The sequence below is a fragment of the Lissotriton vulgaris genome, chromosome 12 (assembly GCF_964263255.1).
Source record: "Lissotriton vulgaris chromosome 12, aLisVul1.2, whole genome shotgun sequence".
NCBI classification, from domain to species: domain Eukaryota; kingdom Metazoa; phylum Chordata; class Amphibia; order Caudata; family Salamandridae; genus Lissotriton; species Lissotriton vulgaris.
In genome coordinates this window covers 736,765,235-736,837,323 of record NC_141700.1, presented here as the reverse complement: position 1 = coordinate 736,837,323, position 72,089 = coordinate 736,765,235, and the positions used below count along the sequence as shown (strand labels likewise).

Below are 72,089 nucleotides of genomic sequence, written 5' to 3'. Positions count from 1 at the left end.
TTTCGTTCCCCCTATCTCGGTCCTTCGGGCGATCAATGGTACCTCATGACCCCCTTTACTCCGGTTTGACAATTACTCTGGATGTCCGATACACCCGAACCACTTAAGCTCACCTTGAACTTAAGATTTTCTCCGGTTGCGCGCGCTCACAACCTGTCTCACAATCACTCTACAGGCATTCAACTCCGCCAGACATTACAACATAGATACAATACAAAAACACCGCAATCTAACACGCATGACCCTTTATACTCACTCTCGACCGATACTGCTGCTTTTCTGTCTTACGTCATCCGGACCTTCTTCAGCGGGCGGTTCTTCCGATCATCGATCTCTAGGGGCCTTGGGGTAATCTAACCTGGCCTAGGTCACCTTCCTCAAGAAGACAACCATCCTCTGCTACCAACTGCTCCACTTGAGATTTTGATCGATCCCTAATCACTATTGACCCATAACCCCATTCTGATCAATTGAACCTTTATTGTCTGTCATTGAGGAAAGAAAGTGCACCTCTTACCCAGTTAGTTACACCCCAGAAAGGACTCCGCTCGGAAGAACCACAAACAACTTCTAGCTTTAAAGGTTTATTATAAGGTAAGAGTTAACTGTAAATACAAACATCTCAAAAGGAGATTCACTAGATATACAGGCCCAACTACATACATGTGCTCTCTGAAAACTCTCAGTCGAGCAAAGAAAACCACTAACACAAGCTCTAAAAATAATAAGGCCATTAACATAGACACATACTGAATTCTCTCCGTCATTTAAATTTGGAGACAAAATACAGGTTAGGCTGTCCCTACCCTGCTCTAGATGGTATCCCTACTTAACAAGGTCTCAACCTATCAAAAGGTGCCAGCTGTGAATGACTTCCTAGGAAGATCACCCACTCTTAGTCTCTAGATGAAAACCTATAATCGCCAGTCATGACCCCTCTCTGCCTACCCATCCGCTCTCTAAAGGGTCCTCAGGCATCTGCTCTATCTCCTCCCAGGGGTGCTGTCCCTAATACAGAACACAACAATTCTGGAGACGCCCCTTGCGAGACGCCCCTCACGTGGTGTATCTTCTGGCTTTTTCCATGATGAGGCCTCGTGCGTTAGAGTTGACCTTGTCTCGCAGACTCTTCTCCGGCCCGCTGATACCCCCTAAAACATTCCAAAAACCTCCTACATGTCTGCGCCGACTTCTGAACAAGAATCTATTCATTTTAATTTATAATTGGATCCCCCCTCTGTCTTGCAGACAGACATCTGCAGTCAAAGCCCCATTTCATAAACTTCTAACAACTCGCAACATTTCTCTTCAAAGACCAATATGTGTAATGCAATGACTAAAACATTTCAGGCCTACAACATTTCTTATAATGATTATACCATTCAAATCTTCTTCATTAATTAATAACATGTTAGCATTCTATTCTATGATTTGGTAAGCACATCTATAAAATATAAACCTATTACACTCTTAACTACTAAATATCATTTAGTGCAACCCACATCATGTAAACGAAACCTTTCCCAAAACCCTTTCTAATCAGGCCCTGAGGCCTACCACGTTCCACGTTTAACCGCATAGCCATCTTTCATTTTAGCAGCTGCATGACATGGGTTCAGGATTAATCACATCTAATAAAAATATTCATGTGTATATATTTCTGCATTAGTTCCACTTCTACCTAAATCTCTAAGTTAATCACACAATTCAGAATATAAATGAATATAATGTTGGCACTCATGGCATTTCTCTTCATGATAGTGCGTACTACATGTAAAAATAATGTACTACTGCAATTCGTTCAGTTTGCGCTCTCTCAGTAGTCCACAGGAAAATGTTGTGGCTGGATCACTCACATGTGGCAGTGGGGTAACTTACACCACCAACTCACAATTCCTTACATAAATCAATGGAGCATGTCCAGGCTGGGCAATGGTGGTTTAGGCCGTCCATTGAGAAGGACACTGGTGGGGCTGGCTTGCCTGTAGCTCCAAACAAGTCACATTTTGCTTTGTTTTCTGCTTACTTGGTTTTCTTGGTTTCTCTTTGTTTCTGTAGTACTCTAGGTTCCTGCAGATTAGCCTTTTCCAATTGTTGTCATCTTTTAAATCCTTTAAGACGCTTAAGTCCAGATCCAGTCATCGCCAAAATATGTTGTGCCCTATGACACAGGTTGACACGGGTAGCCAGGAAAAGTTTTAAGTCTAATTTATTGTTTCCAAGTAAATATGCACATCAGTAACATTCCAGTTGCCAGCCATAACTCCAGCCCCACCAGGAGCAGCCTCCCTTCTGCTCAGCCCATCTCCAACTGTCACCACTCATCCACACAGGCACCCAGGCATTCCATTCATCACAGTCACACCAACATTCCGATATCATCTCTCACTCTGGCTGAGCAGCTGGGAGAAAGGTAGGCTGGATAACATACATACACATAATGAGGATATAACAACTAGGCTGTAAATAAGAGTGTCACGCAAGCTAATACATGGCAAGACGCGCCCGGACTCCATGCCCTTTTTGCTAACAATATTGTATCGTAAGCGAGACTCATGAATTAGTGCATGCTCTTGCAGGCTCGACTCTAAAAATGTGGGTGATTAGGGCAAAAGGATGAGTTTCCCACAGGGAGCGGGTGGTCTAGTCATATGGGCAGAGCTGTAAAGTTGTATAGAAGTACACTGTAGATTTTTTGATACTTACATTTACTACATATTAAAAGGTCCAAATATAGAGATCATTACGTATTCTGTATTTGTGGGCACTGAAGCAATTGGGGCTATCATCCAATGCCAAACGCCTGTGCATGCAAGGTGTAGTTTTATGTACTCCTAATCTGGAAGGTGCCTCTAGCCACTTTGTTAAGCTGTCATTGGAGAGAGACCTTGGAATTCATAAGAACTCTAAAGTTCTTCAATTCCCTCAAAAGGGTTGGTGGTGTTTTATTTCTTTGTTATTTTCTATTGTGACATTGCACTAATTGGTGTTAAAGTGTTTGACACAGAACTGGACTTACATTTGCAAACTATGTTTACAAGAGCAACATTCTGACAGGCAGCCCTAAAAGGTGCAGGGTAAGGAAGGCAAAGAAAATAGAAGGGCGAGATCAGGTAAGGTGAAAGAGCAGTTAACAGAGCAATCTGAGTAGACCTTGGGTGGGAAGGTAAGGAGCAGTGCTTAATTTGTAAAGGTATTTGAATGCAAATAGGGCAGCCCAGTAAACCTCCAGGGGACCGGGCATGAACTATAAGTACCATAATGGAACTAATACCAATGCTGGGTAGACTTTACTTCTTTCCTCCTTTTGTGCTTTTCTCTCTCTGGAAAAAGAAATATCAGACCTTAGACAAAGGATTATCAGACCTTAGAAATGAGTGCCGGCTCAAATTAAGCACTGGTAAGTAGTTGGGGGAAACCAGGCAGTGGAGAGGGAGATAGGGCTCTTTCCCGGTTATGGATAGCAAAACATCTGTTTCTTGGCAAAGTGACACATATGGAGGCTTGCCATCTATCATTTGTCTGGGGTCCTCAGGATGTGGCACCTCTACTAGCGTGTTGACAGTACCAGGATGCAGTGAAAGAGTACTGGGCTCATAATGGAATCTTGACATGTGACAGAATAGAGGATGGCTGATAATTTGGATCCTGCAAGAAGTGATCCAGACCAGAACTGCACACTGGGGGGCGTGGTCTGGCCACGCAGGAAGATGGCCGCCTGACTGGGAGGCTCCGCCGAGGGACGGACCCCTGCCGAGCCTCCTGCCCTCACCTGGCCGCCTGGATCCTGCCTTTCGAGTTCCGTCGCAGGCGGAGTGCTTGCTGAGCCCAGCGGTGGTTTTTCGGTGTCCAGCGACGCTGCTCTCCCTCTTTTCCAGCATGACGACGAGGAGCGTGCCTGTTCTGGAGCGCGCACCGTGATCCGCGTGTTGCTGAAGCCGTGCCTCTCCTCAGGGTAAGCAGCGCCTCCTTCAACTCTAGGGCCGGGCTTCATCACATTCTAGGCCGTGCCCCCTCAGACGACGAGGCAGCGCTCCTCAGCCTACGGAGCACACGCTAAGCCTAACATTGTGCATTTCCTAATACATGGTGCCTTCCTTCAAACATATTTTCCAGTGGATTTCTCTTCAGACTAACGAAAGACTTCCTTGAACATTCTCTCCACATGACAATTTTCACCACTTGGAGGGCATTTGCAGTATGTTATACAGGATTTTCTGGTTTGCCTATAGTAATTCTGGATTCTTCACTGCGCTATGTATTCCTCAATGTGTTGATGACACACAATATACTATTACGTTCATGCGGGTTTAAAATTTCGTAGGCAGGCTCATAAGTACTGTTCCCCATTTTTTCATATTTCAGTCTGCTATATCATTCTGCCTTCAAGAACTTTATGACTTTTATTCACAGTCATTGCTTCCTGTACCACGGCTTTAAGCTCATGGTATTTTGTGAGGTATTTCTGAGTGAATAATATTTCTATTCTCTCATATGCTACCTCCTTCTTTGAGAAACGCTTTGTCTTCAGATTCAATGTGCCCTTTCTCAATATGTACAACTACTTTCTCACCGTTACATTGCTCATTTATTGCTGTACCCACTTACAGTGTTTACATGTTTTATTTCTGAGGTAGTTCTGGCATTCATTGTATGCTGTTCATATTGATAATTTACTGAATGTACGCATTTTATCACCTCCTTGTTATTTGATGCATCCCTGGTTTCATCATTGCCTCATATTCCTATATCCCCTCTATTCGCTACTGTAGACCGACACTACAACGGTGTGCAGACATGTCTAATAATAAGAATGGTGGTCGGGGGCCTAAACAAGCACTTTTCACTGAAGTGGTTAAACAACCTTCTACTTCGACAGGTAAAGGCAATGGCTCTGCGTCACCTCCTTCATCGCAGGTTGCATCACCTCAGAGCGGCAAATCATTATCTGACACTATGGACCGCATTTTACAGGAACTCTCTGGGGTTAATCGACGACTGGAGGGTCTCGATATTGCCATGAGTTCATTGACTGCAGAAACTAAGTCTATTAGGGCAGAACTCACCACTTTTCACTCAAGGATTGACGTCATTGACTCTTAAATAATGGCCATAGAGGGACGGCTGGATTCTGTTCAGGGTTCGGACCAAGACCTACTTTTTCTGCACAGTAAGATCATTGATTTGGAAGATCGCAGTCGAAGAGACAACATCCGTTTTTTTGGTTTTCCAGAAAATATTGAAAAGCAGGATATGAAGTCCTTTCTTTGTGATGCTCTTCCCCCTTTGACTGGTATTTCTTTTACTCCTCCTCTTGAGTTCCAACGTGCTCATCGACTGGGTCCTCCACGTTCTGGGCCTTCTGCAAGACCCAGACCAATTATTGCTTGCTTTCTTCGGCATGAGCAAACCAGACAGATTTTAGCAATGGCCCGTACACGTGGTCCCTTTCTGTTTCAAGGCCATACCATACATATGGCTGCAGACTTCTCTAAAGAAACAAATGAACGGCGGAAGGGGTTTCTTTCCATGCGACCACAGTTACTTCACATGGACATCGAGTATGGATTATTTGAGCCTGCACGTTTTCGAATTACCAGGAATGGAGAGTCCAAAGACTTTTATGATCCTACGCTTCTACAGCAGTTTCTGGATGATATCAAGTCTGATGATATGGAAACTCAATCCTCTTCGCATGCCCAACCTTCTCAGTCCAAGTCCTCTTCTACGAATCTACCAACGTCTCATCTGTATTCCTCCCCTGACTCTAGACAGCGCGGAAGAGATCCCACTCGCCTGCCTCGCTCTCAAGATGACAGGGATTTGGCTCTACACTCTGTCTCCTCTCTTACTAACACGCAGCAAAGAGACAAGTCTAGATCGCCTCTTAAGACTCCTTCTGATGCTGATTGAAGGCCTATAGTAGTGTTTGTTGTTCATCATATTGTTGCTGCCTGCTGCGCTCACTGCGACTTCAATGCATGGCATAATTCGGTTCCTTCTACTTATATGTTGCTTCATGCTCTACTGTTATTTTCTCCTCGCTACTAATATGTGATTTTCAGATTTGAAGTTATTTCATCACTTTCAAGTTTTGCTTCTTCTGTATTGTACGGTTCTTATCTCTCCCACATTTATTACCTGTTCCGCTTTTGTATGATGTCTATATGTCTTATTGCTCTTCTTGCTTAGAGTGTCTTTCGTCATTTTCCTTTGTTTCTCTTCTATTGTATAACTTTCTGGGTTTTTTCCTCCTCTTCTTCTACCTACTATCTCTCTACCTCCTTTTATGTGATATTGTTGGTTTGGTTCCCCCTTGTACATCTTCTTTCATATTCCCCTCACTCTATTTTTCATACTCTCTTTTGTGGTATATCATGTTTTTATTTAGTCTTCTTCTTCTTCTTCTTCTAAAATTTCTTGCTTTGGTTCAATTCTACTGTTGTGTTTTCCTTTTGTGGTGTGATCATTTTGGTTCTCTGTTTTGTATTGTGACCTATGTCTCCTTGTTCTTCTTTGTTTATACACTGGAAATTTGGTATCCTCACAGTATTTTGCTGATTGCAGACTTTTCTCCAAGTTGTTCCCTCTCCGATGGCGATTCTTTTTCCAATGCAATTTTTTTTCTCTCTCTATGATGTTGTGCTTGTTGTTACACATGACATTCTGTATTTTCTTCATTGGACATTCCGCTTTGGATAGTCACATGTATTTTCTCACATGAGTTCTGATATTTTCTTCTGCTCCTACTCCTATGCATTATCATTTATACTTTCTATTTCATTTCTACTCTTCTTTATATTGATATGGATTTCTCATCTTCTCATTTAGCTTTCATATTTATTTCACTCTATCTTCCACACCTCTTCTATTATATACTATGTTTTCTTTTACTTCATCCTCCTTGCTCTCATTACTCTTCTTTTGTATGGTTGTTGTATCATATTTCAAATAATTCTTTCTACTTTATTGGTTCTGATGCGATACATTGCTATATCTTTCTTCCACTTTTTCTCTTCTATATCTTGTCTTCCTTTTACTTCATCCTCCTTGCTTTTATTTACTCTCCTCCTGTTCTTCTCATGTAATATTTAGGTTGTAGGGGGGGGGTTCATTGATGACTTGGTTACTTTTCTCATTATATTTCGTGACAGTCCCCTGGAGGGGATGAAGAGGAGGGGATGAAGAGGAGTTGATTCCGATTTTGATGATGTTATGTTGTTCTATTGTGCTTTATATATCTCATGTTACCATTTATCCTCTAGATCCCTACTCTTCTTTGCTCGAAGGGGGTCCGGTCACCCTTGGCGTTGCTCTAAGTGCGCCCAGACCCGCAGTTTACAGTCCAGGTTGATTTTCTCTTCTACTTTCCTATCCACTTTTATTTTTCCTTCTCTCCTTCTTCATTTCCCTAATTACTTTTTCTAACCTCTATACTTCTTTTACTTTTATTTTTTTGGTTTCCCAGAGTAGCATTTCTATTCTTTTTTGTCTCTGCTTTTCCTCACTTCTTGTTTACTTAATCATATTCTCATGCCTTCTACCCATCCATTGTCTGTGATTTCTTGGAATGTTAATGGCCTCACCCATTACATAAAACATAAGAAAGTTCTTTCCTATTTACATTCTAAGCATGTGGATGTTGCTCTCTTACAGGAGACTCATTTGGCCGATATTGAGTCTAGTAAACTCAGCAGGGACTGGGTTGGTAAAGTCATACATAGTTCAGTCTCTAAACCTGATCCCGCCAATCCTAATCCTATTCGTAAATGCGGAGTAGCCATCCTTTTTCGGAAATCACTTCCTTTCACAATTCTAAAGTCATGGTCTGACCCGGAAGGTCGGTATGTATTTGTTAAACTGAAGCTTGGCAATTCCTTCATTTGTCTTGGTTCTGTATACGCTCCGCTAGGCTCCAAAAAGCAACTTTTTCTTCGACTTAATCGTCTTCTTACTGAAATAAATGCTTCTCAATTTCTCATCGGTGGTGATTGGAATTTGGCACTGGATCCTGCTCTTGACAGAACAGGCTGCATTGACACTAGCAACGCTTCGGACAGAGCCATCTTCTGTGACATCCTTGCTGACAATGGTCTTGTTGACCATTGGAGACTAAGTCACCCGCAAGATAAAAAGTACACTATTTTTTTTTCTACTCACGGTACGTTTTCGCGCCTTGATTATTTTCTTCTTTCGCAACATTCAGTCCGATTGGTTACTGATTCCCAGATTTTAGAAGCAGCTATATCTGATCACTCCCCTGTTCTTTTATCTCTAGACTTGGGTCTTATGAGTCCGGGGCGCAAATCGTGGCATTTGAATATCAACAAATATAAAACGCCAGCGGGTAAACTTCTTTTGCAATCTCACTTCCGTGATTATCTTCTCAATAATGCAGATTCGGTTTCCTCTAAAAGAATGGTCTGGGCAGCTGCTAAGGCAACCATCAGAGGCCAACTTATGTGGGACGCAGCTCTTTATAATAAAGAGAACGCTGCCAAACAACTTGATCTAGAAAAGGATATTCGTCGACTCTCTTAACTATATATTTCGAAACCGACTCTCCAAAATTGTAAGTTATTGGAACAAGCACGCATGTCCCTCAATACTCTTTTTACTTCTAAGGCGGTATATGCCTTACAAAAGATGAAAGGTCGTCATTATGAACAAGGGGAGAAGGCTGGTCAATTATTGGCTGCGCAGCTGCGTCAAAGAGAGGCCGCTATGGAGATTCCAGCGATCAAATCAAGTGGTGGCGATATCCTTACTCGGCCACAAGGGATAGTTGAGGAGTTTGCCTCATTTTATAGATCTCTCTACTCCCCAGGCACTCAGGTAGATGCGCTAGCGATGTCTAAATTCCTAGATGAAGTACACCTTCAACGATCTCCGATGATGGCAGAGCTCTACTTGAGGGACCTATCACGATGGATGAAATTTCTTCAGCTGTATCTGCCTTACCGTACCATAAAGCTCCGGGGGATGATGGTTTTCCTCCTGAATTTTTAAAATGGACTGGTCAGAGCATGATTGATACTCTTCATGCTGCCTTTGGAGAAGCCGTGGAGGAGTCTTCTTTTGGTTCTATCTCTAACAAAGTCATTATAGCGGTTTTTCCTAAACCTGGGAAAGATCCTCTATTGTGTGGTAGTTATCGTCCTATATCTCTCTTAAATTCTGATGTTAAGATTCTTGCTAGCATTATTGCATCACGACTCCGCAAGATTTTACCTTCTTTAATCCATAACTCCCAAGTAGGTTTTGTTTCCGGTCGTTCCTCTCGGAATCATTTGCGCACTCTCTCCCATGCCCTATGGTCAGCTAAGCATCTTGCCGATGATGCTCTCCTTCTCTCTTTGGATGCTGAAAAAGCATTTGACCGCATCGAATGGGAATACCTTTTTACCGTCATGCAAAGATTTGGATTAGGCGATCAGTTCATAGCTAAAGTACGACTACTTTATGATAGCCCATCTGCTCAAGTTAACTGTGGTGGTTTTCTTTGTACTCCATTTCCTATCCGACGGGGTACCCGTCAGGGTTGTCCACTCTCCCCTCTTCTTTTCCTTTTGGCTATGGAACCTCTGGCTGCTGCAATTCGTCAATCGGCTGCTGTGGTGGGCATTCCTCTTCCAATTGGTCATTCCAAAATGTATTTATATGCGGATGATATTCTTCTCACACTTACTGATCTTCCCCGCTCTCTACCTGCTCTCCTCCGTGTCATTGATGATTTTTCTTCTTTCTCTGGATATAAGATAAACTGGGACAAGAGTGAAGCATTACCTATGTCCATTGGTACTACAAAGGATGCAATCTCTGGTTTTCCATTCCATTGGCAACCTTCTAGGCTTAAATACTTAGGTATACTCCTCAATAGGGGATTGGATAACGTTGTCACGGAAAATGTAACTCCTTTAATTGCGCAAATGCAAAGAGACTCCGATAAATGGAAGGCCCTAGGTTTATCCCTTTGGGGACGGGTTCAGGCGATCAAGATGGTCACCCTACCACGTTTTCTCTATGTTCTGGGTATGCTCCCTTTGACCATTCCTTTGGCTACTCTTCGGTCCATTGATTCAAAAATTTAACTTTTTATATGGGGTACAGCTAAACCGCGTCTCACCCTAGCCAAATTAATGTCCCACCAATAGCAAGGAGGTTTGGGTCTTCCCTCTATCGAGCATTACTCCCTTGCCCTCCATCTTTCCCATCTTTCTTTCTTTTTACCTAAGTCTAAAGACATCCCCCAATGGGTTCCACTTGAACACCACTTATTGGCTTCTGGCCCTGGTTTGTCCCTTTTATATGGCAAGGGTTCCAGCTCTCTTGACCCCAAAAATCCTATATTATCCGCTATGTATAAGTCTTGGCAAAGAAGTCATCGTATCCTTAAATCTAACTCGCGGCTTCATTTTAATGCTCCTATATGGTTTAACTCGGCTATTCGGGTGCTGGGTCGTACTGTGTCCTGGCCTCTGTGGCAGGAGGCTGGTATTCATTCCCTGGAACAACTGTTCCATGGTGACAATTTTAAATCCTTTCCCCAACTCAGTGAGGAATTCAATCTCCCGCCCTCACAATCCTGTAAATATTCCCATCTTCAACAAGCTATCACGAAACGTCTGGGTTCCCCACCTGAGCTGTTGTCCACGTCTCCTATTTTATCTTATTTGAATTTATGGGGAACTTTTAAGGGTGTCACCTCTGGCTTTTATAAGACTTTCTTACATCCTCTATTTTCGCAACCCCTTTCGAAAGCTCTTCAATTGAAGTGGCAATCACGCCTTTCTGTGACATACTCAGATGCTCAGTGGGATCTCATTTTGGAAGGATTACATAAGGGTGTTCGAGAAGCTCGCCTTAAATTCTGTATTTTTAAAATTCTCCATGAATGGCACTGGTCCCCGGTCAAATTACATCGTGCTAAGTTACTTTCCCATTCTTTGTGCAGGAGATGTCCTGCTACCGGTTGTGATATAACGCACGTTATCTGTGAGTGCCCTCGTACTAGATCATTTTGGCTTTTTGTGCGAAAGACTTTGGCTTCTTCTATGTCTTTGCCTTTGCCCTTTACCTCAGCAAATATAATTTTACATGACTTTCGTGGTCTTCCAAAGTTTACTAAACCACAGACTCGTCTCCTCCATACTGCTCTAGCAACGGCAAAAATGTGTATATTGCGTCATTGGAAGTCTTCATTATCTCCTTCTCAGGAGGAATGGTTGGTGGCAATGGTACAAACAGCTTCTTACGAACGTATAATTTATAATCTGCAGGATAAAGCTTCCATTTTTCTTCAAGTTTGGTCCCCATTCCTGGAAACCACAGTGGGTAATGACTCTGTCTCTACTTCTTCCTCTTCTACGGCTGCTCTTCCTTCTTAAATCCATCTTTTTTCGTACCATGTTCATTCTCTTTTATTCCTCTCTCCTACGCTCCTTCTCACTCTTATTGCTTCCATCTCATTTCACAATTAGTTCTGTTACTCTAGGGCTCCTCCCCCTTTTATTTTTTCTTCTTTCTTTTTTCTTTCCTTCTTCTTATCCTTATTTTTGCCCTATGAATTCTAGAGGATTTGTTGTTTTATGCATCCTTTGTTATATTTTATGAATCAGTTCCTCAGTTCTGCTGTGTCTCATTTTTTCCTCTGCATATGTATCTACATTTGTGCTTTATCAAACTTTTATTAATAAAAAATTTAAACACAAAAAAAAAAAAGAAATGCACACTGAATTCCAATGTTAATTGGCCTCTGAAGTGACATTTTGCTCACTGTGTCCAAGGGGGAGCAGGCCCAAAAGTAGGAGGTGGCAGCTCTGGTAGTATCAAATATACTTCTGACCTCTTTCCCCTACATGGCCTGATCATTCAATTCCTCCCTGCAACTGCTATGCGCTACTTTTGTGAATTAAGGTGTTTTTAGCATTGGCGCTGAGCAAATCAAAATCAATGCAACAAAATATATAAGATTTATTAGAGAGTGATCTGCAGGCCTGGGTGAAAACAGTCCCACAGTATGCATTTATCATAGTTCACAAGGGTCTATCCATTTCCATGCCTGAGGTGTTAGAGGCTGTAGCTGGTGGTTCTCCCTCCCTGTACTACTGCATGTGCAGAGGGAGTAGCCAGGTTATAGGATAATGAAGAATAAGGGGAGTGCCATATTACTTGAAACCTATCTAGCCATGGAGTACAACGATGCCAGAATGAACAACTGAAGCACTGTGACCACCAAACACTCCTTACAGACGAGAAACCGGACAAAGCATGCAGATGTGGGTGAGTTAGAAAATCGTCATATGGTAAACAACAGATGCACTTTGGAGGAGACAAAAGAGAGTCCACAAGCTTGCAAAGGAGATATGTTATTTAATCAAGATACTTGAGAGTTCCCCCCATTAGGATGTGTGTGTTGCTTCCAGTTGTAGCGTCCAGGTGGAAGCTAGTGCAATAATATTCTGTTTTTCAAATCTACAAATTAGCAAGACCCAGTGAATGAACATCCTGGCACCAAGCTTAGGGTCTGATGTATGAAGCATTCTATCGCTTTTCGACCCATAAAATGCATTTTGTCATTTACAGAAAGCAACATGTGACTCAGTAACTTGTTACCGGATCGCATTTTGCTTCTGTGATTTGGTATTAATCAGGGGTGTTTAGGGAGTCTCTTCCTAATATCGAATAACACTGGCATGTATAAATGTTTTGCTTCCGGAAATGTGGTTGCAAAACATTCACTGTGACTACCAGCTTCAAGTTGGTGATAACGCCTTCGAAAACTGGAAGGGGTCCCTTAGGGACACCATCCCCTCTTAAAAAATTCAAAGGTAGCTTTTCATTTTTTTTAAATGCATCCTCTTTTTCTTTAAGGAGAGCAGTACAAAAAAATATAGCTTTCTTTAAAAAGCGATCACAGGGATGGTGGCCCCAGCAGGCCACCATCCCTGTTATTGTAGCTATTCACAATGGGTAGCAAATTGCAACCTGCCCCATGAATATTGATGAGGCATGTCCATTTGCGACCAGCTGCGAATCGCTATCAGTGCCAAACACGCCATAGTAAATCGTAATTTGCATTTTCCTATTAGCGAATAGCAAACATTCAATTTTAGGAAATCGCAAACACGCAATTTTGTACATCTGTCCCTTACTCCCTATATCATTCTCTCTCCAGCTTGTCACTCCCTCTTGCATACTTTAATATGTGGACTGTGAAGCTGAGGATACCAGCTATTGAGGATACCTTACCGGAATATGGAGCGTTTAAATAAATTGCCAGCATAACACTCATGTAAAGCTCCTATCCTAGACTGATTGCAAAAAACATTCCATTCACTCAGTTTGTGACACCATATGCCTGGACTGAAGTGATCATCGTGCTTTAATGTTTACCCTGCTCTCCTTTGCCTTATAAGTATGGCAAACATACCAACAAATTGGTTGAATATCACAATTAAAGTAGCCACAATGCTGATAACATGAGGAATTTCCCTTCAACACATCATATTGACTTATTGGTCGGATCTTGGTCAGATCTTCTTTAATTATGCTTTTAAAGTCTCTCTCATCACTCCAGTAGAAGCAAAGAAAGATCTAAGCCTAGGAGCTGGTGTACTCCTAAATAACTGGAGATGGAAAGGGAGGTGAGCAAACATGAGCCCTACTGCATGAAGAGCAGTTGAAAGGTAACCGGCACCCTACAAAGTTGAATCATTGGCATGTGAAAGCAATATTGGAGAGAAAAAAGAAAAATCTTCCCAGTAAAACTGTATACCCAGAGGTTACGTAGGAAGACACCGATAAGCTTCTTAACCATCTCAATCATAATAGCGGTAGGATGACATCAATAAGGTTCTAAACCTTCTCAATCTTACTACCCATCCTGGAAATCAATGTTCCTTGAAGTAGATAAAGGAAAACATGGTGCTCCTCACCCCAACTAGGGTGCAGCTTAGAAATAAGTATCTCCATGCAGTGGGATTAAAATAATTCTTGTTAGTTCCACTGCTTACAAAAGCCTACTATAAACACTGAAGACTTCATGAGTTACTGATGAATAACAAACAAACCAGTCTTACGAATTCTGGAAAAAGCTACATCGCTTCAACTCTAAGACAACATTAAATTAAGGAAACATTGGGGCTCTAAAAACTCTGGATGTAGACTGATAGGAGGCATTGAGATGGCCTTGGTAATGAACAGTGGTATATCTCCCATATAATAGTCTAAAGACCAACAACTCTTCTGTTGTTCCTGGGTATTTCTTTAACTTTTCTGCAACCTTCAACAGACTTAATACGTACGTCTATTCATGAACTTCTTCACTTCCTGTAAGTAAAAAGATGTGACTATGCCTACGTTACCAGGATTATGCCAGAAAGATGGTGAATGTCCAAATATTAAAGTCTTACTCAACAATGGATGGGCTATAACTTGTTGTTCCTCAATGAGTCAAAAACAGAGGGGGCTACTCACAAACGTAAACTTGCACCTAAGTAAATCTACATGTGTACGTTTACTCTTACACTTTAAAGTAACTAAACTACTTTTGTCTGCTAAATTTCACATCCTTGGCATGGTAGTCCCTCAACCTTTTTGCATTCACTCCTCCTGTTTTGTTGAATACTTATGCGCTGGCACTACTAATTTGTTTACTTTACCATTGCTAACCAACAGCACTCATAGTGCCACCCATTTAAGAAACTCTTTAAAACTTGTCTCTAGCCTGCCACTGCAGCCTGTAGTACCATTTTAACGTGGCAAAATAAGCTATTGTCAGGTCTCAACCGTAATTTTCAAATACATCCAAGTCACCACGTAGGCAGGCCCTAAAGTCTCACAGTGCAGGGTGCATTGTAAATTTAAAAAAAAGTAGGACCTGTGTATTTAGGTTGTATTTGTATAGGTAGTGACAACTATATCATTCATAGACAAAACAATGGGTTACCTTATTACACTTTTTATCACATTTCTTTATTTAAATTGAAATTCTAGTTTCAAGGAAACAGCAAGTGGGAAGAAATAAAGTAGAACAATTGCATAGGCTACGAATAATGTGTTAAAGAAAAGCTAGAGTTAAGAAAGAGAAAATAAACATGAACACTAGCAGTGGTCAATCAGTACATAATCATATCAATCACTATATGCACATACCATCACATAGCCTAATAAATTACAAAATGTAAATCAGGACAATTGAAATGAGATAGTTTCGAAGCTTGAGGATTCCCAAGAATCAACAGCAAAAGTAATTAGGAAATACAGTTACTTTCCAGTGGGAAACAGCGTTTTCAATGCTACATTCACAACACATGGCCTTACAACGCAGTTGTTACGTTACAACGACCGCGTTGTATGTGTTGGATTTTAAATCCAACACCTTCCCTTCTGTTGCAAAAACTGGAGTAGGAATAGTAATTAATACCATTCCTAAGTCCAGTGTGCCCCCTACAGCAAGGTGTTGTTATGACTTGCAATGTAATGGCATGCATGGTAACAACAAATATGTTGTAATTACCGCCTTGTAAAGCCATGCGTGGTGAATGTATAGCTAGTATTGTCATACATTTCTTACCAGTACCCAGTACCCTAGCCCCTACCATCAGGCACTCAGGCGTGGCATGGTTAGGCAGGAAAAGTAGATACTCAGGAGCATCAGGTGGTCAAAACTGGTAGCTGGCCTGTCCAGGCCTCAGAGCAATGCAAGAGAGGCTATCCAAATCTCCATGATTTTCGACTGTCTGTCATTCAGTGTATACATATACTTCTCAAACAATGCATCCTCCTACATCTTCTTCATCCAGGATTAAAGTGATGGGACTATGATAGTGGGCCAGGTGCATAAAATACAACCCTTTGCCCCTCCTGTTGCAGTAGCGAGCCACCGGGAAAGAGAGCAGGAGGAAGTGGGGGGTTCCCACATGTTGTGGAGTAGCGCTATTTATGCTGCAGTCTCTGATATATAAGTAAAGTTAGCTGCACATAATCCCATACATGTTGCCAAAAACCCTGTGCACATGTACATTCTCACAGGATATATACGAAATCACAATGCAGTGCATCACACAAGCCCAACAATTAGAATGAGGATGGCGTTTGGTTCTGTACAGCCTCTCTGGCAACCATTTCCACCTGTGGAGGACCATATAGTAGCTGTAAAATAATAGAGATATCTTTAACCCCTTACTGTAATCTCCCATGATAAGGGCCCACTCATCGCTATGGAAATATGTCTTAGGGTGTCATTGTTGCAAGGTAAGTGATGTGGGCACCGAGTAAAGGGAGTAGACAATTATCTCATACAGGCCACTTACTGTTCCCTTTAAGATTTTCACGTGAAGATCTAATTGATAATGGGTTATTTAGAGAGTTGCGCAGGAGAGGTGCCTAGATCAGCTTTAATCACATTTAGCAACTGCTGGCAATGCCACCCTTCAGGTGACAGAAGTCCATGTCTCTCTTGAGCCTTGTTGGCACAGGATATGGAAAATGAAGACCCAAGCATGAGTTGTGATCCACGAATAGGGTGTGGTGTGGTTCTGGGGTGTGCCAGGCCGTGGGTGCGAGCGATTCCCAGAGAGTGGGAAGCTTTAGGAGTCATAGACCACCAGGATATTTGAACATTTTTTACAGTAATGTAATTATCTTTTCTTCTTTCAATAAATTATAAGAATCATTAATAATTGAAATCCACCACAGTATCTTAAAGATGCTGTACAGTAATGTATCTTGAAGATGCAGAACAGTGATGTATAGCGGAACATATATGTATGTTTTCAGTTATTATTTTTATATTATGTTGGAGGGAAGGATCTGTGTTGTATTACGTCATCATCATGTGGTAGTATGGTTCATATCTCCCAACATGGAATCTGATGGACATCCAATTCCATGTATTCTTCTGAAGTCCATAATTTTCTGGTGAGTCAGTTTCCTCCTGACCGGCCATGGAGTGTCTGTTTCTATCTTAGCTGTTCCTTTTTCAATAAACAGGATTATCCGTACCTGTTCAGTGTGGTCCACAAGTTCTTTACAACAAAACTCGACTGCTCCAGTGAGGTGTAGCCAACAACCTCAGACTGTCATCTGGCGCTTGACCACTTCAGAGTCATAGCATGTCATCAATGCAATGTTCTGATTTCACAGTGGTCCCAGCCTTTTTTTTTCTTGTAAAGCGCCAGGGAGTTTCCCAGCCCTGATCAATCATAAGGAAAGGGACCAGAGATTAGGGGAAAAGCCACGTCTTCAGATGCCTTCAGAAAATGAGATGGTTGGATTCTCTATGGAGGTGCAGTGGGAGGGAGTTCCAAAGCATGGGCGCATTGTACGAAAAAAACCTGCCCCAACTTCTAGCTTTTCTGATTCTGGGACCACAGCTAGGTGAAGTGCGTCGGAACGAAGGTTTCTGGAGGTTTTATGCGGACGAATAAAAGCTTTGATGATAGGAGGGCCATTCCCTTCTTGGGATTTATGGGCAATACATAAGGCCTTGAAACGGACTCTTTCCTGAACTTGGAGCCAGTGCAGGGAGCAAATAGCAGGTTTTGCAGAGCAGCGGTGACTGGTGCTGGTCAGCAATCTTGCAACCTGGCTGAGACACAGCTAAGTACAATATGACAAATACCTAAGAATAGACATCAATCCGGGTACTGTGAACATGCTCACTGATAATATATCTTCCTTGATTCACTGACAATATATCAACCAATCAGGGTGTGTAAAGCACGGACACTCACCTGTGACGGTCCCAAAGCGCTGGGATGGGGGGGAGCGCAGTGGCTCGGACTAAATGCTGGGTTCATCTGAAGAGCCAGGTCATTTCCCTTGAATGAGACTTGAATTTCAAAAATGGTCAGGACTGAACCTTTTTCTCTCTGGAGTAGGATTCAAGCAATGAATATAGCACCAAGGTTTGAATACCTATTTGGCATGTTACCACTCCCATGCTTGAAATCCATAGTGGAGGGCAAGAAGAAGGCACGCTTATCATTTGTGTGGAATGGGGACAAACCTAGGCTGGCACAATACAAACTCTACACCTCCACGTCAAGAGGATAATTTGTTTACTCCAGTTGGGAACTTACTGGCTAGTGCACCAATTAGCACACTCTATTCTTATGCTAAAGGCCTCATGATTCATTACCTTATTGGTCCGAATTGAGAGACACATTCGGAATGATTATCGCCCTATTGTATGACACACCCCATTAGAAAAGACTCCCACACCCAATGATAGTGTCCTCTGCCTCGGTTGGGCACAGAGCCTACTTACTGTTGAAAGTACATGACCAAATGCACTTTCAGGCCCTGATATGGCACACCACTGCCATTCAAATTGGGGGAAGGAGATTAGCTGGTCCCAAAGGAAACGTAAGATACAACACTTAGAAGACATAGTCGCACCGTGCACCTTGAAAATATTTGGTAGGCTCATATTAGTTTTGGGGCCCACCTTCAACTGCTTCTCTTGTTCCTTAAACAAGGTACTAGGCATTGTGATCGGTTCTCAATAGAAACTGGATACCCCACACATATGTGCAAATGTTCTCCCCTACGCATGCTGCCACCAGCACCTCTCTCTCTATGACCCAATAGTTTTGATCAGAGGCAGTGAGGGTACTAGATGCAGAGGCCACTGTCTTCTCACCCATTCTGTGCTGTTGAGAGAGAATAGCACCTAACCCAGTGGCACTGGCATCAACAGTGATTATAGATCTAAGTTTGATGTCAAAAGGTGCTGATACATTTGCCTCACAAATTTCTTTTTTCATGTTTACAAAATATTCTTTTTGTTGTTCACCTCATGAAAAATTGGTACCCTTTTTGAGTAACAGTCTGAAAGGTACCGTTTTGTCTGAAAAGTTTTCAACAAACTTGGAAAAATATTCAATTACCCCACAAAGGACTTCTGTTGCTCTTTATCAATAGGATCAGGTGTGGTCTCTATCGCAAGTGTTTTTTTTTTGGTTTGATGCTCAGTGCAGAAATGGTGTAACCTAAATATTCAATTTATTGAATCAAAAACAAGCATTTTTCCTTCCGCAGCGTCAAACCCACCTCAGCAATTCTGTGCAATATTTGTTTTAACACAACTTTGTGCCTCTCTATAGATTTTTCGAATATCTAGATGTCGTCTTGAAAATATACTGCATTTTCTATACCTTTGAATATCTCCGTGACCATGCATTGAAAAAAACTTGCAGCTGAAGATAATCCAAAAAGCATAAATGTAAATTGGAAAGTTTCTTCAGTGGAAAACACTGCTGTCAATGGTTTGGACTCATTCTGGAGCTTTATTTGATGGTAGGCACTCTTCCAGTCTAATTTTAAAAAGTACCTACCATCCTTCAATGTAGAGACCAATTGACCAATATTAGGTAACGGCTATGTATTTCCTATCATGCATTGGTTGAGGTATCTTACATCAACACAATACCTGAGCTTGCCATCAACAGGTGACAACCAACTTGAGGCCTCAATGGGTTCTATGATACCTTCCTTTAACAATTCCTTTATCAAATTTTGTAATTCATCTCGAACCACTATTGGCACCCTTAACTTAGGTTGTACTGCTATTGCATCCTTTCTCAATAAAATCTATGCTATTGCATCCTTTCTCAATAAAATCTGGTGGACATACCCTTTTAGTTTTCCCAAGCAATCGTGAAACGCTTAATTTGCACTATGCAATATATCCATTAAACTTTCATCTTCAACAACCATGACCTGTGCTGGAGTCCAGGGTTTTACTATGAGATGGAGGTCAAGATGGGGTATCCAACCTAAAATGGGAGGTACTTGCCCTGCTGCATACACTTTACCTTTTATGGATATGCTGGAAAATTCAGTATGAGCACCAAAGTACGCTTCAATGTCAATAGACTATCCTTGGTATTCCCCCAGACAAATATCCTTTGGTTTCAAGGCTATACCCTCTCACTCTCACTCATAGTCACCCTTTGTAGTAATCGTATACAAAGAACCGGCATCCACCATGAGTCGGATGGAATGCCCGATTATCTCAAAAATCGCTTTGGGTCTTTTCTTTCTACTGTCTTTCTCCAATGTCTCAACATATTCCCCCACACTGAGTATCCTGTCTAAGTGGTCCCAATCAACACTCACTGATTTATGAGCCATACAGTCCTTTGCAGACTTTTTGGGGCTACAAGATAGACTGGAGAAAATGTGAGGCCATGTTACTGACCCCCACCACTACATAGCTTCTGTATCCTCCCTTCCATTTTAATGGTTGTCAAATAGATTGAAATACTGTAGTGATTAAAAACTTCACCAAACGGTTTCTAGTTCAAGTGATTTAATAATAGGTAGAGATACAGAGAAACCCATCTGCTTCAGACAGGCGCGGCCAACTATCTCAACTGTCATCTGGCTCTTGACCACTTCAGATTCATAGCATGTCATCAGTGGAATGTTCTGATATCACAGTGGTGTCAGCCTGGCTGAGACCCAGCTAGGCACAATATGACCCAACTCCTTTCTTAACCCCTCCGACGCAGCTGGAATTCTGCGCCTGTGCAGCTCATTCCGATCACGGGCGTGGTCATGACGGCTCCCGGCCGTCATCAGCACACGCACAGTACAGTAATTGATGACGACCGCGAGCCATCATCAGCACTGAAGGGGTTAACAGTAGACAACAAGACCAGACTACTTAATAATAAGGTAATGAGTATATACAAATGAAACAAACTGCAATATGATATGATGGTGGGTAAATGAGATGCAAAGTTAGAAACGACTTTCAAAGGAAAGAAAAGATTATGAGGAACAAATGATGGAGACAAAGACAAAACCACACAAGACAAATTAAACACTGTGTGAGGAATGCATAAAAATAGGTATATATAAAAGCTAATTCTTGAACACAATACAGTAGGGATAGTACTAAATTGTTGGCATGAGATATTGTCATAAGAAAATCTTCAGCAAAATGAAACGCCTTGCCTTCCCAGGCCAGGGTCAATATGCCTCCTATCTGGTCATTATTCAATTGCACATGGTTCCAGGGCCAATAGGAACAGCAAAGGGAAAAGTGGGAAACCTTTTTCTGGCTGTGCACAGAAGAAGGAGGAGTTGGGTTCCCCGCAAGTAACTGATGCATTGGTGTGAAGGTACGCTCCTGTGACCAAAGTAAGGAAACCCTGACCAGTAGCCATGCATTTCATTGTACTGATAAGGTAATCTTATTCCACCCTATTGACCACTTTTTCAGATTCCAGGGAATGAGAATTTTGTCATCCGCATCTGCTTGGAATTGCCCAATTACGTTGGAGAGCGTTCATAGGTGGTTGGTACAGGAACAACCAGGTACAAATCCCACATCAATTGGTAAATGACTTGGTTCAGGCAGGTCACCAACACCTTAGCCAGAATGTTACAGTCAATATTTATGAGTGATGTGAGTCTGTAGCTAGAGCAGGCCAGCAAGGTGTTGCCCTTCTAGGGATGACTGAGATGCATGCTCTGGCAAATGCGGTGGCAAGGTGGCCAAATTCTAGAATCTTACGAAATACAGATACTAAACAACAGGGCGAATAGAAATCTTGTTACTTTGGTCTTCAGAGATAGCTCTGTCCGGTGATGCAGCTTAAACTTCGTTTAGTCAGGGTATAGACAGACCTTGGAACAAGGCCTACTCTCCACCGTTTAGTGGGTGTCAGAGGGGTATAATGATTCGTAGTATGATTAAAAGTCACAAGTAATCACCAGCAGGTGTGTTACCAATCCCCTGGTGACATTATGGATTGCTGTTGGCTTCTGTTTGGAAAAATTAAAAAGCTATTAGTCTTCTGCCCCTTTTGTATTGTCAATGATAAAGGTGAAGGAATGATGTCTTAGCTTCCTTTGTGTATATTTCATTGAGGTCAAGTTTAATTTTCACTTATGCCCAGAGGTCAGTATGCGATTGGGTTCTCGAAGACGGCTTTACTCATTTGTACCTAATGTATTTATTTTATTTATACAGCGCAGACATCATCCCCATAGGAACATCCCAGCACTAGATCAAACACCCAGAGGCTCTACAAATTCATTGCCACTAGAAGGGGTAAATTCAGGTCTTCACACTAGTGACGCTAGTACCTTGGTCTCGTTATCACGGTTATTTTCAAGTGTGGCGTCTCACATTAAGAGACCACGAATACAGGCCTTTCCTGTCCCTCATATGGTTTGTGCAGAAGTCTGCAATTTCCACAAGAACTTGTGGAGATGGAAGCACAAATGCCGCCAAACTCGGAAACAAACGTCCTTCCGCTCCTTGGTTCACATCTCAGCTTAGAGAAGCCCGGCAAAACTGCAAGAGAGCAGAAAGAACCTGGCGGAAAGACTACAATCCTCTTGAGAAAGAAAAGTTTAAAAACCTAACTAAATCCTACCACAAGATGATTTGGAGTGGAAAAAAATCCTATCTTGAACGTCGGATAGACGAATCTGATAATTCCTGTAAGGAAATTTTTAAAATTGTTAAGGACTTCACTTCTCCATCCCTAGGCATCTCGGCTCAGTCTCACTCAGAACTTTGGCTGAATGAACTCGCACATTATTTTGTAGACAAAATAACATCCATCCAAGCCTCTCTTGCTACTTATTCCAAACAGCCTCAGGCGGCTGATCTTGATGCCCCCTCCTCCTTACAAACCACCCTCTGGGAATTTCCACAGCTAAGCCTTGTTGCCTCATTAGACCATCTGACAGGCTTGAAATCGGGCTCTCCTTTAGATCCCTGCCCGGTCTCTTGCCTCAACAAAATAGCCCCTCTGCTAAATGGCCCCATCAATTCCATTCTCAACTCCTCATTGTCTTCTGGCATAGTCCCTCAGGCCTGGAAGAGCGCTCTCATCCTTCCATTAATAAAAAAACCAACTCTGGATCCCATCATACATGCCAACTATAGGCCTATCTCTCTCCTCCCCGCTCTGGCGAAGGTGGCGGAAAGACACGTGCACAGATCTATCTCTGACTTTATCGAGAATAACAACTTGTTGCACACTACTCAATCTGGGTTTCGTGTGAATTACAGCACAGAGACTTGAAGTCACCACCGCCATTAGAGAGGTTTTAGATACTGGAGGAAAGGCCATGTTGGTCATGTTAGACCTGTCGGCGGCGTTCGACACCGTTCCCCATGATACCCTCCTAACTCGACTCTGGAATTGTGGCCTCAGGGGGACGGTGTGGAACTGGCTTAAATCATTTCTAGCCAGCCGTCGACAAACGATCTGGGCGCCACCTCACTCCGCAGCTATGGCAGCCCTGGAAGTGGGGGTCCCTCAGGGGTCTATTCTTAGCCCCCTGCTTTTTAACATCTTTATGGCCCCCCTTGCAGAGGTTGCGGAGTCGTTTGGCGCTCAGATCGTGTCTTACGCTGACGACACCCAGCTCTTGTTTACTTATAACAAGAACGAGGTGTTTGATGGGATCCGTATCAGAGGCTGCTTAGAGGCAGTCTTTGATTGGTTCAAAAGACACGGTTTGAAATGCAACTCCGATAAATCGGAGCTGCTGTTCTTCGGATGTGTCTCTGAACCAAACTGGAAAAGTCTGTTTCCTCCTGCCAATGCTAGTACCAAGGCTAAAAACCTGGGTATCATTGTTGACAATGAGTTAACCTTTGGGCCTCAAATTGCGTGTCTTTCGGGGAAATGCTTTGGAATCCTGCGGATGCTCAGGAAATTTCTCCCCTTGATTTCGGTGAACCATCGAAGGGTCATAGTCCAAGCACTTATCGGGTCGCGTTTGGACTATGCAAATGCCCTCTATCTGGGACTCCCAAAATATTTGATAAGGAGACTGCAGGTAGTCCAAAATTCAGCCGCTAGGGCCATTTATGGACTCCCCAGACGAACTAGTGCCTCTAACTTGTTGAAGGGACTGCACTGGCTCCCTATAGCCAAGAGGGTTCTCTTCAAAAGCCTGACGTTAACCTATAAGGCTCTTCATGACTCAGGCCCTAGGTATATTAGAAAGCGCCTTGCTTTTTACAAGCCGAGCAGAGCTCTGCGATCTGCCTCCTTGTCTAAAATGGTCGTTCCATCCATCAAGCGAACCAGACAAGGAGGGCGTTCCTTCCACTACCTGGCTACGCGCGCTTGGAATGAACTTCCTATTGTTCTTAGACAGGCCCCCAGTCTGTTGTCTTTTAGAAAGGCATTAAAAACCTGGCTTTTTACTAGTTAATTTTGCTGTTCCTTTTTTGCAGTTATGTTCCTTTCCATTAAAGGACTTCTTCGCCAAAGCGCCGGGACACTCCGACTGGAGTAGCCGTTGCGCTATAGAAGAGCCCAATTAACATAACATAACATAACAAACTTCCTTTGTCGCGGGGAACTCGGACGTGGGAGATGTTCATGCGACAAGGTCCTTAACACAAAGGAGGTGTGTCATTGGAACTAAATTCACAAGAAGTAGGAACATAGGGTGGAGTGATGAGTTGAATCTTCAGTCAGTCGTGGTAGATGGGGTCATTGATAGGTGTAGGATGTTGCAGGTGTAAAACAGACAAAGGTGTGGCAAAGAGGTCGCTTCCAACTAACAAACGTTTAAGCACTCCCAAGATATTGATCAGTTCAGTCCAGTTCAAATTATTTGTATTTTAGCTAAACAGAAAATGTTTTAAACAGCAATGCAATTTTAAACCAAAAGTACATATTAATGAATAAATACAGTTAAAATATAAATTTCTGAAACCACACAACATTAAAAGAAACCCTTTCTGAATTATTCACCATTAGCGGTGGAATTTATTAAATACTAACACAGAATCATAAGGCAATTCCAATAGAAGTCCATGTTCACACCAGAACATGGGCTTCTATTGGAATTCTCAAGGCCATGTTATCAAGCCCATTATCGCCGCTTTAGCAGCAGTTTTCTGCCGCTAAACCGGCGATCATTTTTAACACAATTATTGATAATATGCCCTACCACCCTCACACTGAATACATTTGGTTTTCATATGGCTTTCATTTTCAGAGTTTTCCTATCTCCTTTTCCAAATAGATGCCGTCTAGTGTTCATATCTGGCCTCAGTATGATAATGAAACACTTGGGGAAGAATATACAGCTGAGTAGCCCAGCACTAGATGATAGGATGCCAAAGACCTCCACAGCCACCATGTGCTTCCCCTGGGTGCTCAGATAGCCTGGGATGAAGGACAGCCACACACTGAGGAACACCAGCATGCTAAATGTGATCCACTTGGCTTCATTGAAGTTGTCTGGCAATTTTCGCGCAAGGAAGGCCACTACGAAACTGGCACAAGCCAAGACCCCCATGTATCCCAGCATGCACCAGAAAGCTGTTTTAGAACATTCATTGCATTGAAAGATGATGGTCCCAGTCCTCAGTTTCATGTTCTTTTCTGGGAAAGGAGGGCAGTTCAGTAGCCATATGGCACAGATGAGGACTTGAAGAAATGTACAACCAGAGATGGTAACCATGGGAACGCGTGGACCCAGCCACTTCCTCATGTTACTGCCGGGCTTTGTGGCATTAAAGGCGATGACCACCATGATGGTTTTGGACAAGACACAAGAGACGCAGAAGATGAATAAAACTCCGAAAGCAGGTTGGCGCCATAGGCAGGTGATTTCCCGAGGCTCTCCAATGAATAGTAAACAACAGAGAAAACAAAGTAAGATGCCTCCCAAGAGAAGGTAGCTGAGCTCCCGGTTGTTGGCTTTGACAACTGGGGTATGCCGGTTCTTGTAGAATGTTATCCAAATGGCTGTCGTCAAGAAAGAGGAAAAGGTCACAATTGCAGAAAGTGCAACCCCAAGGGGCTCCTGATAAGACAGATACTCTATTGCTTTTGGGACACAGGCTGTTCTCTTCTCATTGGGCCACTGGTCATCTAAACACCGAAAACAGTTCTCTGAATCTGGAATAGAAGTCACAAACTTTAACAGAATGTTTACCAATGGTTTAATTTTATACAAAACTGGAATTATAGATCTAACCTGAGTGCTGCAGAATACCGTATTCATAACCTGGCATAGAGCATACCACCACTTTGTCTATCTATACCAGAGCAGGTATACCTATCAAATAATAATTGATAGTTGTCCTTTACCTGTCTCATTTGAGATTTCTCCTTCAGCACACAAGATACAGTCAAAGCAGCAGGTGGGCCGTCCATTCTGAACAGCTTTCCTATATCCAGGGGCACAGCTCTCACTGCATGCAGAGTGGGGCACCTGAGGGACCAACAGGACTTGTAAACAATCACAAGCGTGGTTAAGAATTATACTTATTCTGAAGTGCTTTTAGTATAAAGAATAAAGGGGGAAAAGGTCTAGTGTTGGATAAGTCATATGGTGGAGAAATGTATTCTATCAAAAGATCTTCTTGAGACCTAGTGGAGAACATGGCTTCTAATGAAAAACGTGCAACAATAGCAGTTCTGCTCTCTAGTAAAAAAAGTTGAATTATGGTGGGATTTGTGAACTTGTGTATCTAAGAAAGGGAATGTCTTTCAAGCTCACACTCACTATCCAACATGATGTGAGTGCCATGACCATTTCTTGTGATCTGCACTGCAGTATCTTGTAGTGTCAATAGGAACTCTGTTTCACCTGGATCTGTATGTACACTAAGAGGCTCGTGTAGAGTTTAAAGGGACTTGATCAACACTAACAATTGGCAGAGTTCCTCCCCCAATCCTTACTACCAGACCTGGTTTCTAAGGTGCATATTTTCTGGTTATATATTTTCTAAACGTATGCAATGTACTATAATTTATAGCATCCAAAAACTCTGCTTTCTATTCAACTATGAGGTAGTCGCAACAAGACGTTTCCCACCTTTGTTTAAAACAACTTTTATATATAAAAGACAGTCACCAGAACAGTGTTCCTCCCCCACCAAACTCATTTTTGCTGCATCCCATTTAGAGGTGGAGAAACTGCAGTTTCCAATGGTAGAACCCCAACTAGCCACAGGAAATGTTTGACCTGGTGGCTGCCACTTGGCCTCGTGGTCAGAGTAACAGTCAAGAGCCCTAATTAGATCTGGGCGACCATCATGCATTTGTCCTGCCTGAGATTGCAGTGCCAGACAGGAGAACCTTATGGAGTTCTCCACGCACAGGGAGAAAACTCCCTGTGCAACTCCCTGTGCAAATAGTAATGCTCATTTCTATTTTGGGAGTTTGTTTCACTAAAACAGAAAGGTCTGCTGCTTGGGATAAAAAAAGCAGTGCCTTTTCAGCACATCTCTCCCTACAGTGCCTCTTCTCTACCCAATGCAGTGTGATCCACCCTAGAAGGTGGGGATCCCAAAGTATGGCAAGCAATTCTCCACCAGCTGATTGTAAACCAGGGCCCCTGCTCAGCTGGTGGTCTGGTAAGCTGCCTGCCATGGTCTAAATGACCCACGTGGAAAAAAAACTAATGACAAGAATTGCTTAAATGAATCTGAACCACTCATACTTTCACTGGCTGCGTTTTATTCTATTGTAATGTAAATGTAATGTAAAATCACACTTATATAGCGCTGCTATCGCTCCAAGGAGCATCTTGGCGCTCACATCCAACCCCGCTGGAAAAGGTTGGTGGACAGAAGGCAACTTCAATGTATTACAAGCTCTACACTAATGCCCTGCAAGTCGCATCTGAAAGTGAGAAGATCAAAATCTTCAAAGATTTCCTAAATTCGCTCTCCTTGGCTGTGCGCCGAAGATGAGCTGGCAATTTATTCCAAGCTCTTGCTCCTAGTACAAAAAGAGATTTCCCCCCTTTGGTGGTCAATCTGAATCTGGGAGTTACCAAGAGGTTTTGATTGGCAGACCTCAAACAGCGTGCTGGCAGATAGCGTTTGAAGCCATTAGACAGATATCTTGGTCCTTGGAGCTGGAAGGCTCTAAAGGTGATGACAAGCACCTTAAATAGGACACGCTTGTGAATGGGTAACCAATGTAAGATCTTAAGTGCAGCCGAGGCGGATGATCTTCTCGGCCAACGAAGTACCAGGCGGGCAGCAGCATGCTGGACTATCTGCAGCCTATGGAATACTGCTTTGTTGGTACCTGCATATAGGCTGCATATATTGTATTTAACTCACCTGCTCTACCACAGGCAAGGACCAAATATAAGCAAAACACATCTGACCACACCCCAAAAAGAAATAGTCCAGCCTGAAAGACCCAGACATGTCCCTTCCCAATAAGAGCATAATCAACCCAAGACCAGTTTAAAAAAACAACCTGATTTGCAGATTGACACTCTTCTGTATACATTTGAGAAACATACAAAGTCTATTAAAATAGGCACAATAACTATGAAAAAACGAGTTACATCTTAAACGTACAGATTTTTCCCTTTTACCCCCATGTCTCACTAACTCACTCACTCACTCACTCACTCTTTCTTTTGCTTTCTCTGTTGTTACCATTTTTTTTATACATAAAGCTTCTCCCATAGGAGCCCCTCTCTCACGTAATGCTATTGGCTGTTTTGTGTATCATTCTGCCTCCTATGGAGTGACTGAATTAGAACGCACAGATGACTATTTTACATTCCAAATATACATTACTTGTTTCGTTTCTCTCTTAGCTGTATTTAATACATAATATATATATCTTTGCTCCAATGCAGCCCGCGTTTTGTAAATAGTTTAGTCTGAACTTAAAATACAAGTCTTGTTATCCAGTGTAGATGCAGTCGTGTGACAGGAGGTGAACAGTCTGGTCTAATGCGAGTGTCATCCAATGACAGAAGGTGACATTAAAGATGAACACGGGGGTCTTGAGGAGCTGTGTTCAGGCAAGGTTAGTGGTTCACAAACAGTGTGGTCAGGAGGAAGCATGCACTAATAAAGCCGACCATGTTTATCGACTGCCCAACAAGATAATTATTTCCAGAAGATGGGCTGCAGCCCGAACCTGCATATTATTTAAAGGTGCAGAACAGCCATTGTCCTCTCCGTGTATTGTCCTAGTTTGTGAACACTGGAGTAGCTCAAGCCACTCATTTGGGGCTAGGTATGTGCAGTACAAATGTGTGCATTATGGAAACATGCAGCCTAATTCATGAAGCCCGATTCGGCTCGCAAAGGGCCAGATTCTGAGAATCTGGCCCTTTGCGAGTGAGATTTTTGCATTTGGGATTCATCATCCCAAATGCAAAAATCGGTAATTGCGCTTTCGCAAATTTGCGATGGATTACATTTAAGGAATCTCTATTTGAGATTCCTTAAATGCAACTCATCATCCATTTAAAAATTGCGAAATCGCAATTTCGGGCCGCTATTTACCGCGAGGTCACACCTCGTGGTAAATAGCGATAACTCAGAAAAATGCTTTTAAAAGCATTTTTCTGAGTTGCATGTTGCACACACACATGTCCTTTGGACATGTGTGTGCGCAACCCCTGTTCATATTAGCATTTAAGGGGTGCTACCGGGTGTCCTTTGGACACCCCTGGCACCCTTTCAATCGCTATCTTATTTGCGATTAGAAAATTGCTAATCGCAAATAAGGAATACTCCCCATTCATTCCTATGGGCCTTTTGGCCCATAGGAATGAATGGGGAGTATTCCTTATTTGCGATTAGCAATTTGCTAATCGCAAATAAGGAATTAGTAGGAATCGCATTTTTTTTGCATATTCCTACATGAATCCCATATCTAGGGTGAGATTACTAATAAGGGGAGGGATGACTTCCGAGTTGCCAATTGTAGGCGAAGTAGAATCAAGTATAGGTGTGTCCATGTAGGGGCACCAGTGGCAGAGGAGGGTAAGGTAAAAGCACCCTAGTTGGGCCAGGAGTGGAATTCCTGAGTTTGCATGAAGTTGAAGCAAAAAATAAAGAAGAGAAAGATAGAAGAGATATAGAGAAAGAGAGTATGGGGGGGCAGGTGAGGGTGGGTGGAGGTAGGTCTACAAGGTGTGAGATGTGTGGATGTGGTATTTGCCCTGATATTAGGGGGCTATGGAGGGTCCACTTTTTGGAGATAAAGGTAGAGTGTGTTCCCTAGGCCACGCGAGTGTGTACTATTGTGCACTTTTATATACATGATATTGTCAGTGCTTCTGGTGGCACATATAATGCTCCACCATCTCTTGAAGGGGATTTCGGTGGTGGATTTCCATTCTAGTAGAACTGTTTTTCACCTAGGGCTAGCATGAGATTGAGTAGAAGTGAACGGTGACATCAAAGGTGTCCAATTTCAATCAGCAGGCAACTTACTGCAGCCTACGCCCAGGGCCGGGCTGGGAACCAAAACCACCCCCCACCTGTGCGGCGCACCCGGGGATTGCCCGGTGCCTGCTACGGCCAGTCCGGGCCTGCCTACGCCAACAACATTGTGATCTTCACCGAAGATGCAGACAAAGCTATTCACACACATTATGACAGAATCAACAACTACTCTAGGGTATCTGCCCACACTTTTAATTGCTCCAAAACGGAGATCTTCCCCATGAATTTCAAATGTACCCCTCGACTCTTGGCTATCTAACCCCTTCATTAAAGCACCTTACAAGGCTAATTCAAACTTCATATGGAAAGGTAAGAGAGATAGGATCGCCCGTTCCCATCCTTAAACTGAACAAAACTAAGGGTTTCCTAAATATGCCTGACTTCCATAGATACCAACAGGCGTTCTAGCTGCCCAAGGTAATCGGTGGCTTAACAAAACGACAGATTTCCCCGCCGGCTCCAAATTGATACCCAACTACTCTTACCCATCCCAATAAAATCCACACAGACTATCCGAGGACTCCAAAAGCAAACCATGCCCCACTCTTACCCTATAATGGCAGATACGGTATTATCCCTTCTACGTGTTGATAAAACACTATTCAACCATAAAGCCAACTCAATCATGGCTTCTGTATGGCATAATCATAAACTCAAAGGTATAAACTATCCTGGAAACAAGGGGTCGAAAGAGGCATTAACTCCATTAGGGATCTAGGAACCGGCTATAACCGACCCGGCTATAGTACGGAATCAGCCTTGATTGAAATGGCTGATTCAATATGCTAGGCAATCGATGGAGGATCTAAGGCAGTGTTGGTGCTGCTGGACCTGTCCTCAGCATTCAACACCATCTCCCATCCTATCCTCTTAAATCGACTTAGGGATATTGGCATTCAGGGCACAGTGCTGAATTGGATATCATCTTTTTTATCTAACCGCAAACAACAGGTTCGGACCCACCCTTTTACCTCCCCCGTCAAACCCCTTAAATGGGGTGTGCCTCAAGGCTGTATTTGACTCTTCTGGCAGAATTGATATCTAAAACTGGGATTAAAATTATATCATATGCAGATAATACCCAGTTATTGTTTATCTTTCAGGATGTGTCCACCTCCACTTTTGAGCCGCTAAAAGACTGTCTTAAGAATACTGCAGCCTGGATGGACCGTAATTTTTTAAAACGCAAAGCGGATAAGACTGAGATCTTATTTTTTAATCAACCCTCCTCTCTTTCACCAAAATTGTAGTGGCCAGACAAATTAGTTACTGCACCCCCACCCAAGGATTCGATCAAGAATCTAGGCGTCAGATGGGACAAACAATTGTCCCTATCTACTCAGGTCCAAACGTTTTCGGCTGCTTGCTTCAGCAAAATTAAAATCATTAAAAAATGTAAGTATTATCTGCCCAATGCAACCCTTAAAACCGTGGTCCATGCGCTGATAACATCCCATCTGGACTATGCTAATGGACTATATCTGGGTCTTTCACTTGCCCTTCTCCGCAGACTTCAGACTGTAGAAAATGCTGCGGCTCGTCTGATCTGCGGAGTTCTGCTTCAACATCATATTTCTCCTTATCTGCGCCAACTTCATTGGCTGCCCATTGCAAAGCATATCAAATTTAAGGCTTTGACTTTAGCCTTTCGGGCAGGTAGTGGCAAAGGGCCACTCTACTTAACCACATTGCTGCTTGAGAGATTCCTCTGCTGTGCTGGACAGCAATAAAAACGGGTGTGGTCATGACGAGCTCAGCTCGTCATGAGCACAGGAGCACTGTACTGCATGACGAGCTGAGCTCGTCATGAGCATGGAAGGGGTTAAGGAGGAGACTCCGTTCTTACCTTCTAACCAGACTTTTACTTTCTAACAACAAACACCTTCTGATCACTCCTTGGTTCTCTAAAGTTAGAATGGGAGGTAAATGCTTTGAGGTCGGCGTCACCAAATTCTGGAATAGCTACTTCTTTATCTTCGATTAATTCAATCAGATCTTGAGTTCTGCAAAGCCCTTAAAACCTAGATATGTGTCTTACCTCTCCTGTTCTTTGTCTGCTATAGCGCCGGGACACCCCGTTGGGGGTAGCTGTGCGCTCAATAAAATTCTTTATTATTATTATTAGGAACCACATGAAACCGCATCCCTTTTGCTGACTTGAGCTCATGACATGACACAACCTCCCCCAATTGAATTTTACAATTTTGTAAACTTAAAAGACCCATAAGGAGGCTCCTAAAACCACACAATCCAGACCCCCCCAACTTTCTAAGGGGCTTTTATTTTAAGCTGATTAAAAAAGGAGACATTTTTACGGCAATAGCGACACAGGAGATTTAGTAGCAAAATAATCCCATTATACACACTTTGCTACCCCAATTGATGATCAGGATGCTATATCTTCTCCCCATTCAGGGGCATAAGCATCAAACTTGAAGGCAGATGTGGCCAGCCTTATCTACGCAGCATGCTCACATAGCTCCTACAGTCATAACAAGGATGAATGAATGAATACGTTTATTTGTGTGATTATTTAAAATCATAACAAAAATGCATTAAAAACTGGAAGACAATCACATTAAAAATCAATTTTGAATGCGAATTTCTCTTATAAAATCTTGTCCACAATTTTATGTGTGGTATGTTGGTGCTTGGTCAAGTTTCTTGTAAAGGAAATGAAACAGAGCAATTGGCTGTCATCATTAGGAGGTCTTCGTATAAAGTGCCACTGCTCTTTGTCCCTACATACCTCGTATCTATCTTGCTGTGCATTGGTAGTGTGGGAGCTGAAGCACCCATAGTGGTTTGGGCCCTGCCAGTGGTGAGCTTATCATGCAGGACAAGAACCTGCAATGGCCTAAGCCTCATCTGGCTATTGATAGCTCCCTGCTACTGCTATTGTGTCTTTCAGAAGAGAGCGCGCATGTTGAACAAATTTGCAGAAGCTGGCTATGTCTTTGAACAGTATCCAAGCTGTAGAGCTGACAAAGGGCTTCATTTGTTGTCCGAGTGCCCTGTTTAAAGAAGATAGGCCTTACATGGATTTGGCAGGCCTGTCAAATTGCCGAGCAGCATAAGAGGATGTGTACCAGTGATTCCCTCCTAATGCCAACAGTCAATTGCTCTGTTCTTAAGGACGGCGTTATCGCCGTCGGGATTATGATGTTGGTTTCTATCAGCCTTTCCATGTCGGCAACATTGATGGACCCTTGCAGAGCCTCCCTAGCCCTATGTGGGGCCTGGGGTTCACTTATGGTGCCCGCCTGAAAATCCCTGCACTGTGTGGCAGGCATGGTGAACTTGTGCTGCGGTCACATTGTAATCGGACCTATGGTCGGGGGATTCCCTCATCGAGCCAACTCAGACCAACATTGTAATTAGGAACTTAGGGCCATATGTATCAAGGCCAAATGGGTTCGCAAAAAAATGTCGGCGTTTGCGAACTCATTTTCGCAAAATGGTATGTATGAAAGAATTTGGGTGCAAAATAAGGAATCGCAAAATTTGCCATTCCTTATTTTGCGATTGCATTTAAGGAATCGCAAATTTTGCGATTCCTTAAATGCAATGTATGAAGCAAAAAAAAATCCAAAATGCCCTTAAGGAATCGCAAATTACCACCAACTTGTAGTTGGTGGTAATTTGCAATTTCTTTTACAAATGCACTTTATGCAATTTGTAAAGGTGCCATGTGATGCTCATACATGCCCTTAGGGCATATATGTGCGCCATATGCGCACACATTTCATTTTCAGGGGTGCAGCAGGGTGTTCATAAGACACCCCTGCCCCCTTGCAATTATTCTCAATTTGAAATTAGCAAATTTCGAATCACAAATTGAGAATCATTTCACATTCATTCCTATGGGCCTCCTGGCCCATAGAAATGAATGGGAAATTATTCCTTAATTGCGATTAGCAATTTGCTAATCGCAATTAAGGAATTTTAAGAAATCGCAAAAAAAAAGAGAATTTCTACATACATACCATTTTGCGATTTCTAAATAGCGATTCCTTAAAAATCGCTATTTAGGAATCGCGAAAGTGAATGTTGATACATCTGGCCCTTAGTTTGCTATAAATATAGCGCTAAATGACAGATTTGCTTTTTGTGTAACTATGCATAATTTCGAATAATTTTAAATACTCACGTAATTGTACAAAAGCGAATTACGAGAAATTCACGTGCCAAAAATTATACCCTCATTGATTATTACAAGTGACACAGAGAAAACTCTGACCACATTATTCCATAATAATACTTGTTGTTGAAACTTTCAAGATGGAAGATCAAATAGCAGGTAAATGTGGTCTGTTGGCCTTCTCAATCGCATCCAAGGAGGAAGTGTGATGAAAAAACCTGTAGCTTTTATGTCTATCGGAGTCAGTAACGCTGAAGCCTGATAAGGAAGACATGCCAGAGATGTGCATGCTCTATCTAATAGGGATTGAAAGGCTGTATTTCCATCAGGTTGGCTGTGACTTACCTCTGTCTTTTGCATATTCCAGCGGATGGCGCTCTGGTTAACAAGGAGTTCCTGCCCTGAAGGTGCCCCAACATCGAAGCTCCCCACAATCACAGACTGGGTGGCGCCACCAGCTCCCACTTGCAAATTGAAGATTGTGTAAAGGGCAGGTGGGTCACCATTGCTGTTGAATGATATATCATCCCCAAACCTGTTCTTGAATCTCACATTCTTCATGTAATAGAGGAACTAAGAAGAGAGGAAATGAGTCAGGTGTTTCTAAATGCATGTCATTTTATTTCATTTGCTAACATCAATCTCACCCCCCATATTTTATATATGTCACTCTTCTTGGAAATAAAAGACCTAGAAGAGTGGACTGTCTGTCAGAGTTGATGTTTTCTCATTTTGATGGAGCGCTGATCGACCTTTCTCTTACATTAATCATATTTGCTTTTACTCTTTGGTGTATTTTCACTTTTAAACTTTTACAAAGTCATAAACCTTAATAAAAACTGTAATGGCCAATACAAAACATAACAACATTGCAATTTAGAACATTGAAATAATGACTTGATTTTTGTAAACATTAGTATACAGACTTAATGAATTATTAATTTGCTTAAAGGTGCATAATTACTTCATACATGAAGGAATTGTCAGGTACAGAAAGTAGGTTGTCAAATGATGTACTTTGTCAGAAAGCATTTAATCTATACTAATATAATAAAGAGAGAGCCCAAACCTTTGAGGCGGGTAATCTCAGGAACCACAGCACCAATCACAACACCCAATACAGCGTTGGAAAGGACAGTTGCAGCAGAAGGACATAGGCTATGCAGACGCCCACCATATACATTTAAAAGGTAAAAGAACCGTGCCAGCAAAGTAGTCCCTTGTGGGCGTTTCTGCGTTGTGCTGTGGGCGTGTGCTGGGGGCGTGACGAACGCTGGGGGCGTGTGGTACGTTCCGCCCTTCATGCCATGTCTCATATCGTGTATTGTGGGTGTGTGCTGGGGGCGTGGGCGTGTGCGGGGCACGGGATTACGGGGAAAAAAAAGCGAGCGTTGTGCCCAATATTTCATTGTTTTTTCTTCCCAGGTTCTGTACATTCCAGCTCCGGGTGTCCACCCTGCTCCCTTTAAATACCCCTGCACCCCATAATCATAACCCACCCACACTCCTTAAAATACCCCAACACCCTTAAACACTAACCCATCTTAACCCTATAAATATACCCTGTACCCCAAAACCCAAACCTATCCCTAAACCCTAAAACCCCTGTACCCCAAAACCCAAACCTATCCCTAAACCCTAAAAATACCTCTGTACTCCAAAACCCAAACCTAGCCCTGAACCCTATAAATACCCCTGTACCTCAAAACCCAAACCAACCCCTGAACTCTAAAAATAACTCACCGGTTAGAGAAGGCAGACCCGAATGCAGAGGTCAGACCTGGGACCAGGGTTCAATCCCCGACGCGGTAGGGTCCTGAGCTCAAAATGTCCACGGACTCGAGAATTCTCGCCTCGGTGCCTACTCGAATCATGGGTTCACAACTCTGGGCAATAGCTTGCTTAATATCCACTACGGCCCCACCGCGATGGGATGCCTGGCTTTCACCTTGGGGATGCCCAGTAGGGGTTATCTCGCAGGGAAAAGCCAAGACGGGTTCCCAATGGCAAGCGCCTTGAGACCTTATGGTGAAAGGCGCTATATAAGAACGTATGATTTACGTTTTATGATTTGATTTACCCCAAAACCCAAACCTAGCATTGAACCCTAAAAATACCCATGTACCCCAAAACCCAAACCTAGCCCTGAACCATAAAAATAACCCTGTACCCCAAAACCCAAACCTACCCTGAACCCTAAAATACCCCTCTACCACCCTACCTAGCCCTGAACCCTAAAAATACCCCTGTACCCCAAAACCCAAATCTAGCCCTGAACCCTTAATACCCCTGTACCCCAAAACCCAAACCTAGCCCTGAACCCTAAAAATACCCCTATACCCAAAAACTCAAACCTAGCCCTGAACCCTAAAAATACCCCTGTACCCCAAAACCCATACCTATCCCTAAACCCTAAAACTACCCCTGTACCCCATAACCCAAAACTATATCTGAACCCTTAAAATACCCAAACACCCCAAAACATATACCTCAGTACCCCAAAACATATACCCCTATACCCATACTTACTTTATCCAAACATTAAAAAAAAACATGCTTTTACCATTCATGCATTTACAACGAATTTTGTTGTAAATGAATGTGTGGTAAAAGCATATAAAATGTAATGCCATGCGTTACAATGGCATTGCAGAGTCATGGTACTTTCGTAATGAAAGTATGCGGAGTGATGGTATGCGGAAACAAAGTTGCGGAATTATGGGTGTTTACCCTCCCCCGGTAAGTACATTGGTGGCACGGCGGCCCACATCTCCAGCAACATACTCATATTTTTTCACCACCGATTTGGAAAATGCACAGGTCTCTCTCATTGATGGCCAGCACCGACATACACTTTTAGACACACCTCCCGCCACAAGTTCTAGAATTCAAACTTTAGAGCTGGGGAGCTACGTTCGAATCTCGGCATCAGCTCAACATCCTGTGATTTCAGGCAAATCGCTTTGTCTCCCCGTGCCTACCACAAATTAATGTGTTCTTCTGTAATGTATATTGTGCTCATGTCATGTTGTCGAGTTTGCGCTATATAATATTGCAAGGAAAAATAAAGTAGGGAAACTCCAGTTCACACACTACTGAACCCGCACTCTTAAGTGCATCAGCAGTGCACTGTGATTCGGAACGTTTCACAGGCCTGTCAGATAAGAAATGCTATCAAAATGAAATCCTTCAAAACAATATACTACTGGCCGGCAGCAATTCATACCCGGACAACATCGGAACGGGCTGCTAGTTATTTTTTATTTTAGTTGTTAAACATACTTAAGTAGCATGTACCTGGCCACATGGGCAGCAGCGCACTTTAAAGTTAACATGGGGCACAATGTATCAGCTCATGAGTAGCAATTGGCCACATTCAGCAACAAATAATAACTAGTGAACCAGTAGTGTGTACATATGTATGTATGTATGTATATATATATATATATATGGTATTTCTATGGCCCAAATTTTGTCAAAAGGCAGGGGAGCACTTTACCCCTGTGTGGGCTGTTTCATGAATTGTGCCAAAACTCTCTTGTGTGACATGCCAACTCACTGTATACTCATTGCGTGTGGTGTCCGATTCACAGGGTGCGACCTTCAGAGGTGGTGGTGTACTTGTAGTTGTGCCTCATTCTTCCTCATGTGGCTCTGCATCAATTGTGGCTATGTGTGCATGACTGGACTGGTCCAACCTGCTTCATCGTGTACCAGACATAGTACCTCATATCCAGCGAGATACGGAATTTCATCTCTTCGCTATGTGTGACTGGAACTGCTTAGTGCAACCGATCTCAACAAGCACAGGTCCTAGTGCCTCCTTTCAAGGGAGGAGCAGAATTTGCAACTCATTGTGTTTGAAGTCTGAAGTGTCTGGTGCAACTCATACCACGTGCACCAGGTGCTGTGCCCAGATTGCCTAGGCATGACCTGAATCAACAGAATGCCATACCGACTGGCTAATACCTGTCCCCCCACGTAGCAGTGCGGAGTGAGTGTGGGTGAGTGGGAGTGATCAAGTGCAGCTGCCTGTGGTTCACAACACTGGTCAGCAGTGTGCTTTATACGTTGACTGTCTACCAAAAGTGCATCACCTTTGACATTGGGTTTCCCTGTGTGGCTCCTGCCCGCAGTGCTGCAAAAAAGTGTTCTATTTTGTGTATTACATTATTTTGCTATCATGCACCAATCAGGGTGCCCTCTCTCATTTGGGAGGGGGATTAGATTAGGAACTGTCCACAGTGTACATACTATTGATATCTCAGCAATACGAGTGAGCCCAATACTGCTAGTATTATTTCAAAATGTGTTTTATGCCCCAAACGTTTATGATCTTCATGTTATAATGATTAGATTTGTGTGTTGAATACAAACAATTTTACATACGTCCTGTGTGAAGTCTCTTTTGTGACGTTCAAAGTAGTTCACATGTGGCTGTGTAGCAGGGATTCTGCTCATACACAGAACTGTGCATAGAGACTTGGAACCTCAGTGAATTAGGGTGTACCAAAACTCACCTAGGTAGCCAAAATCCCCTACCAGACTAGCAATCAGTTTCTCATTGGTTCTTCCATAACCCCAATGATTAGAAAACCCAGAACATGGAACTTAGAATACCTCAGGCAATGTGGAACATATGAACACTCGCTCATTATACTCTCATACCAGTCCAAAACAGGGAGTAAAAGGAGACATGAGCAAGTTTGAAATATTTATTTCTAATGCTGTGTTCTCATGTGCAGTATCTTAGCTAAAACAAGCAAACATATTATAAGCAACAGGATTATCAGCATAGTTACTATTCCATAAAATACAAAGGGAGAAAGCATGTTACAATGCTAAAAGGAAACAGGTTAGAATTCACCTATATCTCACTCTCCTTTGCTAGTAGGTTATTTTATATCTACAGAAGGTCTCTTGGAATTACAAGGGCGGCCCCACACCTCTGCTCCTAGCAGAAATGGATCACATCAGCTTCTGCACCAGCTCTCTGCATGCGAATGTTCTCCAAGTGGGTGTAATCATGCCTGCGAAATGGATTATTAAAACGCGCCAAACTCAGAGGTGGCCACAGCTGCATATATGTTATGTCTAGAACGAGCGCTGATCAGTCCCAACAACAACCACCGTGTTCAAATAACCATGAAGGCCTCGGCCCTCACTGTTCAGACAAAGCTTACCAAGCAAGGTTGCTAATATAGAAAAACATACTATTCTCGTGTGAAGCAAAACACTATGCTAAACTCTAAACATTTATAATAATGTATGCCGTGTCCAAAGGCAGCAGAAAGGAAAAATGTGTTTAAACTTCTAATAAGCTCATGTCAACTTAACACAGTGTAAATGCAAGGCTCATCCCCATGACAGCTGATGTGCCTTTGCTTCACACAACACATCTGTAGTAAGCATGACTGCTGAGAGCCAATATACCCAAGGGCGAGCACGAGTTACACAGCAAGTGTAATCACCTACCCTTTAAAGGAGCAGTAGCTCTACCTGGTTCGGATTATCCCTTCAGCCAACCAGACAGTGCCAGGTCCAAGAGATACTATTCTCTGCTGCCTGCTAACGACTAAATGAGGTTCAAAGTCTTCAGCTTTGCCTCTACCCTCTCAAAGCCAATTCCCAATGACATGTTTAATCCTTTTACTAATATTTCTCATACAAGAAGTCATCTTAAATCATTGCGTCGGTATCCTGCTCATAAGCCACTGTGTGAAGTTTTATGAGCTGCCCTCCTATGTTTTAACTTGTAACATGCTGCTACAAAGCTATGATAACTGTGAAGCAGTTCCTCTCCACTCCCTTATATATTCTACTGAAGTATGTAACTTATAAATTCACACTCCATCCTCCATACTCTACTCAAGACTATATAGATGCATGCCTTGTACTGTATTTGCTTCATTATACTTCTTGCATATATTTTGCAACAGCCTAGATCATTTCCATTAGATTGCCTGTAAAATATTAGGTATTTATAGTTAGAACCTATTTAAAGCATCTTTTGATTTACTAATAACTTTGGCGTCATTTGACGAATCATTGCGAAGTTCCCCCCAAAAAAAGTCTATCCAGGTCAGCTCCTATCCTGAGTCAAGCTGGGTCTGAATTGCAACGTACTAGGAAAAAACTTGGGTCACCTACTCTAATTAATTAAGAGGGGTAGGGCTAAACCAATGTCTTAAACTATACCTTAGCGAGTAAAAGTAAGCAATTTTCGCTACATTATTTACCTGGCAAAGAGCGTATTTAAACTGCAAAAGAAAAGGAAAAAGATACAAAAAGGAAAAGTTATTCCCAAACTCGCTAAGGTACAGTTTAAGACATTGGTTTAGCCATACCCATCTTAATGATTTAGAGTAGGTGACCCACGTTTTTTCCTAGTACATTGCAATTTAGATTATAAGGTTACACCTTTGGCTTTCTAATATATTTTTTTATTTGTCCATACTTGCTTCTATCTGGTCGTGTGTTACATAGTGCAATATACACATGTAATTATAGTTGAGTGAATATTGGAATTAACTATTTTTCTTCTCAAAACATCAAGTAATGGACAGGACATGATTGTTCATAAATCGCAAGACTGTCTTTTTAAATACTCTTTTGATTTAGGAAATTTTTAGCTTTAATGTTTTATTGACAAATACTCTACAATAGGCATCCATTAATGTATTCAATACAAGATATGTCATTTCAGAAGTGTATATTGAATGTGACTTGTTTCTATATATGAACAACTTACAAAGATGATTTCAATATTAGCGAGATTTTGATTTTAAAAAATCGCATGCTAAGTGTGAATTAATATGTTGTTACCAGTTTTCTTTTCTTTTTTATAGAGTGTATGTTAATTCATTTTTATTCCTATTAGTTTTACTATTTTTAAGAAATGAAAGGAAATGTAAAATGATGTTTCTTGCTGTGCTATATCTCAATAGGAGTAACACATTACAATTGATCAAACGCTGAATTTTTTGAGTTATGTGTCAACAATTTTCTAGATTCTGTACATTACAGAATAATGTGCCAGATACTTTTATGAGAAAACTCTAGGTGATATGTCTAATCCAGTAATGCGTTTCTATTACCAATGTTGTGACATTTACCGTATTCTATGGGAGTATGATTTATAATAATGTGTCAGATACTTTTATGAAAAAACTCTTGGTGATATGTTAAATCAAGCAATGTATCTCTGACACCAATGTTACGTCAATTACTGTATTCTATGATAGCATGACTTACAAAAACTACTCTAGTAGCAACACTGTTTAATTTGAAAGTATGCCTTCCTTCCCCTTTCCCTTTTTTCTTTATGTACTGCTCTTTCTTGCAATCCATGGTCATGTGGTAATAATTTAATGACATTGGATGCTTTTTCAGTATAAATAGCTAACTCTACATTTTTTTAACTTTTTGATACTGTATTATGTATTTGTTTTTAATGTTGTACATATGTACATTTTACCTTTAGTAATGAGTGTATGTTTTATTTTTAGCCCTGAAGAAGTCTCGATTGAGAGACGAAACGCGTTGGCTAAGAGAATTTCACTTATGTTCTTGGATTTTAATGTTTGGATCAATCGATGAAGAATTTATTCGGACCATCAGTGGATTCTGGACCTGCTCCTTAAAATATTTTGCTCTTGGTCTGATTCAATGTTAAAGGAATGTTATGTTTTTTTTAATGAGTGCTAATTCCAAAAATTCTTGTAGTCGTAATACGTAGTTGCCTACTAGACTTTGCAATTAATGAATCAAGTGTCAATTTTAAATGTGAACCCTGATGACCGCAGTGTAGGCCGGAGTCAGCAGTCAGCAAGGCCAACAGCCATGTGAAGTTAATTTGAGCTGCACAGTTAGTGTCACCTGAAGCAACCAGCGTGTGTGGAGCCTGCAATGATGCGTGGTCCGGGTGGGCCACACTGGTAGCAATGTCTTTTGCCTATCAATCAATCAATCAATCAATCATTACATTTCTAGAGCACGCTACATACCCAATAGGGTCTCAAGGCGTTAGGGGGGGGAGGTGCTGCTACTGATCGAAGAGTCAGGTCTTGAGGAATCTTCTGAAGGCCAGTAGGTTTCTGAGTCTGTCGTAGGGTGATTGGGAGGGTGTTCCAGGTCTTGGTGGCGAGGTAGGAGAAGGATCTTCCGCCGGCTGTGGTTTCCCGGATGCGAGGGACTGTAGCGAGGGCGAGGTTGGCTGAGCGGAGGCTTCGGGAGGGGGTGTGGAAGCTGAGTCGGCTGTTGAGGTAGGTAGGTCCTGTGTTGTGGAGTGCTTTGTGTGCATGGAGGAGGAGCTTGAAGGTGATCCTCTTGTTGATGGAAAGCCAGTGCAGGCCTCTCAGGTGGGGTGTGATATGGCTGCACAGTTAGTGGCACCTGAAGCACTCAGTGTGTGCTCAGTCTATGACAAGGTGTGGTCCGGATAGGCCGGACTGGGAGCAATGTCTCTTGCCTACTGGACTGCTTCATCTGCAATTGGGACTTGATCTGAATTGGGAGCCCTGCTGTCCGCAGTGTAGATCGAAGGCTGTAGTCTGCACAGACATAAGTCTGTGATGCTGTGCTGCTGGGTTCGCAGGAAGCTTGTGTCGAGGAGGCCGAGGTCATGGCAGGGTGAGGTCTGCCACCCTGGCAAATGCTTTGGCCTTCCCACAAGTGAACCACGCCCAGAGCCCCAGCCTATTTATTCATACTCCTACGCTGGAGAGGCGTACTTGGACTAGCCCACTCCGCTTTCGCTTCCAGGGGGAGACAACACAGCTACATGACTAGGATCTTCCCACTGCCTGAGGTACCATGGTTGCGTCTATTGTCCACAACACTACAAGCACCAGTAGAATTTGTCCACATGGAGAGGTTTGTGCTCAGCATAGTGAAGTCTGTACAGCACAGCACCGCTACACTTGGTATTGTTTGCAATATTATTGATGGGTGACTTGTGTCCCTCTCACATACTTGGTTGCCACATCTCCCAACATTCAGCTATTGTGTGGCTGCGGGACCATGCCATTTTTGGAAGGTCCGCTGTCCTGTTCTGTGCTGCCTCAGTGGTAGTAGTGGGGGAGGTGGTCTGGGGGGAGGTCCTGAGGGTGGTGTCAGAGCTGCATGATCAGTAACTCTATGACATGTGTTGGTATTTAGATGTGATTCAGGGCTGGGGTCCCTTTCACACTGTAGGTAGTAGTCCTGCTTTACACCAGTAAAAGGGAGATGTTAAATTCCTACTGCTAATACAGCTTATCGCTAGGTGTGGACGGAATTTGCGAAATTACCTTTCGCATACTTCTGCGAAATGGCAAAAAATCTCTGCGAACACACGGAATTTCGCGTGTTCGCTGAGATTTACGGTGACGGGGCTTCTTTGCGAGTTCATAGTGCGTATCCTACACTACAGCTGCGTAAAGGGCCAGAAGAGTTGTATTTCCAGTGACCATGAGTGTGTAACTTTACCATTGCGCCGAAGGGCGCCAGGGTCCCTTGAGTGAGATGTCCATCATATTGGGTAAAGTGCGGGAAGACGGTGCACACCGTTAGTGTGTGGGACGTGGCCAAACGGGCGGGTTTCTATGCGAGTTCACATGCCTCTTGTGTTTATAAAAGGCCAGAGACCGATCGGAGCAGCAGATGAGGAGAAAGAAGCTCCTGGTCACAGGAACTGCACAGGGATTGCGCTCGTGAAAGGCAAGGATGCAAAGGCCTCCATCAAGCATCACACTTTTTCGACAGTAGATATGGGGAGAAAGCACACCTGCCCAGCATCGACAAAGCTCAAGATTTTTTTGGGCTGATTAATGAGGTACTGAATTTGAACTTCAAATCGGGCACCTGCTTTATTCATATACGTGCTTCCTGTTGAGGTTTAATTTTTGTGACAGGAGCACTGTGCAAGAAAATATCCTGCCCTGCATATTTATCCAAGAAGGCTCCACCCTTGCAACACAATTCTGTTCCACCGTGGATTGCAGAAGTTTTGACATTTTCGCGGTACACCCTACTTTTCACCTGTTTTTGGATCACACACCAGATTTGGCTGCTCTTTGCAAATATCGGGAAGTGGTGTTTTTTTGTGTTATTTTTACACAGGAAAGCCTACTCTGCATATTATTAGTGTTAGTTGTTGCTCCCATTTGTGGCGATTTTTTTGCAGAAGCTATGCCTGGAAAACTGGCGATATCGGATGTTTTCACTAGTTTGAGAATGGAATGATGATTTTAAATCACTGAAAATCAGATTTAATGAACAATTATAATTTAAAAAACGTTTGAAATTCACTGAAAAATTCATAGGTTTCAGGCACGTTTTAGTTAGAAATTAGCATTTAAAAAAACCTTAGACATTCACTGCAAAAACATAGGTTTCAGGGATGTTATAGTTAGAAATGTACATTTAAAAAACATTTGAAATTCACTGAAAAAAATCATAGGTTTCAGGGACGTTATAGGTAGTTGGACATTTCATTCGTACAAAACCATAGAAATTCCGCTGTTATAGTTAGTTGTGCTAACTATATCCCGCGCCCCCGCAATGCATTGCTGATGACGTCATATATCACATCATTCATGACATTGCCACCCCAACCAAAAACGTGCCACAGGGTGCGTTTAGACAGTGGTGAAGGGAGGGGACGGGGCCTGTGGTGACGTGTGCAAACATGCTCTGTGGTGCGTTTTACGTTGGGGAAATAATTCCCTTTCAATCCTGAGACCCTGGGGGCCAACTAGTCCACCAGGTGCTTCCAGTAAGCACCACTGTGCTGTGTTGCAGAGAGGTGGTCCAGGCCGTGCCAATTTTCTCTGCAACACAGCTCTGTGGTGCTAACTAGATATACCTGATGGGCTACTTGTACCCAAGGGACACTGAGGATTCAAGGGAGCTTTATCCCCCAAATTAAAACCGCACACGTCAGCTCAAAACCCCCTCCCTTCACCAGTGTTCAAACGCGCCTTGTGGCGCGTTTTAAGAGGTAGTTTTAATCCCCCTGCCCTATTATATACTAGTGGCCTACAGAGGAGGTTATGCTAATAACAGGGGTACTCTAATGCATAGTGTTCCCTAGTGTATGTAGGTGTTTTAACTGTATTCTAAGTGTCTTTTAGCATAGCACTGGCTCTAGGACTGGTTAGTCAGAGTCAGTTATCACCAGTACCTATCTGAAAAAGTTGAGGGTACAGGATGATTTTGCAACAAGGCCTCTTTCTGCCCCTCTGTTTGTTCTTTCTGCACGTCTTCCTTCTTTCTGCACTTTTCTTCGTGTTTGAGGACTTCTGTTGCTTCTTTCCGCATTTATTTTTCTTCTTTCTGTGTGTGTTTTCTTCTTTCTTCACATGTCCTACCTCTGTAGGCATAGTTAGAAACTAGCATTTAAAAAAGCTTTGAAATTCACTTAAAAAACAATAGGTTTCAGTTACGTTAAAGTTAAAAATTAGCATTTAAAAAACCTTTGAAATTCACTGAAAAAACCATAGGTTTCAGGCACGTTATGATCAGGAATTAGCATTTAAAAAACATTAGATTTGAGATGTCATCAGTGATGTCATGAGTGATGTCACTGACCATGTCATGAGTGATGTAATATATGACGTCATCAGCAGTGCTTTGCGGGCGCACGAGTTATAGTTAGCTGAACTAACTATAACGGTGGAATTTCAATGGTTTTGAACGAGTGAAATGTCCAGCTAACTATAACACCCCCGAAACCTATGTTTTTTCTGTGAATTTCTAAGGTTTTTTAAATGCAAATACCTAACTATATTGTGCCTGAAACCTATGGTTTTTTCAATGAATATATATATGAATATACCAGCTATATATCCATACACAACAAAGTTCAGTAGACATGCTGTCAGAGCAGTATAATACACACCACAAAATGAAAGGGCAGTTGTTTATTCACATATGTTAATGTTAAGCCGTACTTTTTGAGCGCACGGCTACCCCAAGAGGGTGTCCCGGCGCTTTAGCAAAGAGGCCTGAAAAAAACCAAGAAACCAGAGGCAGACACGCTACAGTCACTTAGTGAAGAGCAAAGTCTTCAGCTCCTTCCTAAAAGCCAGGAGGTTATTCGCTTTCCGGAGAGAGAGAGGGAGCCCGTTCCACAAGCAGGCTGCCACATATTGGAAGGATCGGCCGCCCATCCAGGCACGTTTGACCGCAGGCACCTCCATTTTGGCCAAGTCAGCTGACCGCAGCGTCCTCCGTGGCACATAGAAAGCAATACGCTTCCTAAGATAGTTGGGGCCAACAGAATAAAGGGCTTTAAACGCCAATGTCAGGAGTTTAAATCTGATTCTGCCAGAAATCGGTAGCCAGTGCAGCCTAGCTAGCAACGATGAGGCACTGGCTCTCCTAGGCAGGCCGAAGATGGCTCTGGCCGCCGAATTCTGGACGATTTGCAGTCTGGATAACACGTAACGCGTTTCAGTTGCCAAGAAGCCTTGGTCACATGTAAAATCACCACCACTGTCGTGCATAAAGAAATGCATGATCAACATAGACAAAGGACTTAGTAGAGGATTTAACATTTCAGCCATATTAGAATGGTGAACATAACCAAGTCAGAGCAAGTATTTAAAGCACACATGGTGCATCACAGTCATGTATTCAATTGTTAATACACAATCTAAAAGCAGTAAGTAAAGATCAATATAGTGTCTGTCCATCGTTAACACCTGGCACAGTAGTCCTGATATGTGACGGCATAGTGTCCATCCCCTGACAGGATTAACCAGCCCAGACAATTTACCACAAATAAGCCAACTTGGTACTCAATGGCTAGTGTTGCAAGACACTAAAAACAGTAATCCTAAAATCATGAAGGCATAGTGCCTGAAGGTAACTGTGTGGAAGCGTGTTGCCCCTGAAGTTGGGCAGACAAGTTTGGTACGTATCCCAGAATATTAAGTTTAGGCCTGGATTCCAACCTTATTCCACAGACCTAGAGTCAGCAGCACTGGCTGTTAGACCATGTCTCTGATACTGGAAGGGTTGGTATACACCAGGTGCAATATTAACAACGTATTCTGTACTCCAGACCTCTGAATGAAGCTGATGCAATAATACTTACATTTCTGGTTGTTCCGAGCTGCCCACTGTTTTTTCTCCACTGCACAAGTTCCACCAGGTGTTACCTTACAACATGTATCCATGGATAAAAGTGGGCTAGCTCATGTGTGCAACTGAATTAAGATTAAAGGCAGAAGCAGTATGACGGCCATTACATTTGTACCATATTATCAGTTATTTTTTGCATGTGGTGGCTACCTTCTGCGTAGCAGGAGCTGCTAAGATAAACTTAATTGCCAGCTGTTTCCTCTTCCAAATCTTATTCCCTTGGCCCCAGGCCCTAAGATTCAACACTGATCTTGCCTCATGTGTATCTCTCCCGATGCCACCAAATGACTGTGCCTGCCATTCTCTCTCTTTCAATCTGATTCTTGTTGCTACTCTCTCTAACCGTCGGTCAATTTGTCTTTTTGCTGATGGTCTTCAATATCATTTTCCTATGCACATAATAGGCACTTAGAGACACATTTAGGGGCATATTTACAATTACTGGCGCATCCCTGCAAATTGGCAGGGATGTGCCAGTAATTGTGCGCCATGCCTCCGCCACCCATGATGCGCCGCATTTACAATGCTTCAGAAAAGGGGGTGGTGATGAACAGAGTGTCTGAATTAAGCAGACCACTCTTACCCAGTCCAAAGATCAGGGCACAAAAGTGACGCAACGGTGGCGCAAAAGAGGTGCAAGGGGCTTGTAAATCTGCCCCCTGGGGTTTATTAATATCCCTTCTGCATTAGTACAAGTAAATTCTATCTTATAGATATTGTAATAAGGTATCTGACACGTTTGTGATGGAATAACTACCCCCAAACTCTAAACAAGTCCCTCAGTAGGCACTGTATAGTTCTTAACTGTGGTTGATAAAATGCTATGAATTGTAATGTCTACCTTTCATGATAAAATGGGAATACCTGTGAGGAACCAAAAATGCACTCAGCAGTCTTGCCTCCCTCTCAGTGGACTCTTCTTACCTGCCAAGGTTTGAAGTTGCTAAGATCAGTGCATGTGTTATTGAAGAAGGGTCCTTGACCTGATACACAGGAATCCATGTCCTTGAGTGCGTGTGCTGCAGTGAAGACTGCATTATAAATATTGTAGCTGGTTTTCAGGTCTGGTCTAGCAAAGTTCGGATTCTGGAGCGTTTTGAGGACTTCTGCACCAGAACACTGTGTTCTGTTCACTTCATCTCTACTTTCAAGCGTTAGGCTTGTCCACTGGCATCCAAATGCCTCTTGCCAAAATGGTTTCATAAATATGTCATTGGGAGTAGCAGATGGATGAAGGCTCAAAAGGAAGTCTTTGAACCCTGACATCTCTCTTTCTTGAGTTCCAAGGCGAAATGTGCCACTCAACATGTTGACAACCTCCTTTGTGGCAGAAATGACAACAAATAACAAGTTCTCAGCATCAATCCAAACCTTGCCAGTGAGATTGTGTCTTGAAAGTTCATTTATCACAGGACTTCTATATGGTTCAGTGGCATACATTATAATGACATTGGCCGACGACTTTCTGATGACTTCTGTGATCGCTTTGATTTTTATAAGTGATGTAACAAGTGGGATTATCTCATGGAATGCAATGCAAACTCCAGACTTTTGGAACTCTTCCTTTATTATCCCAGAACCCACTTCACCAAAGTCATTATCCGTAGAAAGAATCCCAACCCAGGTCCAATCAAAGTTCACCACAAATTGAGAAATTCCAAGTGCATGAGTTCTTTGGCTAGGAATAGTTCTGAAGAAGGATGGAAACTGGAGCTTGTCACTCAACAGTGGGCTGGTTGCATAATAACTGACCTGGAAAAGCCAAAAATGCACAGTTTTATGGTAATGACCAAGGATCATATTAAAGTGCTACAGATAGCATCCACACCAGCAGCATCATGTATAAAGTCCTCATGGCCTGCACCCCCACTTATCTTGCAGACAAGCTCACCATCTCTGTTGGCCCCTGGCAAATCCAGGGCCAGGGTACCATCAGGCTACAAACTAACAAGTGTAAAAAGAAAAAAAGGCACCTGTCTTTTTCTGTCCATGCTACCAGCATCTGGAACAACATCCTCGTGTCCACCAAGGATGCCCAAATTTCAGAAGGAGTTGAAAAATCACCTCCTTAAAGGTCACCTCATCTCAATCCATTAACCATCCACAACCCATGTACCTTCCCTATCATTCATTGACTATATGCTTGTCTTTGAACCTTTACAGTGTTCCACTGCCTTTTTGGCTAGGTTTGTGCCATTGAAATACCATATACATACATCCAAGCATACATAAATACATGCATGCATACATAACTACATACAAATATACATGTATACATACATACATACATACAAACATACATACAAGCATACATACATACATACGTACATAGTATCTCATGCAAGGGCACGTTCGGTGACTGCATGTCACAAAAATCAATGTAGCTAAGTGGCTTACCAATTTCGATACACAGCTCACATTCCCAGTTGCTTATATTAGTAAATTCCCCAAGTGTAATTACTCTGAATGCAAGAATTGTGATTTCAATAACTGCACAAAGACTAAGCTACATGTAGAAGCACTATGAAAGACATATTTAAAATGTGCGTGGCCTGTTGCTGACAAACTGGGGCAGAGTGGTGGTGCCTCTGCTGTCATGGGCACTTGGAAGCACACCTATCATAATTACACATTTCCAACAAGTCAATTCGAGTTTTCACTGAAAGTAGAGTCAGCACTTTCAAGCAAAAGAAACAATTCTAGTTAGTCCATCATGTCATGGTGATAGGAGGGGAGCGGCTGGTCTTGGATTTTGTAACCCAAAATAAAAACCCCAAAAGTGGGGATTTGTATTTTGGAAAATGAAAAAAGCAACATTTCTGACAAGCTCATTGTACTGCTGCAAACAAACTGTACTTTATTAAAGAGGCCCAAATTGGCTGGAACAGGTATCTTGGGTTGCTAGTCTTAAAGGTCAGAAAGGACCATGCTTAGCAGTTCAAGGTGTAATGCTCCCCAAAGGCTAGTGCCATCCACTCCCATGACATCAATGTCCTCTCCTACGCTGCCCACACTCACCTCACACTGTTCCTCTTGATCAAGATCCCCATCACCTCGAACAAGTTTACTGCCTGCATGACCTAAGTGATCGACTGTTCAGTTTATAGTTAATTGCGCAGTTAATTAAAACCAATGCAATACAGTACACAATAAGAAAGTTAAAATGCTCATAAAAAAAACTTGCGTTTAGGATCAATTCTATACTATAGCGCCAAGACGCCCAAGGGTATTCGCTGCGCTCTATAAATCTCAACAAATAAAATAAATAAATAAATATGCATAAGCTATTCAACATAAAAAAAATATATTTTGCCTGCCGCCCACAATAGGCCATTCTATACTTCTCATCCACTTTGTAGGCCTGTTAGTCTATTCGTATTTCCCGTAAAATTCATTAAAGTTTACAACATAGATGATTCATCAATGTAAATTAAATCATATGTCCTGTTGGTAGATTGTTCATGAGTCAGTTTTTGGTAGTTTTTTTTCCACTGCTTTTAAAAATTTCACGAAGCTGTAGCTCAGCTGAGGGTCCTGTGCTGAGAAGCAGGTTAGCACTGCACTCCTTCGTGTGTGTACACCCTGTAGAATAAAATGGCGTTTCAGCAGGAGCTTCCTTTCTTCTTGCAGTTCTTTACACGAGCATAGCAGATGCATCATGTCTTCAGCCCCAATGCCACATAGCCTGCATAGTATTCCTGCTTTCGATCTCAGCCAGTGAGGGAGGTGTAGGATGCATGGTAGCAGGCCCAGTCTGTATCTTAAAAAGGACAGTTTTTTTTTTTTCGTATAGCCTAGACCGAGATAAGGCTGGGGGGCTTGTGTCAGGTATGTGTTTAATACCATCCATGCATGAGATCTTTTTGATAAGGTGGCTTTATCCTCGACCCATGACTGAAGCTTGATCGATTTCTTCACCAATTTATTTAGAGATTTGTAATCTGCAGGGGACGCCCAGAGTTCTGCCAGCCCGGTGTTCACTATGCTCTTTTCCAGATATTTTGCTGCTGGTGAGTTTTGGGTCTGCTCTAGCTCTTTCCATAAATATTCGTTCAACGTTCCTTCAGTCGTTTTCCTTACTTTGTCCCATGAGCAGATATATGCCCCCTGTCGTGCCAAAAACTGTGACCGAATACCAAACTCCAATCTGATCTGTGCTGGGGAGGTTCGCTTTGGTAGGCTGAAGATGATTCTATATGCCGGCACGATTGCACTGTCAAGTGTTACGGCATCTCTGCCTCGGTGGGCCTCACTCCCATAGGTCAGCGTAGGTAGCAGTTTGGCACGTATAACATTCAGTAAAGGGGTCAACGAAGGGCCGGAGAGGTTGTTGTTTAGTGTTTTTAAAGAGATTGCCAGAGCGAGGCCTTTGCTTCTTATGCTGGCCCTTTGTTCGGTGAATTGGCCACCACTGTCAATTTTCACACCTAGATATTTGTACGACGACGTGTCTTTAATGCGGGTGTTAAGTGATCGACTGGATAATAACTAATTATCTGAAATGAAACATCGACAAAACGAAGTTGTGAACTTCAGCAAGAATATCTCACCGTGGGACACCCACCCGCACAATCCATGCCAAGATCCTTGAATGATCATCAACAGCAAACTCGGCATGACCGCACAAATCAAAGCCTTGACAGCCTCCTGCAACCGCACCCTGAAGATGCTGAGGAAAACTTTCATAAGGCTCCCACCAACACCCATACACTGGAATCAGCAGGCAACTCACCAAAACATTTCAGATATCTACTGCTACAATCACTCTCAACATCCCCTGCCACAGGCACATTACACCGCATCTCAAGGAACGGTTCCAACACTTCAACACACCTAGCCATCTCTACATTACATTGGCACTGCATACCTCAAAAGCTGTATCTCCTTTCAAAAACCCACTACAAGCACACATTCCATGCATAAACAGAACCAGAACCAACAGGCAGACCTTCACCTACATCATTTCTAATGCATTGAATGGCCTGCTGTTACATTATAGCGCCTCCTACTTAATTCTTGAGTTCCGCAAGAAGCTAAAGTCCTGGATCTTTGATTAGTCCCTCCAGTCACCGTAGGAGAGGCTCCACCACACCTGTTCAATGCCAGGATACCTTCTCTCGTTATAGCTCGCTCTACTAATCCTCATAGAATAACATATTGCTGCAGGACTAAAGTTGAAATGGCTTAGCCTAATTTGAGGTGACATGGTGTGGAAATAAATGATGGGTTGTTATGCAGCCAGAGTCATTACCACTGACTCAGATTAATTTAGGCATTGTATGCATCACTTTTTATATTCTTCTCATTTTTGTATTTTTCATTGTGACAGATTTCAGAAGCAAATGGGAGAGACAGAGGGCCAGATGCATCAAAGGGTTTTGCCCAATCTGTGTCTATGGGAAAATGTGGCCATGCATATGGCCCAGAGTTTTTAGCTCTATCTGGAGGCAGGATGACATAACAATAGTGGACTTAGAGTGGGATTTCAAAGATATATCAGGTAGGAGAATAGAGGTTGTAAGAATGTTGTTTAACGGGTAGACAGGTTTGCACTTCCATCTGAAACACAGCAATTACCCCACTTCTAAATGAAGCAGAAGAACAAAGAGCAGGGTGTGTGGGGAATCTGCAAACATTTGGCAGTCAATATTACTACCCAGCTTAATATTAGAACCATAATCTACATTTCATTAACTAGTGAGACGAGAAGGCCTCAGTGCTCTATAAATATAAGTATTGGAAAAACCCTTGTGTTGAAACCCCCACATATGATATGGAAGCCAAATATTCTCTGTAAAGAAAGAACACAGATGTGACACTACATATTCGATGATGTGTTCAAAAGCTAATATAATACTTGTGCTCTCACCATGCATAATATAAATTGCACCCTACATTTATCCTCATTGTACAACAAATGAGAAGGATCAAGGCACACAGGTCTTGCACCTGTCCACACAGAGTAAGAAACATAACACACAGGGGTGCAGCTAACCATCTACACCTCTAAATGGGAATTGCTTTCCAAAATAAACAGGAGCAGCAATGGTTCAGCACTCAAACTCCAAGGTCAATTATTTACACACTATAAGTTTTCATACCATGAAGCATATTTCGGGATAATAAATCATGATCGTCTCAATAAACAGATGTGAATGTAGTTTCTTCTTCCAAAAAGTCTTCATTCATCATCTTTTCCTTAAAATCACAGCACACGAGCATACTTTCCCTTTCTGTACCCATTTATTCCTTTCTCCGTCTTGATTAACCCTGGGCGGAGTGGGTGTAGTGGGGCTATGTGAAGCACCACGAAGTGGGGGGAAATCTACGCCCACCCACACACTTCACATAGCCCCACTACGCGCCGCCCGCCTCCCTCCCGCCCTCTTCTAAAATGCCCTTCAAATCATTTAAAACATTGTAAAACTAAATAAAATGACTTACCTGAGATGCGGCGTCAAAGGGCTCCCTCGTCCTAGTTTCTCGGTGACTTCTTCCTGACAAATGCGCATGCGCGGGCGCCCGTGCATGCACATTTCTTGCAAGAAATACGCCTGCGTGGGCTCATGCGCATTTGTCAGGAAGAAGTCGGCGAGAAACCAGGTAGAGGGAGCCCCTGGACGCCGCATCTCAGGTAAGTCGTTTTAATTAGTTTTACAATGTTTTAAATGATTTTGGGCATTTAGAAGAGGGCGGGAGGCGGGTAGCAGGCAACTTCGCTCCGCCATGGCGTGTGCGTAGTGTTGCCTACTACGCCTACTTTGCGAATCGCGAAGTAGGCAACACTACGCACACTCCATGGACGGAGGGGAGAGCTATGCCCACCCTTAGTCTTGATCTTGGTAAATGCCTGATGATGAAAAATTATATCTTGTGCCCACCAGCATCAACCACTGCCACAAATTAAGCAAGGTCATCTTTTTATTTTGTTTCCTTATCTGTGCTTACATAAAATTAGGGTTGGGCGATAAATTCCACACCCATGGCAGAGTTGGCAGAGTTTTGACCGATCTGCGTTCTTCATGCAATGCGGCTCTTTCCAGCCAAATTCCGCCAAACGGTGCGTGGAAGAGTTTTTTCGCACATGTGGGTCGCCAACGGTAAATTGGTGAGCACAAGTAAGAATTGGAGTTCAGTAGCATGATTTTAGGGTTCTACTAGGGCACACGTCCAGATTTCCTCAACGAGGGTGGTTGAGACCATTTGCGGTGAGAAAGCTTTAGCTTGAGTAGGAAATCAACTCGAGCTACAGCAAAGAAGCAGGGCCCTCTGGAGCACGTGTGGTGCAGTTTGCACTGATTTTGCAGTGAGGAACAAGCTCTTGATGCTAAAAATCAGTGCAAGCAGAGTAACGTGCCGATTTGTGCCTGTTCACGGAACTCCGTGGAATCTCGTGGAGTTTTTATGTAACAACACCACCAATAAAACCACCAATACCACCACCACCAATACGCCCTTCTCTTCTTTTTCTCTGTGTTTGTGCAAAGGAAATGACTAGCCAAAAATATCCTCAATATAAATATAATCCTTATACTTCTGACTTTAGTGCAACAGGCTCAACCACATCACATCCAGTTTCCAATTATACAGGCCCAACTGTACCTGTGGTTGTCTGGAGAGCCCCAGCAGTCGGGCCATAGGGATGGATCGGGTTGAGGTGGAATCTCCTACAATGGCTGACAATGGTGGTTGGCTCCGGCAGCGGTAGTTTGGCGTGGGCTCCTGCTTTCCTGTCAGCATCCACATGGATCCCTTGAGGAGTCGCTCCATTGACAGGCATGTGTCATAGAGGAGGAACCCCAGGGTGGCATTTGGCAGCAGTTTCTGCTCTCGGTTGATCTCATTGACTGTGAAAGCCAATGCCTGCGCCCAAACGTAGCTGGGGATATAAAATCTGTGGGATCGAGTTTAAAATGTTGAAAAAGATTTGTTAAATTGAGGGATCAACAAAGGATATTTATTTAAAGTACTGATACAAAATACAGTCATAGAAATTTGAGACAGGAGGAAATCCAGAGATATTCATAGGAAGTGGTATGTGTGGTGCATAACTGCTCTTCCACCTCTATGGGCATTGATGCCATGAGTAATGAAGCATACTACCACATAATTTCACTCAAATATCAGGAATCTCTAGGCTAGTGGTCTTCAATCTATGGGGCAGGTCATGGACTATTTGGGGGAACGATTTAATGTCAAGGAGAAACGAGACTCTGGCAAAAAGGAGCACTTAGAATACTCCCCTGATGAATGCTGAAAAATAGTGACCAAATGGGGTCTGATCCCTCTGTCTATTTATCTTACACATGGGGTTGGTAGTAGATAGGAAAGGAGGGTCCCAAAACAAACCATAGGGACCCACCCACTCCCTTTCTGATAAAGGATAGAAGGCATTTTAAGGTGAAATGCCAACCAATGAGCATTTTAAACAGCTAACTGGACATCACAAAACTGTTCAACATTTTAATTATGTTCATAGAACCAATCCGGTTTGCACAAACACCTTTACTTAATTCTGCTATTTCAGCCCACAGCGCACTGCATTTTGGGGCTTGTAGTTTTTTGTTTAACTATGTAAGTGTGGGATCAAAAATGCCAGCATTCAAAGTGCGTTTGGCTAAAACCTCCTAGCTCGCTGAAGGTGTCACACAACACCAATAGGGTATGTGAGAAAATATATGGCAAGAAAGAATTTTCATATTTGTCAAAACGTCTTGGTCGCTACATAAAACCCTTCACATATTTTGGCCCTTTCAATACGTTATCTTTTTAATATTATGGGATTTATTGTAAGCAAACAAGTAATACATTACTTGTTTGGGGTATATTTATAAAATGTCCCTCCACCCACATTTTTCACTGAAAGGTTTTACTTGCATGCTTGTTTTACAGTGAATGTGTTCATTGTAATGAATTGAAAATCTGTCTTCAGAATTCTTGCAAATTTACATTTATTAGAATGAAAGTTTTAAATATGTTTTTCATTTTCAGGCAAGGGCCCAATAAAATTATTTTATATAAAGGTGCCCAGCATTAAAAAGCTTGAAGACTATTTCTCTATCCTGAAAGAGTTTGGGTTTTTTTTTTCAATTTTCTTTTACTACACTTGTCTTCCGGTTAGTGTGCGGCACCGGAAGTTAATTCTGTATACTGGCACTCATGACAGCCTGCCATATTGTGTGTCTCATTTTCCTATGAGAGCAACAAGAGAGGATTTAATAATTCAACATACATTAAAAATAAATAATTCTGGCCTCCCACGCCATTCATCTAGCTTTAGATGGCCTGGAATCGCCTACATTGTAACACTTGTTGGAGTGTGATGTCAATAGTTGTTTTGGTATGGTCATTTGCAGCGCTGACAGGGGCTATTTATGAGGCAAGCTGCAGCCGTCTCCTGAGTCCTGACGAGGGCTCTGGTACTTACTTTTTTACAAATTAAGCATTGCCTCAGACTTACCCCTACTTACTTGTATAAGCTGAGAGTCCTCCACGTTGAAAACCTTTTACCTTTCAACAAATGTTGTCAAACCAAACAAGAATTGTTCACAATAAATGTTTGCATGACTTTTACAGCACATTTCTACGGGTAAGCTGGGAAGTCAGAGTGGGTAGGGGTAATACTCAACTAATAATAGTAATAAGCAAAAAGCCTTGAAACTAAATAGTTACTTGTTCATAATTATACTTTGCTGCAGAGTATTTTGACCCTACAGTGGCACTGAGCTTGACACGCTAACAAGCTTTTCAATTTTCCTCTCGGTTGGAAACTATTTCCCATAAAGTGTCCAATTAGTTTTACTCTTCTTCATCTGCAGATGCCTCTGAGAGACACTCTATTGATATTGGGAGTATCTGAGCCTCATTGTTAGGGGCAGGGAAACTCCTTACACATCTTTCCTGATGAAGCTGCCAAAAATGTTCAGGGTGGCGAAACATGTCATATTTATATGACTCAGTTTTTTAATCTTGCACTGACTGAAATTTGATTAAAAACAGGTCTGACTATTCAAACTAGGCAATTTTGCTTCCTTACTTTCTACATTTGTTCAATCCTACATACTAACTAAAGCTGAGTGATGATAATTTCTTATTGTAGATCACAATATTTTAGGGCTAGGGAAAGCTATATGTTGCAGTAATGAGGCAGCTTATCAGCATTTCACTATTAGATAGAGACAGCGCTGGGAGGTAGACAATTTCCAGTGCCACACTTACCACATGACATTGGTGGTTCTGATGAAGAAGAAACTTTATTGCATGATTTAAAAAAACGTTGCAAATTACACGAAATTAAAAGTGTTGCACGTTATTAAAAGATAAAAATCCCCAATACTTGCAGCGGGTCCCCGAACCCCCCTTTCCAGAGCGTCGTTGTTTCCCTTTATCAGACCCGTTTGTATTGACCCTTTGAAGCATTAGAGGTAAGAACCAGAATTTAAAAATCGAGTCCCGGTAGTGTGCCCCTCTTTGCAGTTTTTGGTCTCTCTGAAAGTTATTTTTCTTTTGACTGGAGACCTGCAGGGTGTTTCTGCCATTTGTTTTTCAGGAAGAGGTTGCTGTTGGTAAGTCCCCTCCCCTAGGCCCTTATTTATGAGGCCTTGCGTCAGTTTTGCGCCGCCGGTGCGTCACTTTTTGTGACGCACCAGCGGCGTACAAAATGCGCCTTGTTGCGCCATATTTAAAAAGTGACGCATCTAGGTAGATGCGTCACTTTTTACACCCCTGCGCCACATTATACCTGCGTCAGGTATAATGTATGCAGAGGGGGCGTTCTCCCGCAAAAAGCCTCGTAATAGTGACGCAGTGAAATCTATGAGATTTCACTGCGTCATTTTTAGGATGCTGTTGCGTCAAAATCTTGCGCCTGCCTCACAGCAGGCGTAAGACTGACGCAAACCCTTTCACATGGGGCTTTCCCCATGTGAAAGGACGCATTGCTGGAGTTGCGTCCGTTTTGTGACACACTCCAGCAATGCGTCACTTATGCGCTTACAGATGCGTCAGTAATACTGACGTATCTGTAAGTCCTTGCGACATGATGCATCATACATTAAATATGACGCATCATTGGTGTCACAAGGAGTGCGCAGTGAAAAGTGACGCATCGCTGTTTTCACGCAGCGATGCGTCACTTTTCATAAATGAGGCCCCTAGTTTTTTGCAGCTTGATCCATAAATCTCACAAGAGCACAATTTAGGCTGGTGTTCCGTGGGTCAAAGCAGGCTAGTACTGCGGCCCTGCACGATCTGACCTCGTTGATGTTCCATCCTCTCCGTAACAGGGACCTTCTTTCCTTCAGCAAACTTGGACACAGGCAAATGATGTGAGTTATGTCTTCCCTATGGTTTCCACAAAGGTGACATTGTTGCTGGACTTGTTCTCTTTTCCATTTGGGAACATGGCAGGACAAATCTATCACTCCCATTCTTAGTTTTAAGAAGCAGAGTTTGGTGCGAGCGGTGAACAGAAAAGTTATATACCCCTGAGGCGTCAGCTAGTCGTACAATCTAAGAGTCATCAAATCGTGGCTTCTTTGTTCAAGACATGCCTTATCATTTAGTGAAGATAATTTTTTTGCACTGATTTTTCCTAGCCTTTTAAATTCATTGTGGCTGACTTGTAAGTCCCAAACTTTCTTCAGGCCTTAAGTTTTTAGGCCTCTTTCCCAATAATCATGCCCCACCCACCATCGTTTCGCATGCAGGTTTGACCATAGGTGTTGCGCTAAGCTGCCTTCTTTTGACGACCTCAGTTTGTGACAACACATTAAGAAGCCCAACAGTCTTGGCAGTGATTGATTGCAGATGCCCAGTTCCAGCCTGATTTGGGCAGGTGACGTGTAAGTTGGTAACTGAAACACTGTTCTGAAGATTTTCAGAATTTTTTTATCCAATTGACCACTGTCAAGCCCTTTTAGCACCTTGCTTCCGTATGTTAATGTAGAAATGACTTTTGCCTGTGCTACCTGCAGTGTTGGAGCGAATGTTGGGCCAAGTAGCTTTTTGTGAATAGAACTGAGTGCATATGCTAGTGCTACTCCCTTTTTTCTTTGCTCTTCTAAGTGGGTTTTGTACCTGCCGTTATTGTCTAAGTGAACTCCTAACTACTTGTGGCACTTGGATTCCACGATGCTTTCAGAGTTTAGAACCCATGCCAGCTTCCTGGGCCTTCCTGGACGGACCGCCAAGATTTTCGTTTTCTTATTGTTTATTAGAAGGTCATTCTTTCTTGAATATTCGGCGGTTGCGTCCATGAGTCGTTGTAGACCAATCTTTGTGTTACTTAGGAGAACTACATCATCGGCGTATAGGAGGTTTGACAGCTGAAAGCTGGCTAGTTTGGGAGCCTGAGACTTTACCTTGTTTAGGGCTTCCGGGAAGTCTGATAAAAATAGATTAAAAAGTGTGGGGGCCGGGACACATCCTTGTTTCAGTCCTTTAGTAGTTGGGATTGAACGGGACAGTCTGGATCCATCACCGATCTTGATCCTGACCCATTTGTCCCAGTGCAGTAACTGTAGAGCTCTTAAAAGAGCATTTGGGATTTTCAGTCTAGTAAGCTTCTGCCAGAGCTTGGCCCTGTTTACATTATCGAATGCAGCTTTATAGTCTATGAATCCCATGTAGAATGGACAAGAGCTGGATACCGCCTGATCTATCAAACAGGAGAGAGTCATGAGATTAACCGAGGTACCTGTGTAGCTTGTGAAGCCAGTTTGGTTCGGAGGAATTACTGAGTGTTCGTTAGCCCAAGACCGAGTTGAGCAGAGTCCCTGCGAAGTACTTTGCTTCGTTATCAATAAGGGCGACCAGTCCTAGTTACCTGGAGATTTTTTGTCCCCACCTTTGAATATTGGTTCGAGAATTGAACCTTGCCACGAGGGCGGAATGATATTCTTTTTTAAGATAGAGGTGAAGAGTGGAGATAGCTTGGAGGCCCAGAAGGCCGGATCCTCCTTAAACAGAGCTGGGGGAATGCCTCCATGGCCTGGAGCTCCATCTCTCCGACCCTTCTTAATCTGTTTTTCAATTTGGTCCTCCGGGACTAGGCTTTGTTCGAAGCTGCTTGGGTGATTTAGTCTCACTAATTGCTTATCAGGTAAGTTGTATTGGTAGGGGGATTCTTCCATGGTTGGCAATTTAATTGGTTGCGCAGGTGGCAGAATCGTCACATTTGGAGCTTTGCAGCCCTCTTCTCCAGATCGCAGGTCAGCTGAGTTTTCTTGTTGGTCATTGAAGTGTGTGAGCAAGAAGGAATACCACTCAGACTCCAGTATGTTAGATTGGTGGTTCTGGAACCAGATTGTTTCTCAATCAAAGTGACTCCTCCCATGTTGGACTTGGCCCTTTTGTCAGGTTCACCCCAAAACTTTTTGCATTCTCCTAGCCTTTTTCTGTAACCTGGTGTTGGTGATTTTAGGCCTCTGAGCACTTTAGGACTGTGGCCCAGTGTAAATCAATCAATCAATCAATCACAACATTTATAAGGCGCGCTACTCACCCGGGAGGGTCTCAAGGCGCTGGGGGAGGGGTATGTTACTGCTCGAACAGCCAGGTCTTGAGCTGCTTCCTGAAGGAGAGATGGTCTTGGGTTTGCCGAAGGTGGGTGGGGAGGGAGTTCCAAGTCTTGGCTGCCAGGTAGGAGAAGGATCTTCCTCCGGTGGTGGCTCTGCGGATGCGCAGTACGGTGGCGAGTGTGTGGCTGGTCGATCGCAGCTGGTGGGTGGGCGTGTAGAAGGTCATGCGGTCGTTGAGGGACTTGGGGCCCCGGTCGTGGAGAGCCTTGTGTGCGTGGGTGAGGAGCCTGAACGTGATTCTCTTGCTGACTTGGAGCCAGTGTAGGTCTCTCAGGTGTCCGGTGATGTGGCTGTGTCGGGGGATGTCCAGGATGAGTCGTGCGGAGGCGTTCTGGATGCTTTGCAGTCTTCTCTGGAGTTTGGCTGTGATTCCGGCGTAGAGGGCGTTTCTGTAGTCCAGTCGGCTGGTGACGAGTGCCTGGGTGACGGTCTTCCTGGTTTCAGGGGGGATCCATCTGAAGATTTTGCGGAGCATGCGCAGGGTGTTGAAGCACGAGGAAGAGATGGCGTTGACTTGTCTAGTCATTGACAGGGAGGAGTCCAGGATGAAGCCCAGGTTGCGTGCATGGTCCGTTGGTTTGGGAGCGGTGCCCAGGGCCGGGGGCCACCAGGAGTCGTCCCAGGCGGAGGGTGATGATCCCAGGATGAGGACTTCCGTCTTGTCTGAGTTCAGTTTAAGGCAGCTGTTCCTCATCCAGTCGGCGACGTCTTGCATTCCTTCATGAAGGTTGTCTCTGGCGGTGGTGGGGTCGTTGGTGAGGGAGAGGATCAGCTGGGTGTCGTCGGCGTAGGAGATGATGTTGAGGTTGTGTTGGCTTGCGATGGCTGCGAGGGGGCTCATGTAGACGTTGAAGAGGGTCGGGCTGAGAGAGGATCCTTGAGGTACGCCGCAGATGACTTCGGTGGCCTCAGATCTGAACGGAGGGAGGCGGACTCTCTGGGTTTTTCCGGTGAGGAACGAGATGATCCATTCCAGTGCTTTCTCTCGGATTCCGATGTTGCTGAGGCGCTTCACTAGGGTGCGGTGGCAGACCGTGTCGAACGCTGGGGAGAGGTCCAGGAGGAGGAGGGCCGCTGTCTCCCCGTTGTCGATCAGGGTTCTGATGTCGTCGGTGGCTGCGATCAGGGCGGTCTCGGTGCTGTGGTTGGCCCGAAATCCAGACTGCGAGGGGTCGAGGGATCCGTTCGTCTCGAGGAAGGCGGCAAGCTGTTTGTTGACGGTCTTCTCGATGACTTTGGCTGGAAAAGGAAGGAGCGAGATGGGACGGTAGTTCTTGAGGTCAGTGGGGTCCGCCGTTGGTTTCTTTAGGAGGGCAGTCAGCTCGGCGTGCTTCCAGCTCTCCGGGAAGGTGGCGGTGTGGAAGGAGGAGTTGATGGTGTTTCGGAGATGGGGTGCGATGATGGTGTCGGCTTTGTTGAAGATGTGGTGTGGGCACGGGTCGGTTGGTGATCCGGAGTGGATGGAGTTCATCGTGCGGGTGGTGTCTTCGGTGCTGACCGGGGTCCAGTTGCAGAGGGTGGTGGTGGCGGGCGTTGGTTTGGTGGTAGGGTGCGTGGTCTGTGCGTCGAAGCTGTTGTGTATGTCGGCGATCTTGCGGTGGAAGAACGAGGCGAGTGAGTCGCAGAGGTCTTGCGAGGGAGTGATGTCGTCGTTTGCGGCGCTGGGGTTGGAGAACTCTTTGACGATGCTGAAGAGTTCCTTGCTGTCGTGGGCGTTGTTGTCCAGTCGTTCTTTGAGTGCTGTCTTCTTGGTGGTGCGGATCAGCTGATGGTGTTTGCGGGTGGCGTGCTTGAGGGCGGTCCTGTTGTCTGTGGTCTGGTCGAGCCGCCAGGCTTTCTCGAGGGTGCGGCAGTTCTTCCTGGATTCCTTGAGTTTGTCGGTGAACCAGGGGGTTTTCTTGCTGCCGGGTCTGCTGGGAGGGTTCTTTAGTGGTGCGAGGTCATCAGCGCAGGCGGTCAGCCACTTGGTGAGGTTGCTGGCTGCTTCGTTGGGGTCCATTGTGCTAGTGGGAGTGTTCTGGCTGAGGGAGGCGGTGAGCTGTTCGGCGGTGATCTTGCTCCAGCTGCAGCGGGGAACCTGTTGCGGGTGGTGGTGGGTCGTAGTTCTGCTGAAGCTGAAGTGGACGCAGCTGTGGTCGGTCCAGTGGAGTCCGGTGGCGTGGCTGAAGGAAACGTGCTTGCTGGATGAGAAGACAGGGTCAAGCGTGTGGCCGGCGTGAATGTCTGACAAAATATTGAAAACAAAAATATCGATATACAAAAATATCGGAACAAAAATATCGAAGTAAAAAATATAGGAATCCTAACCCTAACAAGCTAAGTACAAATATATCGAAAATAAAATATAGAATGACAAAAATATCGTTTTTTGTAAAATATCGTTTTTTTTTTAACATAATAAAAATTTAATATTAACAAGATAATACTTATAAATGTAATAAACATATTTAAAAATGTACTATCATATTTAAAATAATACATAATATAATACAAATTAATATTAATAAATATATAATACATAATATATTTTTCATTAATAATAACTCTAAATTAATTATTGTCATAACTTAAAAACAAATAAAAATGTAATAAATTACTAATACATTTATTTACATAAAATATTCACATAAATAACAATTAATAACAACATAATACTAATAAAAAAACTAAATACATTTTAGATAGCGTATGAGTAAAAATTACTATTCCCACTCCAGAGAGTGCGACAGTAGGGAAAGTGTTGGATAGCGTAGCAGTAACAATTACTATTCCCACTCCAGAGAGTGCAACAGTAGGGAAAGTGTTGGATAGCGTAGGGTTAAAAATTACTATTCCAACTCCAGAGAGTGCAACAGTAGGGAAAGTGTTGGATAGCGTAGGGGTAACTATGACTATTCCTACTCCAGAGAGTGCAACAGTAGGGAAAGTTTTGGATAGCGTAGGGGTAAAAATTACTATTCCCACTCCAGAGAGTGCAACAGTAGGGAAAGTGTTGGATAGCGTCAGGGTAACAATTACTATTCCAACTCCAGAGAGTGCAACAGTAGAGAAAGTGTTGGATAGCGTAGGATTAAAAATTACTATTCCAACTCCAGAGAGTGCAACAGTAGGGAAAGTGTTGGATAGCGTAGGGGTAAAAATTACTATTTCCACTCCAGAGAGTGCAACAGTAGGGAAAGTGTTGGATAGCGTAGGGGTAACAATTACTATTCCAACTCCAGAGAGTGCAACAGTAGGGAAAGTGTTGGATAGCGTAGGATAAAAAATTACTATTCTAACTCCAGAGAGTGCAACAGTAGGGAAAGTGTTGGATAGCGTAGGGGTAACAATTACTATTCCAATTCCAGAGAGTGCAACAGTAGGGAAAGTGTTGGATAGCGTAGGGGTAACAAATACTATTCCCACTCCAGAGAGTGCAACAGTAGGGAAAGTCTTGGATAGCGTAGGGGTAACAATTACTATTCCAACTCCAGAGAGTGCAACAGTAGGGAAAGTGTTGGATAGCGTAGGGGTAAAAATTACTATTCCCACTCCAGAGAGTGCAACAGTAGGGAAAGTGTTGGATAGCGTAGGGGTAACAATTACTATTCCCACTCCAGAGAGTGCAACAGTAGGGAAAGTGTTGGATAGCGTAGGGGTTTAAATTACATACTTATAAATTACATCTATCAATTAATTAATTATTTAAAATTAATTACCAATAAATGAAATTAATTTACCAATTAATAAAAATAAATGTATGCTTCCTACTAATTAATAATTAATTCTACATAATGAAATTACTTCCCACCCTATTCCCCTATAAACCCATAACCCGCTACAGAACATATTTATCAATTAATTAAAAATAATTACCAAAATAATTAAATATAATTACCAATTATTTTTAATTAATGTATGATTCCTACTAATTAATAATTATTTAAACATTATTACATTATTTTCAACCCTATTCCCCTATAAACCCATAACCCACTACAGAACATATTTATCAATTAATCAATTAATTAAAATTATTTACAAATAATTCTCAATTAAATAATTAATAATTCCTACTAATTAATAATTAATTTAACATAATTAAATTACTTCCCACCCTATTCCCCTATAAACCCATAACCCGCTACAGAAAATATTTATCAATTAATCAATTAATTAAAATTATTAAAAATTAATTCTCAATTAAATAATGAATAATTCCTACTAATTAATAATTAATTTAACATAATTAAATTACTTCCCACCCTATTCTCCTATAAACCCACAACCCGCTACAGTACTAAAAGACAATATTTAATTAAATTACATTAAAAAATAAATAATAAAACATAATAAATACAATATAATATACACAAAATTTATTTAAAAATCGATATTAGTAACATCGAAATTATTTATTTCGATATTATTGACATCGATATTTAAAACTTCGAAATTACTAATATCATACTAATATCGATATTAAGACTGTCGATATTACTTACCTTCTATATTATGTCCCATCGATATTTAAACTTCGATATAATTGTATATCGAAATTTAAAACTCGATATTTTGTCTGTGTACCGCCGGCGTAGTGGGTGGGGGTGTTCACCAGTTGCTTGAGTCCGAGGTTGGCGAGGTTGTCCAGCAGGGCGGTGGTGTTTCTGTCGTTGTTGTTCACCAGGTGGAAGTTGAGGTCCCCTAGGAGGATGTAGTCGGCGGAGGGAAGGGCGTGTGGGCTGATGAAGTCTGCGATGTCTTCGCTGAACTGTGTGTTTGGTCCCGGTGGTCTGTAGATGAGGGTGCCTCGGAGGGTGGTCTTGGGGTCGGTGTGTATCTGGAAGTGCAGGTGCTAGGCGGCGGAGGTTTCGTCGGAGTTAGTCGAGATGCGGATGGTGTTCTTGTGTACGATGGCGATGCCTACTCCCGTCTGGTTGATGCGGTCCTTCCGGGTGATCTTGTATCCGTCCGGGATGGCTGTGGTGATGTCGGGCGCTGAGGAGGCGTTCATCCAGGTTTCGGTGAGGAAGGCGACGTCCGGTGCTGTCGCGTCGAGCAGGTCCCAGAGTTCTATGGCGTGCCTGTGGATGGAGCGGGTGTTCAGTAGGATGCACTTCAGGTGGTTGCTGCTGGTGTTCGACTTGGCGGGGGTGGGGCAGGTCCGGAGGCAAGTGAATCGGCAGGCTTGGCAGGTGAAGGGTCCGTGGGTGCGTCTTGGGGTGGCTCGGTAGCAGGCAGGGTTCAGGCCGGCGTTGAGTGCGTGGAGGGTGGCGGCGTCGTAGGTCCGTCTGGTAGTCTTGCATCGGCGGGGGACAGGGGTCCTGGCGCTGGGCGCGGTCCAGGCGCGGACGGGCGCAGACGGGCTTACCTTTGGCGCGCCTTCGGCGCACAATCGGCACGCCCGCTGCGCGTCACCGCTGCGCGTACGTGCGGTCGCCATTTAAGGCTAAGTGGGAGGGAGGAGCAGCTGGGAGGCGGGAGCGGGGGGGACAGAACACAAAGGGGGCGTGGCCTCGTGGCCGGTGGCGGGAAGCGGGGCGGGAGAGGCACAAGAGGGAAGAAACGAGCACGATTCACAGAGGAGAAAGTACAAAGTAAACAAACTCAAGGCAATACAATCTAACAAGGCAGGAATACAAAAAATTACGAAATACCGTCACAGATCGGCGGAGCTGCGGGGGCAAAGTACAGTGAGGCGGGCAGCTAGGGCGGCAGGCACACGGAGCAGCGAGGCTGCGAGCAGCAGCAGCGGGGGCACACACACACAGCTGGTGGCCGTGCGGCGCGGGGGTGTCCTGGGAACAGTGTAAAGTGCGTGCGCTCTCTGTGTATCTGTGATGAGATTGGCCTGCCCTCCCATAGGAATGCATTGGGGATAAGGGTGTCCATGGTAAGTCCTGGTATGAGAGGAGTGCAGGTTCGAGTTTAGTATTTATGAACTCATGAGGATAAATGCTGCGCAATGGTGTGCACAGATTAATGGTGACTGGTGGGGAAATGCCTCTTTTAGAAGTTGGCATTTCTGTGTGCTATGTGTCTGCCTGCCTGATGTGAATAGCATGTCCGGCTTGTGAGTGACAGGAGCTGAGAGGTTTAGGTGGCTCCAGGAGGGGCAGGGTAAATGTAAACTGAGGGTGAGTCAGTGCTGAGCTGAATGAGACACCTGGAGGAAGAGTGGCGGGAGAGGTAATCCACTGACTCTGAATAGGGTGGTGCTTCCCTAGTGAATGCTGGCTTCGCTCCACTGTGGTGTGTCTGATCACTAAGTCCCCACCTGACAAAGGGGAAGAGGAGCTGGCAAAACAAAGTGCTCCAAATCCCCCCTGAACCAGTTGCCTCTAGTTCCCCCATGCCTTGCACTTGAGACAAAGGATTTGCTAATATAAATATAGGGGCTGTGACCCAAGGAGGTGTTCAGTGCTGGTGTGCTGACCCTGTTGGGGCGTGCTGGTATTGGGACCCAGGGGGGCTGCCATGAGGGATTGCCTCCTTGGGCCCTGCATTGCCCCTTGGTCTTAAGAGGAACTTTGGCTGGCTTCTAGCACCTCGTGAGCGCTGTGTTTTGAATTGCCCCCTTTACCTCTAAAAGGACTTTGGGACTTTAAGCGCCTTGAGAGAGCCCTGCTGGTGTTCTGAGTGTGACCTTTGCAGCGCAGAGCGGCCACCGGTGTGGAACGATTCCCCTGCATTCCTGCCCAGTGAAGCGGGAGCCCACTCCACTGTTTTGCATATTTCGGAAAGTGGGTGCCCACCCCTCATTGCACGGTGTTGGCGGGAGCCCACCCCGCTTATGGTGTAACGAGGGTGTGTCTTCAAAGAAGAGAGTTTCCCAGGAAACCAGAAAGGACTGGGTATAGAAATATAACAAAACAAGATTCCTTTCTGTGTTGTTTTACGCTTTGTGACCTTCTGGTCTACTTTTAGTTTTTGTACCACTAGCTAAACAGACAAGTTGTATAGGTACTTATTATTACACCACACTAGAGTGACTTTCTTTCTCTCAACATTTTATTTTCATTTGTTAAAAACATTCATATAAAATTCATCACAGGATATTTCATATCCAACATATATATTTGAGCATTCCCTAATCTAATACAAAAATAAATCCTATTCTTGTTGTTCCTCAAAACACAAACACAAGATAAAAAACCAATCCTTTTGGCATATATTGTTTAAAATTCATAAAGTATATGTTACATCAGGCAGTCCTTTTGTCGACGCGTTTCGGTGCGTTGAGGTCTTTTTGGCACCTCCTCAGGACAGACTTATAGGTATGAAATATTGTGCTTCTTTCTAAAATTAAATAGAAACAATTAATAACTAATTATGCTGAGGGTTCTTATCTATCTCTAAAGTGTGGGTCGCTCATTGTACCATATATCTCTCTATCTGTTTTAAAAAAAAAAACATCTTACTTTTATTGCTAATGTTTCGAATAGTCCCTCTTCTTCTATTTGGGGGTTATCCGTCTTCTATATTTCAGTTTCTTTAATCTCTATAACATAGAAAAAGCAAGTCTATATCATCTTTTACGCACTCCCTTTATTTCATTCAGGGACTAGCAAGGGTTCTCATGTCACTTACTTAAAAACATTAGAATTGCTGTTTGCGTGTCTTGCTTGTTTTATGCGTCTTTCAATTTGCACACAGACTTCTGGTAAAACGTTTTTCTTAGTTATCCATCTGTTAAAGGGAGTATCAAAATCTTAATGTTGTTGTAGTTTGTTAAAGATTTTATCTCTATGTGGGTTGCCCCTAACCCCTTAGATTACATACCTGATGGGTAGATTTCTTAGGTCCCTGTATTTGTCGTATTAACAGGTCTTCACCTTCTCTTGGTGTTTATTTGCTGGGCACCCTATATGTCAGGCACTTCTTTGAAACCCAGATCCTAGTGAGGGAATACATAAGAAAATGTACATACTCCTCATATTTTTGATCATATCTACTCATTTATGAGCATGTTAACTCTATTTTTTGTAATACCCATTCATTAACCGGGTATTGATGTTGCTATGTATTTGTGCAACCAGATAAGGAAGTTCTTACATATTTTATGCTTTTATGTGCTTTTATAAACAAGATACTGAAAAAGGCTCTGATCCCTTCTTAGCTGTTGGTAATATATTACATTGCGTTCGGGTGACATTAATTTTCCCACCTTCCTGTTCAGATAGACTGTTTTTTAGAATTCAATTAGAGTCTATAATGGAACACGCTGTGTTAAATGCGTGTCCAATATAAAGGAAATGTTTGTACACGATGCCGCTTATCACAACTGGAGTATAGCTTTTCAATTTACACTTATAGGTTAAAATAACAGATAAAATAAACTTAGTCCATTTCTTTGGTCTTTAAGCTAACTACACGGCGGTATGGTTACATAATCGGTCTAACGTGACTGCTTACCTAAGGTTTACCGCTTGAAGCCATCGACACGTCCTCTCTCCCGTGGGGTGATGTATGGTGCCCACCCCGCAATTGCTTCTATCTAAAAGTGGGTGCCCACCCCGCACTTTCCCGAGCGAAGGATATCACCGCCGCTGCCGAGCGACTAGGAAGAAAGGCATGGTTGCCTGACTGTGGGCGGGGCCTTGAAGCCAGCAACGGAAAGTGCCGGCCGAACAAAGGGGAAGGAAGTCCTGGAAGTTGGCATGCCTGCGCGCGGTTCCCGTGTAGTAGGGAGAGCCCCACGGTGCCAACAGCAGGAAGCGAGGAGAAAGCAGAGCAAAACCAGGAGACCCAGGCGGTAGCCCACCCCGCGCTGGGACGGGCGCTGAAGAAAAACAGAGTCTTGCTGCTGGCAGGGCTCCCTGTGAGAGAGAGGAGAGCCCCATGTGTCCCTGAAGGCAGTAAGTTGCCGGCCGATGAAGAAAGGAGGAGGGAGGATGGGAGCCTACCCCACCTCCCAGGGTATTTTGGTGCAAGACGACGTGCCTCCTGCATCCTAGGACGACCGGAGAGTCCCGGTGAGCTGGGATTCCTAGAAGTATGCCGGGAGCCACCTAGAAGAGGTCCCGTGATCGGCGATGGCCGGTGATGTGTCCCGGCCTGCCTTCAGGCAGCAAGAGGAGCGGAGGGGAGCCTGCAATGACCCAGTGAGTGGGGCCTAAAGGGAGGCAGCGTTTTTGATTAAGGAGCCCTGTGGGGCTTACATAAGCATTGTTGGTGCCATCCCCCACTGCAAGAGAGATGGGAGGTGGCGGAACCAGGCCCCGGTGAGTGGGGCTTCTCTTTGGCTTTGTAGGAACCGATCGAGGGTTCCCAGGGCACCTTAGTGCCAAAGCAGTTCCCCCAGATGCCCCACCTGACAGTAGGCAGATGCAACGGTTGGGCACAATTGTAAGAACCAAGTGAGGGTTCCTAGGGCATCATAGTGCCAAGGTATTTCTCCCAGCTGCCCCGCATGATAGAGGACAGCTGCAAAGTTACGTAGATCTGTTCCAGAGGGCACAGTGAGTACCCAGGCCAACGTTCTGTTTTCCAGCTGCCCAGCACTTAGTTGGCAGTTGCAAAGCTTAGGCCAGTACCTGTGCACACTTTCTGCTTGCTGCATTAGCAGCCAGATGGCTGCTAATGCAGCAAAAAACCCTGACATTGTGGACAGAGGGCATTGGGCCCCCCTGTGAGAGACCAGTTGGCCTGGGGTCAGTTGGTAAGGTGCTGTGTGCACTTTATCTGGGCTAGTGAGGCCTACTGCGTAATGTGATTTATGCTGGCGATACCTATTGCGTAATGTGTTTATGCTAATGAGGTTGGGGCCTAATGTGCTAATACCTAATGTCATGCTATGATTTTTTGGGGTAGTACCTGTTTGCGTAATGTGTTTATGCTTATGGGGTTGGTGCATAATGTGTTTATGCTGGTGAAGCTCATTGCGTAATGTGTTTATGCTGATGAGGTTTGGGCCTAGAGTGGGTTTAGTCTAATGTGCTAATGCTGAGGTCCTTATGGTACCAGTAATTACTGGTCGTGGTTTATATTTACTTACCTGTTCTGATGGTTCTGAATGTGGCCCGATTAGCCTGGTCATGTATATAATTTCTCTGTGAATATTGCCCGTGCCAGTTGGCGCAGTGTAAATGTGTAATTATGGTTCTAATGTGTTGATGAGAATACAAAGGCTATTTTTATATAACCTTGTTTGGAGTTCCTTTTGTGGTGTGCCTAGTGTATGCTGCTGTGTGTGTGTGTTCAGCAAACGCTTCACACATTGCCTCCGGGATAAGCCTGACTGCTCATGCCAAGCTACCAAGGGGGTGAGCAGGGGTTATCTTCGGCGTGTAACTCCCTTGCCCTGACTAGAGTGGTGGTTTCTGCTTAGCTTTGATGCAAGCCTTAGCCAACCAGAAATCTAATTTCTAACATCCCATATCAGACAGAGTACTCCAGATGTGGCAGGCAGCAGTGCCACACGTGGGACAAAGTGTTCCAGGTAAGTTGTGCAGGGATAATGAAAGTACCCTAAATATGGCAAATGGCGCTGTACACAGTGACCCTGTGACCTGTGGAAATGTACAGAAGCGCCCTTAGCTAACTGGAAGAGCTGGACATCATTCTTTTGTTGTGACTCTCATAGTTGATAAACAATTTACTGGAAAAGGCAAGAGTCTCTCAAAAAGGACAGAAACCATAATTCTTTATTACTTGATCTCAACCTAGCGGGTGTCACTGTATAAAGTGCTTCACATGTGGAAGACTCACTTACCTTACCCCAAACCTCTCAGCACCGTGTACGCTGGTGAGGTCAAGCGTAGGAGCCCTCAATGCCCAACATGCAAAGAAGATTAGGCTGAAAAATAGACACTGCTGTGGACACATGATAGGTCTTCAGTAGCAATATTCTATATAGTAGAAATCTCCTACCTATCACAAGTTGGCAACCAAGGAGGGTAAGTAAAGTTCCATTTAGGGGTTTCTGAGCTGTAAGTGATTGGAAAGGTCCCCCCAATCAAGACATCTCCATCCATTTTGTAGCTGACCTCATCTTGCGACATCAGGGTGCAGCTGTCGGCTCCAGCCAGCGGCGTTA

The 72,089-nt window shown here is 43.4% G+C and overlaps 1 protein-coding gene across 1 annotated transcript; it reads right to left on the bottom strand.

Moving 5' to 3' along the window:
* Positions 1 to 24,975: 24,975 nt before the first annotated feature.
* Positions 24,976 to 60,625, bottom strand: LOC147678453 (vomeronasal type-2 receptor 1-like). Its single transcript, XM_086945636.1, has 7 exons — positions 60,319 to 60,625; positions 59,604 to 60,150; positions 55,095 to 55,386; positions 48,417 to 49,244; positions 34,710 to 34,937; positions 26,097 to 26,220; positions 24,976 to 25,904 (listed from the first exon to the last, which is right to left on the bottom strand). Exons 1-7 carry the CDS (start codon positions 60,623 to 60,625, stop codon positions 24,976 to 24,978), a joined length of 3,255 nt encoding a protein of 1,084 aa, XP_086801762.1.
* Positions 60,626 to 72,089: the final 11,464 nt, after the last annotated feature.

Bases quoted from the DNA above. Each gene is read 5' to 3' on its own strand.
- LOC147678453 (XM_086945636.1), bottom strand. From the start codon at position 60,625: ATGGAAGAATCCCCCTACCAATACAACTTACCTGATAAGCAATTAGTG. The intron at 49,245-55,094 runs GTACAGTTGGGC...TGGCTTTTCCAG, and splicing joins GGCTCTCCAGACAACCACAG to GTCAGTTATTATGCAACCAG. The intron at 25,905-26,096 runs GTAAAGGACAAC...CTTCTATTCCAG, and splicing joins AGAAATCTCAAATGAGACAG to ATTCAGAGAACTGTTTTCGG.